The sequence below is a fragment of the Oncorhynchus mykiss genome, chromosome 26 (genome assembly GCF_013265735.2).
Source record: "Oncorhynchus mykiss isolate Arlee chromosome 26, USDA_OmykA_1.1, whole genome shotgun sequence".
Classification (NCBI taxonomy): Eukaryota; Metazoa; Chordata; class Actinopteri; order Salmoniformes; family Salmonidae; genus Oncorhynchus; species Oncorhynchus mykiss.
The window spans coordinates 10159259-10231347 of NC_048590.1; the positions used below are offsets into that span (position 1 = coordinate 10159259).

Sequence of the window (72089 nt, forward strand, 5' to 3'; positions counted from 1 at the left end):
CTGGGATGGGCTACAGGACAATAGGCAAGCAGCTTGGTGAGAAGGCAGCTACTGTTGACGCAATTATTAGAAAATGGAAGAAGTTTAAGATGACGGTCAATCATCCTCGGTCTGGGGCTCCACGCAAGATCTCACTTCATGGGGCATCAATGATCATGAGGAATTTGAGGGATCAGCCCAGAACTACACGGCAGGACCTGGTCAATGACCTGAAGAGAGCTGGGACCACAGTCTCAAAGAAAACCATTAGTAACACACTATGCCATCATGGATTAAAATCCTGCAGCACACGCAAGGTCCCCCTGCTCAAGCTAGCACATGTCCAGGCTCGTCTGAAGTTTGCCAATGACCATCTGGATGATCCAGAGGAGGAATGGGAGAAGGTCATGTGGTCTGATGAGACAAAAATAGAGCTTTTTGGTCTAAACTCCACTCGCCGTTTTTGGAGGAAGAAGAAGGATGAGTACAACCCCAAGAACACTATCCCAACCGTGAAGCATGGAGGTGGAAACATCATTCTTTGGGGATGCTTTTCTGCAAAGGGGACAGGATGACTGCACCGTATTGAGGGGAGGATGGTGGGGCCATGTATTGCGAGATCTTGGCCCACAACCTCGTTCCCTCAATAAGAGCATTGAAGATGGGTCGTGGCTGGGTCTTCCAGCATGACAACGACCCGAAACACACAGCCAGGGCAACTAAGGAGTGGCTGCGTAAGAAGCATCTCAAGGTCCTGGAGTGGCCTAGCCAGTTTCCAGACCTGAACCCAATAGAAAATCTTTGGAGGGAGCTGAAAGTCCATATTGCCTAGCGAAAGCCCCGAAACCTGAAGGATCAGGAGAAGGTCTGTATGGAGGAGTGGGCCAAAATCCCTGCTGCAGTGTGTGCAAACCTGGTCAAGAACTACAGGAAACGTATGATCTCTGTAATTGCAAACAAAGGTTTCTGTACCAAATATTAAGTTCTGCTTTTCTGATGTATCAAATACTTATGTCATGCAATAAAATGCTAATTATTTACTTAAAAATTATAGATTCCGTGTCTCACAGTTTAAGTGTACCTATGATAAAAATTAGACCTTTACATGCTTTGTAAGTAGGAAAACCTGCAAAATCGGCAGTGTATCAAATACTTGTTCTCCCCACTGTACGCTGACTCTGAGAGCTATTTTATTAGCAACTGCATCAGAGATGTTGTAGCCACTGTGACTATTAAAACCTACCCTAACCAGAAACCGTGGATGGATGGCAGCATTGGTGCAAAACTGAAAGTGCGAACCACCACTTTTAAACATGGCAAGGCGACTGGAAACATGACCAAATAAAAACAGTGTAGCTATTGCCTCCGCAAGGCAATCAAAAAAGCTAAGCATCAGTATAGAGACAAAGTAGAGTCGCAATTCAACGGCTCAGACACAAGACTTAGGTGGCAGGGTCTACAGTCAATCACAGATTACAAAAAGAAAACCAGCCCCGCAGCGGACACTGACGTCTTTCTCCCAGACAAATTAAAGAACTTCTTAGCTCACTTTGAGGACAATACAGTTCCACTGACAAGGCCCGCTACCAAACCCTGCGGGCTCTCCTTCACCGCAGCCAAAGTGAGTATAACATTTAAAAGTATTAACCGTCACAAGGCTGCCGGCCCAGACGGCATCCTTAGCCGCATCCTCAGAGCAAGTGCAGACCAGCTGGCTGGTGTGTTTACAGACATATTCAATTAATCCCTATTCCAGTCTGCTGTTCCCACATTCTTCAAGAGGTCCAGCATTGTTCCTGTTCCCAAGAAAGTTAAGGTAACTGAGCTAAACGACTATCGCCCCATAGCACTCACTTTCGTCATCATGAAGTGCTTTGAGAGACGAGGATCATATCACCTCCACCCTACCTGACACCCTAGACCCACTCCAATTTGTCTACCGACCCCAATAGGTCAACAGACGACGCATCGCAATCACACTGCACACTGCCTTAACCCATCTGGACAAGAGGAATACCTATGTAAGAATGCTGTTCATCAATTACAGCTCAGCATTTGAAACCATAGTACCAGCCAAACTCGTCATTAAGCTCGAGACCCTGGGTCTCGACCCCGCCCTGTGCTATTGGGTCCTGGACTTCTGACGGGCCAACCCCAGGTGGTGAGGGTAGGAAACAACATGTCCGCCCGCTGATCGTCAACACTGGGGCCCCACAAGGGTGCGTTCTCAGCCCTCTCCTGTACTCCCTATTCACCCATGACTGCGTGGCCATGCACACCTCCCACTCAATCATCAAGTTTGCAGACAACACTACAGTGGTAGGCTTGATTACCAACAATGACGAGACGGCCTACAGGGAGAAGGTTAGGGCCCTCGGAGTGTGGTGTCAGGAAAATAACCTCACACTCAACACAACAAATGAGATGATCGCGGACTTCAGGCCCCTATCTACATCGACGGGACCAGAGTCGAGAAGTTGGAAAGCTTCAAGTTCCTCGGCGTACACAGTTAGCCTAGTGGTTAGAGCGTGGAGCCAGTTGTTCCCTGGGTGCCGTGGATGTTAGATTAAGGCAGGAAACAGCAGAAGGAGCACCCGCCTATCCACATTGACGGGACAGTAGTGGAGAAGGAGGAACGTTTTAAGTTCCTCGGCGTACACATCACTGACAAACTGAAATGGTCCACCCACACAGACAGCATGGTGAAGATGGCGCAACAGCGCCTCCCCCATTCTTGGGTAGCGGAATGACTTTGGCTTCCCTCCAGGCCTGAGGACTAACACTTTCCTCTAGGCTCAGATTAAAGATATGACATACTGTATAGGAGTGGCTATAGAGTCAGCTACCATCCTCAGTAGCTTTCCATCTATGATGTCAATGTAAGGAGGTTTGTCATTATTGATCAATAATAATTACTACACCCACAATATTACAAAATTCAAATTTACAATGCTTTTCTTTCATTATTAGTTTTTGTCTACATTAATACGATGTCTCGCTGTTCATTGTTGGCATTTCCTGCCGAAGTTTGCCCACTTTGCCAATTAAGTAATCATGAAAATAATTGGCAACATCAAATGGTTTTGTGATGAAAAATACATCGGATCCAATGAAGAATGGTCTTTCTGGCCATTTCATTTAAAGTACTCAAGTTCTTTTTACATCATTCTTTATATCATATCTTGGCTTCATAATACAGTTTTGTCTTCTTTTTGTTGAGTTTATTCACATAATTTCTCAATTTGCAGTAAGTCAGATGTGCAGCCAGACTTATTAGCCACTCCTTTTGCCCAGTCTCTTTCAACCATACAGTTTTTCAATTCCTAATCACTACATGGAGCCTTAACCCATGAGTCTAAGTGTCAGCGCCGTGTGTATAGGTGGCAAGGAAGTCAGGCGCAGGAGAGTCGAAATAGAGTGTAAATGGAGTCTTTTAATAACTGTCCACAGAACATGCTCCATAACACTAAATAGTACAGACATGAAAAAACATGGGTACGAGGACCCGTCGCGCACCAATACAACAAAATAAACAACACTGACAATAAAACAGAGGGTTAAATACACAACAGTTAATGAATGGGATTGAAAACAGGTGTGTGGGAAGACAAGACAAAACCAATGGAAAATGAAAAATGGATCAATGATGGCTAGAAGACCGGTGACGTCGAACGCCGAGCACCGCCCGAACAAGGAGAGGCAACGACTTCAGCAGAAGTCGTGACAGTACCCCCCCCACCCCCCGCTGATAACATGGAAGGATCTAACACGTCCTCCACCGGAACCCAGCATCTCTCCTCCGGCCCGTAACCCTCCCAGTCCACGAGGTACTGAAGGCCCCTCGCCCGACGTCTCAAATCCAAAATGGATCGAACAGAGTATGCCGAGACCCCCTCGATGTCTAGTGGAGGCGGAGGAACATCACGCACTTCAGCCTCCTGGAGTGGGCCAGCCACCACCGGCCTGAGGTGAGACACATGGAACGAGGGGTTAGTACGGTAATTAGTGGGCAGTTGTAACCTATAACATACCTCGTTCACTCTCCTCAGGACTTTAAACGGCCCCACAAACCGCGGACACAGCTTCCGGCAGAGCAGGCGGAGGGGCAGGTTTCGGGTCGAGAGCCATCTCTGCCCAGGACACAAACTTTGCCCACTCCCCCGGCCGATCCTGGCAATAAGACCGCAGAAACCTACCCACATCCTGGTTAACTCTCTCCACCTGCCTATTACTCTCGGGGTGAAAACCTGAGGTAAGACTAACCAAGATCCCCAGACGCTCCATGAACGCCTTCCAGACCCTTGATGTGGCCTGGGGAACCCGATCAGACACTATATCCTCAGGCACCCCATGGTGCCGGAAAACGTGTAAACAGGGCCTCCGCAGTTTGTAAGGCCGTAGGGAGACCGGGCAAAGGGAGGAGACGACAGGACTTCGAAAACCGATCCACAACGACCAGGATCGTGGTGTAACCCTGTGAAGGTGGAAGATTAGTCAAAGAATCCACCGACAGGTGCGACCACGGCCGTTGAGGAACGGGTAGAGGTTGTAGCTTACCTCTGGGCAGGTGTCTAGGAGCCTTGCACTGGGCGCACACCGAGCAGGAGGAAACACAAATCCTCACGTCCTTAGCTAAAGTGGGCCACCAGTACCTCCCATCAAGACAGCGCATCGTCCGACCAATCCCAGGATGGCCAGAGGAGGGTGACGTGTGAGCCCAATAGATCAATCGGTCACGGACAGCAGACGGAACGTACAGACGACCAGCTGGACACTCAGGGGGAGAGGGCTCTGCACGTGACGCCCGCTCAATGTCCGCGTCCAGGTCCCACACTACAGGCGCCACCAAACACGAAGCTGGGAGTATGGGAGTGGGATCCATGGATTGCTCCTCTGTGTCATACAGCCGAGACAATGCGTCTGCCTTAACGTTCTGGGAGCCTGGTCGGTAAGAAAGAGTAAACACAAAACGAGTGAAAAACATGGCCCACCTTGCCTGGCGAGGATTCAGTCTCTTCGCCTGCCGGATGTACTCCAGATTGCGATGGTCAGTCCAGATGAGAAAAGGGTGTTTAGCCCCCTCAAGCCAATGCCTCCACACCTTCAAGGCTTCTATGACAGCTAACAGCTCTCGGTCCCCCACATCATAGTTTCGCTCCGCTGGGCTGAGCTTCTTCGAAAAGAAAGCACAGGGGCGAAGCTTCAGTGGCGTACCCGAACGCTGAGAGAGCACTGCTCCTATCCCAGCTTCGGATGCGTCCACCTCCACTATGAATGGCAAAGAGGGATCCGGATGAGCCAACACAGGAACCGAGGTAAACAGAGTCTTCAGGTGCCCAAAAGCCCTGTTCACCTCAGCCGACCACTGCAAGCGCACCGGGCCCCCCTTTAGCAGTGAGGTAATGGGAGCAGCCACCTGACCAAAACCCCTGATAAAACTCCGGTAGTAATTGGCAAACCCTAAAAAACGCTGCACCTCCTTTACCGTGGTTGGAGTCGGCCAATTACGCACGGCTGTAATGCGGTCGCTCTCCATCTCCACTCCTGAAGTGGAAATCCGATGCCCTAGGAAGGAGATGGATTGTTGGAAGAACAAGTATTTCTCAGCCTTGACATATAGATCATGCTCCAACAGGCGACCAAGCACCCTGCGCACCAGGGACACATGCTCGGCGCGTGTAGCGTGTAGTGGAATACAGGAAAAGGCGGGCCAAACAGGCCCCCATTAACATTGACGGGGCTGTAGTGGAGCCGGTCTAGAATTAAGTTCCTTGGTGTCCACATCACAAAGAACTATAATGGTCCAAACATACCAAGACAGTCATGAAGAGGCCACGACAAAACATTTCCCCCCTGAGGAGACTGAAAAGATTTGGCATGGGCCCCTCGATCCTCAAAAGTTTCTACAGCTGCACCATCTAGAGCATCCTGACCGGTTGCATCACCGCCTGGTATTGCAACTGCTCGGCATCTGTCCTTAAGGTGCTAAAGAGGGTAGTGTGAATGGCCCAGTACATCACTGGGGCCAAGCATCCTGCCATCCAGGACCTATATAACAGGCGGTGTCAGAGGAAAGCCCATAAAATTGTCAGAGACTCCAGTCACCCATAGACTGTTTTCTCTGCTACCGCACGGCAAGAGTTGCCGGAGCGCCAAGTCTAGGACCAAAAGGATCATAAACCTTTTCTACACCCAAGCCATTAGACTGCTGAACAATTCATAAAAATCACCACAGGACATTTTCTATTGTTCTATTTTCTATTTTTTATTGTGTTTCTTTTTATTTATTACTTTTTATTTTAGCCTACTTGGTAAATATTTTCTTCTTCTTGAACTTTAGTGTTGGTTAAGAGCTTGCTTGTAAGTAAGCATTTCACGCTAAAGTCTACACTTGTTGTATTCGGCGCATGTGGCAAATAGTTTGATTTGATTTGACACCACCAAAACAACAGCAGGGTGTTGGCTATCGCCACTTGATGCTTGATCTGATTGAATCTAGACCTAAATGGTTGTGTTTTGGGAGGCAGCCCAATTCTAATATATTTTCCACTAATTTGTCTTTGATCCAATCACTTTTGATATTTTCACATCAAACCTTTTTCTGATCTGATTGATCAACAGACCAATTTGTGAAAAAAATATCAGAATTGGGCTTCTGTGTGAACAATTTGTCTTTTGGGGTGGTAGCATAGATTTACACTTAGGTGAAGGCTTTCAAACTAATTTCTACTGTATTTGTTGGTGTATGCTGATGCTTTTCTCCATATCTGGAAAGTTAGAATACTTGAAACAAAAAATAAAGCAAAAAGTATTTAATCAATTATCTACAACTGAACAAAAAAAGTGAAGTGTTAACAGTGTTGTCACACAGACAATTATACAAATTTATCATGACATTTTAAAATATATTCAGATTAGATGAATATATATATTTTTTAATCCCTTTTTCTCCCCAATTTCGTGGTATCCAACTGTTTTTTAGTAGCTACTATCTTGTCTCATCGCTACAACTCCGGTACGGGCTCGGTAGAGACTAAGGTTGAAAGTCATGCGTCCTCCGACCTGGCAACCTTGGTTAGCACGCACTGCGCCTGGCCCGCCACAGGAGTCGCTGGTGCACGATGAGACAAGGACATCCCTACCGGCCAAGCACTCCCTAACCATGCTAGGCCAATTGTGCGTCGCCCCACGGACCTCTCGGTCGCGGCCGGTTACGACAGAGCCTGGGCTCGAACCCAGAGTCTCTGATGGCACAGCTGGCGCTGCAGTAGATGAATATCTATTAATATTTATTCAAATTAATTGTCCCCATTTCGATCGTGTGGTTAGTTTCCTTCACTGAGTGTTAGAAACCCTGTAGTTTGACCTCATCATGTGACTCCCATCCTGAGAGGAAGTCTGTCAGCATTTTACACCACTTATTCTCAGCCTAGGAGGACAATGTATACAGGAAAAAGTAGGTGACTATATTATATACAGTATGAACTGGGGTATGTTTAGTAAGGCGCAACATTCTGAATGTTGTAGAAATGTAACAGAAATGTAACAGGCCATATGAAAAAGCAAGTGTTACTCCAATATGTAAAGTTTATCTGAAAGGTGTTTCAGCCATTTGAATAAGGTGACATAACTTTATATACATTTCTATGTATGTACAGTGTCTATTTTCCTGCAAGAATAGTGCAATGTACATGCATTTCTATATATGTAGTGTCTATTTTCCTGCAGATATAGTGCACTGTATGTGACCTGACAATTAGTTACATCCTCTGGATGGCGTTATTGCTACACATTTCTCTGGTTTAAGATGGTCATACCAGAAACAGCCCTCCACATGTTCAGTACAACAGACAAAACACATGTAACCACACTACTTTTATTAATTAAGGCAAAGCGGTGCTATTCATTTAACATCACAGATGCATTCATAAATCAAGGTCTGAATTTAGATTTGAACAAAAATGAACCACTCAATTTAGATTGTCACCTTATTTAAACTACTATTACTTTGATTTTAATAATGATGAAAACATAAAACATGCAAACAGCAAAGACTAATGTGCAGACAAATTAATTGATGTCAAATTGATGTAATTGATGTCAAGTACATCCCTGTCATTTAGATTATCACAAGTGAGATTATTCTGTAAATCATACATTTAACTTCGTCATAAGATTCTATTACTACTCTTGAAGGGGGAAGCTACAGGTGTACATCAAAGGCTCCTCCCCTCACAAATGTCACAACACTGAAACAACAATAGAACGATGTAAAGGTCAATATAGTGACCATCTGCTGAGGTCACTTCCTGCTGGGTAGGGTTTTGGTGTGGTGTTTCAGAATGTGTTGTAGTATGGTTCGAGTGTGGTGTGACCTGTGCTGGATTATTAAAAGGTCATAAGGTTGCGATCTCCCCAGTGAGGTCACTTCTCTCTGCCGCAGTCGGTGCACAGGATGTCGTCACGCTGGGTGAGGAAGCCACGGCCCACTAGAGACACGGAGCACTGCATACAGGTGAAACACTCGCTGTGCCACTGGCGCTCCTCAAAGGAGATGTACTTGGCCCCTGCCAGACCTATCACACAAGGATGCAGATATGGGTAGAAGCTCAGATGCATACTCCTCACGTCCTCTCCTCACCTCCTTTAACTTGTCATAAGCCGGCAGGTAGCCTAGTGGTTAGAGCATTGGGCCAGTAACCGAAATGTTGCTAGATCGAATCCCCGAGCTGACAAGGTAAAAATCTCTTGTTCTGCCACTGAACAAGGCAATTAACCCACTGTTCCTAGGCTGTCATTGTAAATAAGAATGTGTTCTTAACTGATTTACCTACTTAAATAAAAGGTAAAATAATAAATAAGGAGGAGAGGATGTGAGGAGTATGCAATTGAGATTCTTCCACAGACACACCTAGGGCTCTATTTTAACAAAGCAATGGTAAATCTAAGTGCTGGCTGTAGTGCTATCGTTATTTTCACAGCCGTAATTATGAGTGAAATAACTGGCAACAGTGAGAAAGAGCTGGGTTGATGAATAAACAAGGAGTTAATGTGTTCCATGTCTTAATTAATACTGCATGCGTTTGTCTCAAGTTTTGCAGCTTATTGAACGTCTGTGTGGTCATCAATTCCAAGTCGGCTATGGGAAGGGAATATTCTCTTCCTAGTCCTTTATGGATTGATAATACAGTTTATTAAATAGCATAGGCTACAGTCACGAATAATAGCAGCAGTAAAAAAAACTGCCAGTGTTTCCCCAATAGCCTCTATGTTTGGAGTATTGGCAGTCAACATTGTTGTAATTGCCTACATGTCTTTATCCATCGCACTTCTCCTAAAATATATATTTTTTATTGTATGTGTGGGGCACGTTCTCAATAAGCAAAACATAGCTTAGGCATACTGTTGATACTGCATTATAGGACCGAATAATTGTAATATGTTTGAAAGTGTGTGTCTTTGGTAACCTGGTGAAAGGCGGTCTTTGGAAAGCATGTTCATGTTTTTTGTCATGAATTTTGTTCTGAAGACAGCTCTGCTGAGTGGTCACGAACTGGCACAGCTACAAAGTCATGCAATTTTATTTTAAACCTAACTCTAACCTTAACGCTAATGTTAACCACACTGTTTTCATTCATTTTTACAATATAGCCAATATTGAATTTGCAGCATGCCCATTTAGCAGAAATCGCTCAGTTCTGCCTCAAGAACAAGACTCATCCCAATAAACGTCAACCTGCCTTTGGAGATGGATGCTTGAACAAACAAAATTAAGTATGCAGATAGGCATGTGTGTGTGTTTTAGAATGTGCCGTATTGTTTCAATTCAAGGCACTGAATCGAAGGGACCGCAGGTGAGATGGTGAAAAGCTTCAAGTTCCTCGGCGTACACATCGCTGACAAACTGAAATAGTCCACTCACACAGATAGTGTGGTGAAGGCGCAACATCGCCTGTTCAACCTCAGGAGGCTGAAGAAATTTGGCTTGGCACCTAAAACCCACAAACTTTTACAGATGCACAATCGAGAGCATCCTGTCGGGCTATATCACCGCTTGGTATGGCAACTGCACCGCCTGCCACAGCAGGGCCCTCCAGATGGTGGTGCAGTCTTCCCAACGCATCACCGGGGGCAAACTACCTGCCTTCTAGGACACCTACAGCACCCAATGTCACATGAAGGCCAAAAAGATAATCAAGGACAACAACCACCCGAGCCACTGCTTCTTCACCCCGCTATCATCCAGAAGGCGAGGTCAGTACAGTTGCATCAAAGCTGGGACCGAGAGACTGAAAAACAGCTTCTATCTCAAGGCCATCAGACTATTAAACAGCTATCACTAGCACATAGAGGCTGCTGGTTATAGACATAGACTTGAAATCACTGGCCACTTTAATAAATGGAACAATAGTCACTTTAAAAATGTTTAAATATTTTGCATTACTCATGTATATACTTTATTATATTATATTCTACTGTATCTTATTCCATTCCACTGACAATGCTCGTCCATATACTTTTATATTCTTAATTCAAATCAAACTATATTTGTCACATGCGCTGAATACAAGTGTAGACCTTACTGTGAAATGCTTATTTACAAGCCCCTAACCAACAGTTCAGGAAGAGTTAAGAAAATATTTACCAAATAAACTAAAGTTAAAAAAAATATTAGCAAATAAATATACAAAAAATATATATACAAAAGGTAATTGTTCTGAATTTGTTAGATTACTTGTTAGATATTACTGTACTGTCAGAACTAGAAGCACAAGCATTTTGCTACACTCGCATTAGCATCTGCTAACCATGTGTATGTGACAAATAAAATTTGATTTGTACATCTGCCAAACACATTTGATTTGACAAATTGAGCATTTAAAATGTTTATGGATAGGCTATTTTGCAAGGCAAGGCCACTTATTTCTGTTGATATGGCATTCTAGGAGGACTAAATACTGGAAGAATGTGTCTTTGGTTTTATTTTTATTTTACCTTTATTTAACTAGGCAAGTCCGTTCATAATGACGGCCTACCAAAAGGCCTCTTGCGGGGACCGGGGCTAAAAAAAATAAAAATAGGACAACACGCATCATGACAAGGCAGACACCACATCACTACATAAAGATAGACTTAAGACAACACAACATGGATTGCAACACAACATGACAACATGGTAGCAACAACATGGCAGCAGAACAACATGGTAGCAGCACAAAACATGGTACAAACCTCTCTTGTAAAGAATATTTGCTGGTCTGTGGTGTGTAATGAGGAGCAACCAGAAGCTGCACTTGACAGAAGCTGCGCTTGACACAATAAGTCTGACAGCCCAACTGATTGGCAAACATACTGCAAATTAAGAAATCATGTGACTAAGCTAAATAAAAAGAAACTATACAATGAAACGAAGATCAGTTATTTAAAGAATGATAGTAAAAAGCTTTGGGGCACCTTAAATGACATTTTGGGGAAAAAAGCCAACTCAGCTCCATCATTCATTGAATCAGAAGGCTCATTCAACACGAAGCCCACTGATATTGCCAACTACTTTAATTACTTTTTCCAAGGCAAGATAAGCAAACTTAAGGATGACATGCCAGCAACAAACGCTGACACTACACATCCAAATATATAAGACCAAACTATGAAAGACAATAATTGTACTTTTGAATTCCGTAAAGTCAGTGTGGAAGAGGTGAAAACAATATTGTTGTCTGTCAACAATGACAAGCCACCGGGGTCTGACAATCTGGATGGAAAATTACTGAGGATAATAGCAGACGATATTGCCACTCCTATTTGCCACATATTCAATTTAAGCCTACTAGAAAGTGTGTGCCCTCAGGCCTGGAGGGAAGCTAAAGTCATTCCGCTACCGAAGAATAGTATAACCCCATTTACTGGCTCAAACAGCCGACCAATCAGCCTGTTACCAACCCTTAGTAAACCTCTGGGGGAAAAATGTGTTTGACCAGATACAATGCTTGTCTAACAGAACACTTCTTTAATGGAATCCTCTCAAACATAATCCAGGTAGAATCAAGAATTCCCAGGGTAACTGTTTAGGCCCCTTGATTTTTTTTATTTTTACAAACGGCATGCCACTCACTTTGAGTAATGCCAGAGTGTCTATGTATACGGATGCTACTACAGCAACGGAACACTTAACAAAGAGCTGCGGTCAGTTTCAGAGTGGGTGGCAAGGAATAAGGACAACACATTCACTAAACCCTAAACCTCATCTAAATCTTGTAATAAATTATGTGGAATTTGAGCAAGTTGAGATGACTAAACTGCTAGGAGTAACCCTAGATTGTAAACTGTCATGGTCAAAACATATTGATACAGTAGTAGCTAAGATGGGGAGAATTTTATCCATAATAAAGCGATGCTCTGCCTTCTTAACAACACTATCAACAAGGCAAGTCCTACAGGCCCTAGTTTTGTCACACCTTGACTACTGTTCAGTCGTATGGTCAGGTGCCACCAAATTTTTTTGAAATTGGCTCAGAACAGGGCAGCACGGCTGGCCCTTGGATGTACACAGAGAGCTAATATTAATAACATGCATGTCACTCTCTCCTGGCTGAAAGTGGAGCAGAGATTGACTTCATCACTACTTGTATTTATGAGAGGTATTGTGTTGAATGTTGAATGTACCGAGCTCTCGGACACCGATGCTTACCCCAAGAGGTCTCTTCACAGTCCCCAAGTCCAGAACAGACTATGGGAGGCGCACAGTGAAAACATAGAGCCATGACTACATGGAACTCTATTCCACAGCCATTAACTGATGCAAGTTGGAAAAATATATTTTAAAAATATTTTTAAAAACACATGGAATAACGGGGGGTGTGAAGCAACACAAACATAGGCACAGACACATGCATACACACACAATAACATATGCACTATACATACACATACACTTGGATTTAGTACTGTAGATATGTGGTAGTGGTGGAGTAGGGGCCTGAGGGCACACAGTGTTTGGTGAAATCTGAATGTATTGTAATGTTTTATTTTATTTTATAAACTGCCTTAATTTTTCTGGACCCCAGGAAGATTAGTTGCTGCCTTGGGGGATCCATAATAAATATGAAATACAAATACAAACATTATTGTGCATAGACAACAGCACAAAGGGCAAAAAGGTAGTGACAACAAATACGTCACGCGAAGCAGCCACAACTGTCTGTAACTGTCCATGACTGAGTCTTGAATGAAGAGATAAAACTGTCCAGTTTGAGTGTTTTTTGCAGCTCGTTCTAGTCGCTAGCTGCAGCGAACTGAAAAGAGGAGTAACCCAGAGATGTGTGTGCTTTTGAGACCTTTAACAGAACGTGACTGGCAGAACGGGTGTTGGTACTCAGACGAGGGGCACTGAAATTGGGGATGGATAGCGTACTTGAACAAGCGAAATTAAGTATGCAGGTATGTGAATAATGAAAAGGCATGATAGCAAAAACCTAATATTTCAAAGCAATCTCAGTAGAACATTTAAAACCCCTTTATTCAAAGGCTACTTGGCTAATGGCCAGGATTAAGACGCACCTGTGCAATGCTGCTAAACCAGCCAGGTTAGGCTATGGTTGTTTTTTCATCAAATGAAACGGGGAGGAAACCAATAGTTTGTTCCAAATACCAGATTCACCGGCACAAAAGGCATAGGCTGACTTTTGCTCTCAAAATCCATGACATTATCAACTGCGTTACCGCTAAGACCTGCTTTTGTGAGTCGTAAGGGCACATGTGCCTTGCTCAAGGGCACATCCACAGATTTTTCACCTTGTCGGCTCAGTGATTCGAACCAGTCAACATTCGGTTACTGGCCCAATGCTCTTAACCGCCTCCTTAGTGCCAGAAGAAAACAGCATACTATGCAGAATAATGCTTGCAGACACACATACAAGTGCCCACATATGATGTTACAAACACCAACAGGTGATGTGTGATTGCATGGCATAAATAGAGAATATTAATAGAAAAATGTAGCATGAAGGGTGACAAAATGAATGACAATATTCGTAGAGTGACTCACTGGTGATGGGTTTGGTGCAACCCACACACTTCTTGGCATAGAGGTTGCTAAAGCAGTCCAGACAGTAGGGGTAGTTCTCTCTGGAGGTGAAGCGCTGTCCTGATAGCTGCTTCTTACAGCCGATGCACAGGAAACACTCACGGTGCCAGGGTTTGTCATTGTAGGTCACCCCACCGGTCGTAATGGCCTTAAGGAGATATACACACATGACACGCCAGCACAGCAGGGGCGGATGACACAAGTCCTAGTTTCAAGTTATGTCACATGCACAAGTAGAGTTAAACAATGCAATAATCAATAACAATGTATTACTAGAAAGAAAAAAAGAAAATAATAAAAAATATGAAATACACAAACTAAGTAAGCATACAAAATACAGGAAATGTTAAAAAAGTCAGTTCCAATACCAGATTTACATGTGCAGGGATACTGGAGTGATGGAGGTAGATATGTATAAGGGTAAGGTGACTAGGCAACAGGATATAAGACAAACAGAGTAGTATCAGCTTGCTTGTGAGTGGGTGTGTGGGTGGATGTGTAGCGTCAGTATAAATGTATGTGCATATGTTGTGTGAGCGAGCAAATTATGGAGTGATTGTTTTTGAGTGTGTTGAGTGACAGTGTGTGCATGAGTGTGTAGGGCCATGTGAGTGTGCATAGAGACAGTGTGTAGGGCCATGTGAGTGTGCATAGAGACAGTGTGTAGGGCCATGTGAGTGTGCATAGAGACAGTGCAAATCCTGAAATAAAAGGTAAATAAAGATACAAGGTAAACTCGGTCCGTGTAGCTATTATGTTAATCATTTCTTAGTCGTATTGCTTGGGGATAGAAGCTGTTCAAAAGCCTGTTTGTGTCAGACTTGACGCACCAGTACATCTTGCCATGTGGCAGCAAAGAAAATAGTCTATAGCTTGGGTGGTTGGGGCCTTTGACAATTTTCCAGGCCTTCTTCCTGATATAGATGTCCTGGATGGCAGGGAGCTCGGCCGCAGTAATGTACTGGACTGTCCTACCACCGCCGTATGATAGTCCTTATTGAACAGGTGAACTTCCATGTGCCTTAATTACAAACTTGAATGGGATACAAATACAAATACAAATATTAAATCCAGGTGTTATGAAACCAATAACTAGCTGATTTTGCTTCACTCATTAGGTCTAGGGGTCTTAGGCCTAGCTACAGTGCGTGGTCTGTAACCTAATTTGATGTGTGCATTAATGTGAGAAATCAGCGTTTGAGGACAGTGTTGAATGCAAATGTGCCCAGGGAGACCACAACCTTACATTGGTCCAGGGCCAGCTCTGTCTTGACTCATTTGAGTCGGTGAGCCAAAATGGATGGCTATTTTCAGATAGTGACGGAAACAAATATATACAAAAAGAAAAACTACAAAAAGGCATTCCCAAACTAAAGATTCAAACATAAACAAAAAGCCTCATGGCCAACAACCAAATCAGTAGCATAACAGCTTGCCAGCTGGAGCCAGCACAGCACTTGTACCTGGGTGCTACTGCCCCCTGGGGAAATGGAGTGTGGTAATGATAGTGAGCTGTAGTGTGCTGTCTAAATGACCTAACCTATTCCATAACACCTTCCCCAACAAGAAAAGAAAAGACCTCATAGTCACCAATATCTATTTTCCTTCCTAAAAAAATTTTTTCACATAAACTTCCCTACCCTACTTTGGCCAAGAACGTACCCCATAAATTGACACATAAATCAACCTTGTCCTCAACCTGCATAGGGTACACTACATCACATACTGTGTCTCTGCCAAGAAGTTCTCAGCTAGAGACACAAAAGACTCACCTTCCTCTCTAGGGAGAAATATTTCTGGGTAACCACTGTCTAGTTTTGCAAAGAATGTTTCCTCCAATTCCCCATACAAATCATCTCTTCCCTGTCGGATTTGCCATCAGCACTCTTCTGAAAATAAGTAACTTCAAACTGGGGATACCTCAAAACTCTCCTTGAGAGACACAGCCCCTTGACACACCTGACTTTTCACTGAGGTTACACAAACCTGATCGCTTGTGGAAACTAGCTCCACTCTGATCACTGGAGGAAACTGGTTTAGAAACAAGACTGACTGGCAGGTAACACACACTATCTCCCCTCTATTCATCCCTACTCATCTGCTTTTTCAACAGTGCAACAGTGCAGACTTCTCCAGACTCCAAACTGGTATATCTAATCCTGTAAAACAGTCAACACAAAATGTTCTGGCCCATGAGTAAAACATCTCATCTGCCCTACAGTAGCTAACAACTACCAGCTGCAAACATTTGACTACCTTCGCTGGCAAGTCCACACCAAACATTTCTGTTGACCAAAAAAAGCATAATCTATCTTGATAACCTGCAAACTGAAACTCGGGTTGGCGCTACTGCAAACCTCACCTAGCAAATAAACAATGAGTCTACCAAACCATACCAGTTTAAAACCACCCAGACTGCTAAGATCAAATAAAATTGTATTTCTCACATGCGCCGAATTAAACGGATGAAATGCTTACTTACAAGCCCTTAACTCTATTTTCTTAAAACTGCATTGTTGGTTAAGAAAATATTTACAAAATTTACTAAAGTAAAAAAAAATACAATAATAACACAATAAAATAACAATAATGAGGCTATATACAGGGGGTACTGGTGCCAAGTCAATGTGCTGGGGTACAGGTTAGTCGAGGTAATTTGTACATGTAGGTAGGGGTGAAGTGACTATGCATAGATAAGAAATAGCGAGGGGGTGCAAATAGTCCGGGTGGCCATCTGATTAATTGTTCAGCAGTCTTATGGCTTGGGGTTAGAAGCTTTTAAGAAGCCTTTTGGACCTAGACTTTTTTTTTATGTAACCTTTATTTAACTAGGCAAGGCATTTAAGAACAAATTCTTATTTACAATGATGGCCTACAACGGACAAACCCGGATGACGCTGGACCAATTGTGCGCCGCAATATGGGACTCCCAATCACAGCCGGTCTCATGCGGTAGCAGAGAGTACAGTCTAATGACATGGGTCTTTGACAATTTCTGGGGCCTTTCTCTGACACTGCATAGTACATAGGTCCTGGATGGCAGGAAGATTCGGCCCCAGTGATATACTGGGTTGTACACACTACCCTCTGTAGCGCCGAGAAGTTGCCATACCAGGCGATGATGCAACCATGCTCTCGATGGTGCAGCTGTAGAACTTTTTGAGATCTGTGGACCAATGACAAATCTTTTCAGTCTCCTGAGTGGGTGTTGTCGTTCACGAAGGTGTTGTCGTTCACAACTGTCTTCGTGTGTTTGGACCATGATAGTTTGTTGGTGATGTGGACACCAATGAACTTGAAACTCTTGACCCGGTCTACTACAGCCCAATCGATGTGAATGGGAGCGTGTTCGGCCCTCCTTTTCCTGCAGTCCAAGATCTTCTCCTTTGTCTTGCTCACATTGAGGGAGAGGTTGTTGTGCTGGCACCACGCTGCCAGGTCTCTGATCTCCTCCCTATAGGCTGTCTCATCGTTGTCAGTGATCAGGCCTACCACTGGTGTGTCATAGGCAAATTTAATGATGGTTTTGGAGTCGTGCTTCGCCACGCATGGGTGAACAGGGAGTACAGGAGGGGACTAGGCATGTACCCCTGAGGAGCCCCCATGTTTGTTGATTAGCACAATTGGTTAGGAGCCTGTAAAACGGCAGCCTTCAACTCTGGCGCCATTACTTAATCTGCCCCAATTGAGCACCCAAATGTTAAAATGGAAATATGTAACATTTTTGGCTACATGAAAAAAATCACATAGAAATGTGAGTTAAAGATCTATCATTCTACTTGAAAGCATGTCTAAGAAGCGGGAGATCTATTCTATGTGCACTATTTCTATGTTTCCCGTTCATCAGTTTTGTTTTTGCGTCTTTTACTTTCGGTTTTGTACACCAGCCTCAGACAGCTGAAACAACAATATTTTTGGACCAGGAAAATATATTCACAGCAGTTTAGATGGAATAATGATTCTCTATACTATACTATATAATATTGTCACATAATCTGAAATTAAGTGAACTATTAGAGTTTTAGCAACCTGGAAACGGCAGAGCGATTTCTGAATAGTGCAACTTTAAAATGTATCCCGGAAGAGCACCCACATGTTACAAAACCAATAACTAGCCTACTGATTTTGCTGCACTCATTAGGTTTAGGGGCCTAAGTGCTACAGCACCCTGGGGAAATGGAGTGTGGTAGTGGCAGTGAGCTGCAGTGTGCTGTCTAACTAGCTAACCAATTCCATATCACAGGATCCTTCCTATCTAGCCATGATTGGCTGAGATAATGAAGGGGTTAACCATGCTCATGTGTGGGTCTCTAGCACTGAACAAAATCTTTCAAGGGCATTTTTCTCCTACTTGTCTTCTAAGTGAGAACACTTTTATTAACTTTTAAAACAGCATAACTTTACCATGCTTACTCCAATCACAGTGTATGATATATCATTTTGGAGCTCTCAATCTGAACTAATGGAAAACAAATTGGGTTGAGTTTTGACATACACAACACATACAATTACACATTATTCTAGAGTGCTGCTTATGTCTACATCCTAAAATATTCTGTCATGGTGTAAATATAAACCTGTAAAAGAACTGTCACTATTTAACATACAGTCTAAACCATGAGACTGCAAGATTCTTACTTTTTTACAGGCACAGCACTGATAGGCAAATTGCTTCTCAAAACAGGACACGCAGAAGTAGCCGTTGTCTTTGGGGATGAAGGACTTGGTTCCTATTGGCTGCTGGCAGCGATGGCACAGGAAGCAGGTCTCATGCCAGCTGTTCCCCTTGTACTCCATTTTGCGGGAACCTAACACAGGCGAAGGACAGCTTAGTCAGCACATGGAAACAAGACACGAAAACCTACTGCACCAGTGAAGGCTCCTCAGAAAAGAAAGGAGATGACCATCCTACTGAAAGAATTTCATGAAATATTATTTTTAGATCAAAATACATGAAATATATTAACATCACCAAATAACTGATAAAAACACTTGGTTTTCAATGAAGGTCTACAGTAGCCTCAACAACACTCTGTAGGGTAGCACCATGGTGTAGCCGGAGGACAGCTATTTTACATCCTCCTCCTGAGTATAACAACTTCAATACAAAACCTAGGAGGCTCATGGTTCTCACCCATAATAACTGACTTACACAGTAATTATGACGACTTCCAGAGAATATCCTCCAACCTATCAAAGCTCTTGCAGCATGAACTGACATACAATAACAGTCAAAAGTTTGGAAAAACTTACTCATTCAAGGGTTTTTCTTTATTTTTTGTATTTTCTACATTGTAGAATAATAGTGAAGACATGAACACAATGAAATAAAACATATGGAATCATGTAGTAACCAAAACAGTGTTAATGAAATCAAAATATATGTTATATTTGATATTCTTCAAAGTAGCCACCCTTTGCCTCGATGACAGCTTTGTACAGTCTTGGCATTCTCTCAACCAGCTTCATGAGGTAGTCACATGGAATGCATTTCAATTAATGGATGTGCCTTGTTAAAAGTTAATTTGTGGAATTTATTTTGTTCTTAATGCGTTTGAGCCAATCAGCTGTGTTGTGACAAGGTAGGGGTGGTATACAGAAGATAGCCCTATTTGGTAAAATAACAAGTCCATGTTATGGCAAGAACAGCTCAAATAAGCAAAGAGAATTGATAGACCATCATTAATTTAAGACATGAAGGTCAGTCAATGCGGAGAATTTCAAGAACTTTGAAAGTTTCTGCAAGTGCAGTCGCAAAAACCATCAAGTGCTATGATGAAACTAACTCTCATGAGGACCGACACAGGAAAGGAAGACCCAGGGTTATCTCAGCTGCAGAGGATAAATTCATTGGAGTTACCAGCCTCAAAAATTGCAGCCCAAATAAGTGCTTTACAGAGTTCAAGTAACAGACACATCTCAACATCAACTGTTTCTCAAGAGACTGCGTGAATCAGGCCTTCGTGGTTGAAGTACTGCAAAAAAACGAAAGGACATCAAGTCAAGTTTAGAGACTTGTTTGGGCCAAGAAATATGAGCAATGGACATTAGACCGGTGGAAATCTGTCCTTTGGTCTATGAGTCCAAATATGAGATTTTTGTTTTTTTCAACAGGACAGTGACCCAACACACCTACAGGCTATGTGAGGAATATTTGACCAAGAAGGAGAGTGATGGAGGGCTGCATCAGATGACCTGGCCTGCACAATCACCCGACCTCAACCCAATTGAGATGACTTGGGATGAGTTGGACTGCAGAGAGAAGGAAAAGCAGCCAACAAGCGCTCAGCATATGTGGGAACTCTTTCAGGACTGATGGAAAAGCATTCCAGGTGAAGCTGATTGAGAGAATGCCAAGAGTGTGCAAAGCTGTCATAAAGGCAAAGGGTGGCTACTTTGACAAATCTAAAATCTAAAATAGATGTATATTTGTTTAACACTTTTTGGGTTACTACATGATTCCATGTGTGTTATTTCATAGTGTTGATGTCTTCACTATTATTCTACAGTGTATAAAATACTACAAATAAAGAAAAACCCTTGAATGAGTAGCTGTGTCCAAACTTTTGACTCATACTGTATGTTGTCCACTCAATCAAAGCACAGCAATCTGGTAGTGAAAGCTACAGCTAGCTAGCAATGCAATGCGTAAGTAGTTGACTCAAAGAGAAAGAAAGACAATAGTTTAACACTTCTGAACAAATTAATTTCTTAAAAAATTAAGGAGAAGCAGCAGCAGAGAGAGAGAGAGAGAGAGAGAGAGAGAGAGCAACCTATATTCCGTTATATTTTTTTCACTTTCACTTACCTCGCCAGCTAATGCAGCTAGCAATTTAGTCTACTCAAAAACAGTTTTGAAGAGAGGGGAATGGTATTTATTTAAGGCTATCCAACAGATTGTGGGGGCTGTTTTGTTAGACTTCAGTGCGGCTTTTGACATTATCGATCAGTCTGCTGGTGGAAAAACATATGTGTTATGGTTTTACACCTCCTGCTATATTGTGGCTAAAGCGTTACATGTCTAACAGAACACAGAGGGTGTTCTTCAAAGGAAGCCTCTTCAACATCATTCAGGTAGAATCAGGAATTCTCCAAGGCAGCTGTCTAGGCCACTTACTTTTTTCAATCTTTACTAATGACATGCCACTGGCTTTGTGTAAAGCCAGTGTGTCTATGTATGCTGATGACTCAACACAATACACATCAGCTACTACATTGACTGAAGTGATTGCAACACAACAAAGAGTTAGTTAGTTAGTTCATAATGGGTGGCAAGGAATAAGTTAGTCCTATTTATTTCAAAAACTAAAAGCGTTGTATTCAGGACAAGTCATTCCTAAATCATTCTTAAACCTCAACTAAATCTTGTAATAAATAATGTGGAAATTGAGCAAGTTGAGATGGCTAAACTATTTGGAGTAACACTGGATTGTAAACTATCATGGTCAAAACATATTGAAGGATGTAGGAAAAATGCAATTGGCTCAGAACAGGGCAGCACGGTTGGCCCTTGGATGTACACAGAGCTAATGTTAATATAGTGCCTTCGGAAAGTATTAAGACCCCTTGACTTTTTCCACTTTTTGTTACGTTACAGCCTTATTGTAAAATTGATGAAATAAAACAGCAATCTACACACAATACCACAAAATGACAAAGTGAAAACAGGTTTGTACAGACTTTTGCAAATGTATTACGAACAAAGACAGAAATACCTTATTTACATAAGTATTCAGATTCTTTGCTATGATACTCGAAATTGAGCTCAGGTGCAACTTGATTGGAGTCCACCTGTGGTAAATTAATTTGATTGGACATGATTTGGAAAGGCACACACCTGTCTGTAAGGTCCCACAGTTGACAGTGCATGTCAGAGCAAAAACCAAGCCATGAAGTCAAAGGAATTGTCAGTAGAGCGACAAGACAGGATTGTGTCGAAGCACAGATCTGGGGAAGGGTACCAAAAACTTACTGCAGGGATTGATGGTCCCCAAGAAATGGGAAGAAGTTTGGAAGAAGTTTGGAACCACCACGACTATTCCTAGATCTGGCCGCCCGGTCAAACTGGTTAATCAAGGAGGTGACCAAGAACCCGATGGTCACTCTGACAGAGCTCTAGTTCTTCTGTGGAGATGGGAGAACCTTCCAGAAGGAAAACCTTCCCTGTAAGCACTCCACCAATTAGGCCTTTATGGTAGTGGCCAGACAGAAGCCACTCCTCAGTAAAAGACACGACAGCCCACTTGGAGTTTGCCAAAAAGATACCGAAAGACTCTCAGAACATGAGAAACAAGATTATCTGGTCTGATAAAACCAAGATTTAACTCTTTAACTCCTCCAGCGTCATGTCTGGAGGAAACCTGGCACCATCCCTACGGTGAAGCATGGTGGTGGCAGCATTATGCTGTGGAGATGTTTTTCAGCATCAGGGACTGGGAGAAATGACAAATGAGGCCATTCTCATAAAAAATAAAATCCTCCCTCCTAATCTTCAATGGCACCAACTGCCACTGTACTGCACATGCAGTAGTAGGCCTGCAGAAATAGAACACCTCCACCAATAGGGACTGAGCAGTAGTGGTAGTTATTGACATATCATATCACGCATTTTTCAGGGAAGAACAATGTGAACTAAAATACATATTTTAGAATAATCAATATCATCATCAATGTTGTCCTACAGCACCTGGCATGATGGTTTTCTTGCAGGTGGAGCATTTGGAGGAGTACTCATGGGAGTAACACTCTGTGCAGAGAAGTTGTTCATCCTTAGCTGCAAATGGCTTTTCTACCAGAGGGCGGCTGCATTTGGCACACTTGAAGCACTGCTCATGCCAGTGGCAATCCTTATAGGACAGATCCTATCAAACAAACATACAGACAGTGTTAACCATGTAATGGATTGATTGGATTGATGGTTATTATTGCCACAGAAATTTAAATGATTCGATTGAAGAATTTGAAAGAATATGATTTATAAATAGTACCTTACTAAGATTACTGTCTTCCTTATCAACTGTCTTACCTCATCATCACAAAAAAAGTTTGGTTGTTGGTATTGTTGGTTTTTGTTGTCATTGGCGAATTTCTGAAGAAATTATATATAGCTTAAAAGCATGTTTTTTAAGCCATTTTGTTCCCATGGAAAGTCATTCTTTGAGAACAACAATAATTCATGTCAAAATGTCATGGGATGCAAATTTTTGTTGGTGGTCCATTCTTTGTTTGAAGGTGTGTGCACTTAAGGAGTGTGGCTTTAAGACAGTGATGCAGTTCAGTTAATTAGATGTCTTTATAGACCTTGGAAATATGTTTTTCACAACTTTGCTGGTTCAAACCAAACCTTAGGAAAGGTTTTAAAGCCCCAATGCAGTGTTTTTAATTTGTGTGCTTATTTCATGAGCCTCCTTTCGCTATTGAAATGCTCAGTCTGACCGTGTGGCTGTGTTGATAGAAATGTAAATATACATATTGATTGGCGGATAGGATCGTCTAGGCTGTAGAGAGCCTACCCCCTTACCCCTTCAAAGTAGGAGGATACATATGCAAATAAAATATGATTGGTCATTGGTCAGAACAATCAGAACAGATTGTGACATGATCTGGGCCAAAAACTCCATCCCACCTGAACAGGCTGAAATTCCAGGTGTTTATTTGTTCTTCAAAAACCACTTACACTCAGTGTTATTTTGACCTCATGGTGAGGTCATGGAAATATCATTACAAAAACAGAAAATCACATTTTTTACTGGACTGCCCCTTTAAACCTAACAATCGTGTACTTCAGTATCGCTGACGTGCTTATGTACACTGAGTACACCAAACACTAGGAACACCTTCCGAATATTGACTTGCACCCCCCACCTCCCACATTCATGATAGACATGGGAATCTGTTGAACGTGAAAAACCCAGCAATGTTGCAGTTCTTCACACAAACCGGCGCGCCTAGCACCTACCACCATACACTGTTCAAAGGCACTTAAAAATATTGTCTTGCCCATTCACCCTTTGAATGGCACACATACAATCCATGTTTCAATTGTCTCAAGGCTTTAAAATCCTTCATTTTTATTTATTTAACTAGGCAAGTCAGTTAATCTGTCTCCTGCCCGTCATCTACACTGATTGAAGTGGATTTAACAAGTGGCATCAATAAGGGATCATATCTTTCACCTGGATTCACCTGGTCATCTCATAGAAAGAGCAGGTTTTCCTAATGTTTTCTATACTCAGTGTATCATACTCTATACACATGAAAATATGCATTTATATGGGGTCAGTACAGAATTATTACCTTACAGTTGCACCCAATAGGCAGAGAGCACACTTCACAGCAATTGGAGAACAAGTTCTCATAGCACTTAGTGCAGTACTGAGTATCCTCCTTCATAATATATTTATTTCCCAACAAGGACTCCTTGCAGTAATGGCAGTCAAACCGCTCTGTAGACATGCTTGCTCTTTACCTGCAGGTCAAAGACAAAGAAATTAACAGCAAGAAAATGCCAAAATATTATTTGTATCCTGAGGAAAAACACTTCCTTCCTGCAATCAGGATCCAACCAATGTCCTTCCCCGTATATTTCAATGTCGTCTGAATTCTAAGTGATGACTTTTAAAAATATATTTACCTCTGATTATGTTGGTTCCAAGGAGAGACTGAATTGAGGGCTGCAGAGTGAGGACCAGGCGTGGGGATGGAGAAGGGTAAACCAGGATTAAGTGGGCACATCATTGAAAGGCACATCTATAAATACTAGCCCTCTTATTACCAGTAATCTCTGAGGAGAACGTAGTGTTCCACTACACACTTCTGCACCTTTTAAGGGAGTTTGAGCTGAGCATATTGGCATACATTTATGTTGGTTAAAAAGTTGTGGTTATAAATGTGAACATTGTGGATGGGGAACGCATGTTTGTATATGAGACGTTTCATATTAATCTTATGGTTTACATGTTTTTGAAAATGGCGATGAAAACTGATGATTAAAGTAACCAATACATCCTGACGGAATGTGGTTTATGGCCAATATATCACGGCTAAGGTTCTGTTCTTATGCATGATGCCTGGATACTGCCCTTAGCCGTGTATTGGCCATATACCACAAACCCCCGAGGTGCCTTATTGCTTAATTGAATCCTTAGTTTACATTGACGTTTAAATAAATTTAAAAAATTGGTCACCAATGTAATGTGGAATAAAAATAAATATTTTGTCATACCCATGGTATGCGGTCTGATATACCACGGCTGTGAGCAAATCAGCATTCAGGGCTCAAATCACCCAGTTTATAATGGGGTTTAACCATGGCACTGTAGAATACTTGTTTCTGATTGGCTTGAAGGGCATTCTAGAGCATGCATTAGTTTAGCAATAAGGCATGATTGGGTGTGGTATATAGCCAATATAACACAGCTAAGGGCTGTTCTTAAGCACAACGCAACGTGGAGTGCCTGGATACAGCCTTTAGCAGTGGTATATTGGCTATATACCACAAACCCCCGAGGTACCTTATTGCTATTATAAAATGGTTACCAACATAATAAGGTCAGTAAAAAGTCATGTTTTGTCATACCAGTGGGTGATTAGGTCTGATATACCAGGGCTGTCAGCCAATCAGCATTCAGGGCTCGAACCACCCCTTTATAAACTGGGTGGTTCGAGCCCTGAATACTGATTGGCTGAAAGCAGTGGTATATCAGACCAAATCACCCAGTGCCAGACGTCACTAAAGCTCTTGTGGTTGAATGGAAGCAAGTCCCCGCAGCAATGCTCCAACATCTAGTGGAAAGAAGAGTGGAGGCTTTTAAAGCAGCAAATGGGGTACCAACCCCATATTAATGCCCATGATTTTGGAATGAGAAGTTTGAAGAGTAGTGCCCACATACTTTTGGTCATGTGGAGTATCTTTCAAAAAGCATGTTGATGAGTTAATAATGAAAATAGGCTCATTCAATAGGAACGTGTCCAGTCTTTCGTTAAAGTGCAGAAACCAAATTCATTCCGGTTATTGACTATGGCGATATCATCTATATGAATGCAGCGGTCACTGTATTGAAGCCATTGGACGCAGTTTATCATTGCGCATTGCGCTTTATTATGGGCGATAGGCTCAGCACACATCATTTCCTTTTGTATCAGAAAGTAGACTGGCCCTCTTTGAAGTTGCATAGATCAATGCATTGCACTCTTTGTCTATAAAGCCCTCTTGCATAAACTTCTGCCATACCTTACCTCATTGTTAACCTTTACAACAAAACAAAAAAATCCCAGGTTTTCCAGAATTCCCGGTTAGAACATTCCTAGAAACGGGAGGGAATACGCAGGAAATCTTTCAAACAGGATTTCTTGAAAATCTGGGAATTTGGGGAAATAATTTTGCGACCCCACTTGCAGGCCTGATGTGGCCTGTAAACCATCAGTTTCAGGCTACTGTATTAGGGTAACACTAGGTCTCAATCAAGGCCTGATGGGATATGTAATGTATTGTTATAACATATGCTAAGGAACTCACTTGGTGAAGACCACAGGACTGAAAATGAACGAATTCAACAACCATGTCTCTGTCTAACAAATACAGTCCTGGGTGGTAACTCTACTATTCACTCCAAAAGGCAAGGCACAAAGGGAAATTCAATTGGAGGTGTGGCTTTCTGTTAGATATTTTTTGGCCACCCATGATTGGAAGAGTGGTACCAGTTTATGTGGTCTATGGTAGAGGTAAGATGTTGTCAATTACTGTATTAGGAACAAATGGCTTTGTCGCTGTGGTGGTTCACTATAAAGGCAAATTATACCTTTTCTAAAAGCATGCTTTTATACCTGTGGACTGCAAATCATTCTAGAACATTTGCAAAGATACTGCACTATTTAATATTGGTTGTTCTTTGGATGTCACACACTTGTGGCCTATGCCTTAACCACATAGCAGTTGCAGATGGCTTAGTGCGACTGAGGTGCCAAGGGCCTGATTCCAACTTAAGAAATGTACGCCTTCCCTATGAGGGCCTTCTTACGCACTTCTGAGTAGATGGTATTTAGACTTACCTTATGCAGGTGCGTAACGTGCTTTGCAAGCGTGGTTCCCTTGCGCGGCCTAAATACATTTAACTAAGCTGCTGAAAACCCTCCCAATTGCTGGCCAACATATTTTCTTGTGGAGTTTTAATTTAATAGGGTTTTCAGTACATTTATCTTAAGCCATCCCTGTAAATACAGTATACCTTTAATTACAATTTTGTCAACAGACTCTCCATCGAGAAAACGGGTTCAGAGTATAGGGATCAATGAAAGAACGCCCTCTAAATATATACAGTATTAGTCTCTGTTTCAGCACCAACTTGTAAATACATTTAAAAATCTCAGATTTTGTAAATCATTTAGGAACATTTTTGGGTTAGGAAAGTATGTATGAATCATTAAAAAAAAGAAGCTTGTTTGGAAAGCCTTTACACACAAAATACTGTATACTGTGTACAATAAGAGTTGAACAATAGTACTGTAAATATACCCTAATCCTCACTAATCATGGACCTCTTGACACCAGTCCAGTCGTCGTGAACTGTTCGCCACACTCCAGGTTTAACCCACTACGTGTGGTCTGAGTTCCACAATGATTCAAATAGGCATTCCCAAATTATTGCACAATGTTAACCTAATATGATCCACTAATGCTAGTGACCCTCAGGAACAACTCCACAGACATGAGAGAGGAAAGAAAGATAAACAGAATGAAATGGAATTTGTCTCCATATGGAAAAATCAGCTAAAACAATTGCTATGTGTATTTAAAATCCCCTTCTCCAAACGGATTACTCATTTATCATGGTCTTATCAATAGCTCTTATCAATTTATAAATTACAATGCATGGAGAATGCTGTTATTTCTATTGGCAAAATATAAAGTAGATGCTTGGAAACATCAGGTTTGTTCAACCTTATTCATAGTTTCCTCACACGTAAAGGTGGTGGAATTATGAGGGAATTAAGTCAATGTCAGAATATGGCATATCTCTCTCCGCCACACCTTAATTTCTTAGATCTCCACCCCAAACGAATAGTGGGTGAATAGCACGTTATTCTCATGCTTAAGTTCACACAGAGAGAAAAGTGCATAAAAAGGGAATTTACACACTCTTAACTAGGGTCAGAATCGGCCCCCAAGTGCTTAGTGGTTGCCAAGCCCTCTCAGTCGCTATTGCCAGTGCCTTGGCTTCTGATCAGATGGAGGGAACTGTGGGCCTGCAGAGACTCAATCGAACTGTGCCAAATTCTTAGAAAGTAGGGAGTTTATGAGCTAACAGTGAACAAACACTGAGTATACAGTATCTGATATAGAGTTAGTCCTGTTGTGTAGATTGTATAGATAGTGAAAATATTTTTGCACCAATCTCCCGTTGACATCCCATTGACATCAATGCATGATCTATTCAAGAGTTTGAGTAACAGTCCACACATTTTCAAGTTCAGGAGGAGAGTTTCTGTGAACTGGATGAATTAAACAACCCTGTGAGACCCCAGGTTGCAAAAATGCAACAGGTCCTAAACTCATGTCAAACACTGCATAGTTGACCTCAATTGACCCAGATGTATCTTTTAGTAGCATTTGTTGTGTGTCATGTCTTCTCTCAAGATGTAGTGACTTTTTACAAATACATAAATAAATAGAGAAACAAACAATCTGAGTTATTTTTAGAGGAATTTTTGTAATTGTTGCAACAATATGATGAACAAAGCCATGTCATGGTGCAAAAGCAATGTGTGAAGTGCAAAACATACTGTACCTTAAACCAATTTCTTCAGAAATTCAAAGAGATTATGCATTATAAGGAGGCGATTATTTAACAAGATTTAAGTAAACTGAAACTGAAACATAAAGAGTAAACACTTTATAACGCACAGAAGAGTTCCAAATTAAATCATGCTGCCAGGTTACAATAACGTTTATAGTAAATTGGGTGCTTTTGAACCATAGAAATGTGGATTGTGAATGTATGTGGTCAAATAAATAACCCAGTTGTCCTTTTGCCACCTAGTTAAAAATCCCAGTTGATTATTTTTGACTGGCAGACAACAAATTATATTTTAATCTTTGAGCATGTGTTCATATCTTTTTTCAAGAGGATCAGGAGGCGATCATCTTATATAAATAGCCTCGGAAGACCACCAGTCCAGAGGCTTAGACAGGAAGGTCAGTGGCAGAGATGAGGTCGGGAGGAATGCAACTCCTGTTATGGGCTTTTCCTCTGCTGTCAACTCCACAGTCAAAACCATTGCTGACATTCAATTCCCATACATGTCAAGAAATTCACATATGTAAATACATTGTATTAGGCTACACAAGGGAGACTAGCCTCACCTCACTCACAATTTTTAGTGGGAGGCAAACTCTTATATTTATTTTGTTATGTGCTGTGTGATCAAATACTATTTGTGGGATAGCAGAGGTTTAATTAGTATTTGTCATGTATTGTCATGTTGTGTCCTGTTCCTGTTCTTTCTCTTCACCCTGTCTCCCTCTGCTGGTCGTATTAGGTTACCTTTTCTTCCCCTCTTTCCCCCAGCTGTTCCTTGTCTTCTTTAACTACCTCGTTCACCCCTTTTCCCACCTGTTCCCTTTTTCCCTCTGATTAGGTCTCTATATCTCTCTCTGTTTCTGCTTCTGTCTTTGTCGGATTCTCGTTTGTGTTACTCATGCCTGAACCAGACTATCGTCGTGTTTGCTGCAACCTTGTCCTGTCCTGTCGGAATCTGCCTGTTCATCTAACCTTGTCCTGTCGGAATCGGCCTGTCCATCTGAGCCTACGTGTGTTTCATCATTAAAGAAACTCTGTTTTGTTAATTCGCTTTTGGGCCCTCATTCACGCACCTGACAGAAGAATCCGACCAAGAATGGACCCAGCGACTTCGGATCCTCTCCACTCAGCCGTCGAGATCCAGGGAGCGATGCTAGGCAGACACGAGCAGGAATTGTCTGCTGCTCGACATGCCGTTGAGACCCTGGCCACCCAAGTCTCCAACCTCACAGAACAGGTTCACCATCTCCGCCTCGATCCACCGGCCACTTCCAGGGCTTTCGAATCTCCGGAGCCCAGAATCAATAACCCGCCGTGTTACTCTGGGGAGCCCACTGAATGCCGCTCGTTCCTCACCCAGTGTGATATTGTGTTTTCTCTCCAGCCCAACACTTACTCCAGGAGCACTGCTCGTATCGCCTACGTCATATCTCTCCTTACTGGACGGGCTCGTGAGTGGGGCACGGCAATCTGGGAGGCAAGGGCTGAGTGTACTAACCAGTATCAGGACTTTAAGGAGGAGATGATACGGGTTTTTGATCGATCTGTTTTTGGGGAGGAGGCTTCCAGGGTCCTGTCTTCCCTATGTCAAGGTAATCGATCCATAACAGACTACTCTATTGAGTTTCGCACTCTTGCTGCCTCCAGTGACTGGAACGAGCCGGCTTTGCTCGCTCGTTTTCTGGAGGGTCTCCGCGCAGAGGTAAAGGATGAGATTCTCTCCCGGGAGGTTCCTTCCAGCGTGGATTCCTTGATTGAACTCGCTATTCGCATAGAGCGACGGGTTGATCTTCGTCACCGAGCTCGTGGCAAGGAACTCGCGTTCTCCATTGCCCCCCTCTCCGCATCACTACCATCTTCCTCTGCCGGCTCGGGTGCTGAGCCTATGCAGCTGGGAGGTATCCGCATCTCGACTAAGGAGAGGGAACGGAGAATCACCAACCGCCTCTGTCTCTATTGCGGTTCCGCTGGTCATTTTGTCACTTCATGTCCAGTAAAAGCCAGAGCTCATCAGTAAGCGGAGGGCTACTGGTGAGCGCTACTACTCCTGTCTCTCCTTCAAGATCCTGCACTACCTTGTCGGTCCATCTACGCTGGACCGGTTCGTCAGCTTCCTGCAGTGCCTTAATAGACTCTGGGGCGGAGGGCTGTTTTATGGACGAGACCTGGGCTCGGGAACATGACATTCCTCTCAGACAGTTAAGGGAGCCCACGGCCTTGTTCGCTTTGGATGGTAGTCCTCTCCCCAGGATTCAGCGTGAGACGCTACCTTTAACCCTCACTGTCTCTGGTAATCATAGCGAAACCATTTCCTTTTTAATTTTTCGTTCACCTTTTACACCTGTTGTTTTGGGCCATCCCTGGCTAGTTTGTCATAATCCTTCTATTAATTGGTCTAGTAATTCTATCCTCTCCTGGAACGTCTCTTGTCATGTGAAATGTTTAATGTCTGCTATCCCTCCTGTTTCCTCTGTCTCTTCTTCACAGGAGGAGCCTGGTGATTTGACAGGGGTGCCGGAGGAATATCACGATCTGCGCACGGTGTTCAGTCGGTCCAGGGCCACCTCTCTTCCTCCACACCGGTTGTATGATTGTAGTATTGATCTCCTTCCGGGAACCACTCCCCCCCGGGGTAGACTATACTCTCTGTCGGCTCCCGAACGTAAGGCTCTCGAAGATTATTTGTCTGTAGCTCTTGACGCCGGTACCATAGTCCCCTCCTCCTCTCCCGCCGGAGCGGGGTTTTTTTTTGTCAAGAAGAAGGACGGGTCTCTGCGCCCCTGCATAGATTATCGAGGGCTGAATGACATAACAGTGAAGAATCGTTATCCGCTTCCTCTTATGTCTTCAGCCTTCGAGATCCTGCAGGGAGCCAGGTTTTTCACTAAGTTGGACCTTCGTAACGCTTACCATCTCGTGCGCATCAGGGAGGGGGACGAGTGGAAGACGGCGTTTAACACTCCGTTAGGGCACTTTGAATACCGGGTTCTTCCTTTCGGCCTCGCTAACGCTCCAGCTGTCTTTCAGGCATTAGTCAATGATGTCCTGAGAGACATGCTGAACATCTTTGTCTTCGTTTACCTTGACGATATCCTGATTTTTTCACCGTCACTCCAGATTCATGTTCAGCACGTTCGACGTGTCCTCCAGCGCCTTTTAGAGAATTGTCTTTTTGTGAAGGCTGAGAAGTGCACTTTTCATGCCTCCTCCGTCACATTTCTTGGTTCTGTTATTTCCGCTGAGGGCATTAAGATGGATCCCGCTAAGGTCCAAGCTGTCATTGATTGGCCCGTCCCTAAGTCACGCGTCGAGCTGCAGCGCTTTCTCGGCTTCGCGAACTTCTATCGTCGTTTCATCCGTAATTTCGGTCAGGTGGCAGCTCCTCTCACAGCCCTTACTTCTGTCAAGACGTGCTTTAAGTGGTCCGTTTCCGCCCAGGGAGCTTTTGATCTCCTCAAGAATCGTTTTACATCCGCACCTATCCTTGTTACACCTGACGTCTCTAGACAGTTCGTTGTCAAGGTTGACGCGTCAGAGGTGGGCGTGGGAGCCATTCTTTCTCAGCGCTCCCTCTCTGACGACAAGGTCCACCCTTGCGCGTATTTTTCTCATCGCCTGTCGCCGTCGGAACGTAACTATGATGTGGGAAACCGCGAACTGCTCGCCATCCGCTTAGCCCTAGGCGAATGGCGACAGTGGTTGGAGGGGGCGACCGTTCCTTTTGTCGTTTGGACTGACCATAGGAACCTTGAGTACATCCGTTCTGCCAAACGACTTAATGCGCGTCAGGCTCGTTGGGCGCTGTTTTTCGCTCGTTTCGAGTTCGTGATTTCTTATCGTCCGGGCTCTAAGAACACCAAGCCTGATGCTTTATCTCGTCTCTTCAGTTCTTCAGTAGCCTCCACTGACCCCGAGGGGATTCTCCCTGAGGGGTGTGTTGTCGGGTTGACTGTCTGGGGAATTGAGAGGCAGGTAAAGCAAGCACTCACTCACACTCCGTCGCCGCGCGCTTGTCCTAGGAACCTTCTTTTCGTTCCCGTTCCTACTCGTCTGGCCGTTCTTCAGTGGGCTCACTCTGCCAAGTTAGCCGGCCACCCTGGCGTTCGGGGTACGCTTGCTTCCATTCGCCAGCGTTTTTGGTGGCCCACCCGGGAGCATGACACGCGTCGTTTCGTGGCTGCTTGTTCGGTCTGCGCGCAGACTAAGTCCGGTAACTCCCCTCCTGCCGGCCGTCTCAGGCCGCTTCCCATTCCCTCTCGACCGTGGTCCCACATCGCCTTAGATTTTATCACCGGACTGCCTTCGTCAGCGGGGAAGACTGTTATTCTTACGGTTGTCGATAGGTTCTCTAAGGCGGCTCATTTTATTCCCCTTGCTAAGCTTCCTTCTGCTAAAGAGACGGCACAAATCATCATCGAGAATGTTTTCAGAATTCATGGCCTTCCGTCAGACGTCGTTTCGGACAGGGGTCCGCAATTCACGTCTCAATTTTGGAGGGAGTTTTGCCGTTTGATTGGGGCTTCCGTCAGTCTCTCTTCCGGCTTTCACCCCCAGTCTAACGGTCAAGCAGAACGGGCCAATCAGACTATTGGTCGCATCTTACGCAGTCTTTCTTTTCGCAACCCTGCGTCTTGGTCAGAACAGCTCCCCTGGGCAGAATACGCCCACAACTCGCTTCCTTCGTCTGCGACCGGGCTATCTCCTTTTCAGAGTAGCCTCGGGTACCAGCCTCCGCTGTTCTCATCTCAGTTCGCAGAGTCCAGCGTCCCCTCCACTCAGGCTTTTGTCCAACGTTGCGAGCGCACCTGGAAGAGGGTCAGGTCTGCACTTTGCCGTTATAGGGCGCAGACTGTGAGAGCTGCTAATAAGCGTAGAACTAAGAGTCCTAGATATTGTCGCGGTCAGAGAGTTTGGCTCTCCACTCAGAACCTTCCCCTTAAGACAGCTTCTCGCAAGTTGACCCCGCGGTTCATTGGTCCGTTCCGTATTTCTCGGATCATTAATCCTGTCGCAGTGCGACTTCTTCTTCCGCGATATCTTCGTCGCGTCCACCCGGTCTTCCATGTCTCCTGTGTTAAGCCCGTTCTTCGCGCCCCCGCTCGTCTTCCCCCCCCCCCCCCCCCATCCTTGTCGAGGGCGCACCTATCTACAGGGTCCGTAAGATTTTAGACATGCGTCCTCGGGGCCGTGGTCACCAGTACCTAGTGGATTGGGAGGGGTACGGTCCTGAGGAGAGGAGTTGGGTTCCCTCTCGGGACGTGCTGGACCGTTCGCTGATCGATGATTTCCTCCGTTGCCGCCAGGTTTCCTCCTCGAGTGCGCCAGGAGGCGCTCGGTGAGTGGGGGGGTACTGTCATGTATTGTCATGTTGTGTCCTGTTCCTGTTCTTTCTCTTCACCCTGTCTCCCTCTGCTGGTCGTATTAGGTTACCTTTTCTTCCCCTCTTTCCCCCAGCTGTTCCTTGTCTTCTTTAACTACCTCGTTCACCCCTTTTCCCACCTGTTCCCTTTTTCCCTCTGATTAGGTCTCTATATCTCTCTCTGTTTCTGCTTCTGTCTTTGTCGGATTCTCGTTTGTGTTACTCATGCCTGAACCAGACTATCGTCGTGTTTGCTGCAACCTTGTCCTGTCCTGTCGGAATCTGCCTGTTCATCTAACCTTGTCCTGTCCTGTCGGAATCGGCCTGTCCATCTGAGCCTACGTGTGTTTCATCATTAAAGAAACTCTGTTTTGTTAATTCGCTTTTGGGCCCTCATTCACGCACCTGACAGTATTGGCCTGCAAGCAGTATTCATCTGAACCTTACCAGTTTTAATATAATGTTAGCTATCATGTTTGCTAACTTCATATGATCGAGGAATTAACTACTAATTATGCTGTGATGTTGCACCAGTTGAGACTGTAGACCAACTGCACTTGAACTATTCACACACTTCTAAAATGTGTGGATTCATTGACATGTCTGTCTGCATTGTAATGTACAAAGACATAGCAGATGTGACATATATTGATGAGCAAACAAAAGGGCACAGATCTCATGCTGGCTTAATCTGAAAGTGGTCACGAAAAAGCACTTGAGTACCAGTTTGATATAAATACCAAAACATTGACAGCTGTGCAATATAGATTGCAAATAAATTGGGAAGAGATTTCCGATGTACCGATTCCATGGCACATGGTTTATGAACTGATACAAAACGACACTGGATTCAAAACAAGTTTTTCTATTTACTATACAAAAATTTACAAAAATGTTTTTTCTTTAGTTGTATTATTTGTACATTGTAGAATAATAGTGAAGACATCAAAACTATGAAACAACACACATGGAATCATGTAGTAACAAAAAAAGTGTTAAACAAATCTAAATATATTGTAGATTTTAGATTCTTCAAAGTAGCCAACTGTTGAAGGAATTCTAAATTCCTCTGTATTATTTCCCAATCAGAATTAAATACTCTGTCAATGCATTCGAAGGGTTTGTAAAACCCTATATATTTATAAGAATGGACAGAGCCCCGGTCTTAAAAGTCAGGTAACAGCGTTTAATTCAAGAGAGTACTGGTTACATACACATTTTTCCACAGTTATAAACTGAAAATGACGTCAGCGTTTTCTAAATGTTCTATCTCTTCATGACACGGGTAGAGAGGCCCTATAGTTCTCGAGCCTTCCCTCCTCGCCTGAAGCCAAGGTCAGTCAGTGTAAATCAGCATTCTAGACAGTCTGGAGATAGTTCATTCATTTGAACAAAGGAACAGACCGTCATTGTTACTAAACTCCTGACTATATTATATACAATTGGGAATGGGAGCAAGAGAGAAAATTCATTATGTACAATACATAATAGCATTTGGACTAGTCAGTCCTGATTGAAATGTATACATAATTAGTCATCATTGATAAAAATTCCCTTAGCACCAACCTTTGCCTTAATGACAGCTTTGCATACTCTTGGCATTCTCTCAACCAGCTTCACCTGGAATGCTTTTCCAACAGTTGTGAATGAGTTCCCACATATGCTAAGCACTTCGGGCAGGTCAACGGATGCAGCACTCCATTACTTTCCTTCTTGGTCAAATAGCCCTTAAACAGTCTGGAGATGTGTTGGGTCATTGTCCTGTTGAAAAACAAATGATAGTAACACTAAGCGCAAAACAGATGGGATAGCGTATCGCAGCAGAATGTTGTGGTAGCCATGCTGGTTAAGGTTGCCTTGAATTCTAAATAAATCACGACAGTGTCACCAGCAAAGCACCCCCACACCATCACACCTCCTCCTCCATGCTTCATGGAGGAACTAATCGAATTTGGACTCATTAGACCAAAGGACAGATTTCCACGCCATCTAATGTCCATTGCTTGCGTTTCTCGGCCCAAGCAAGTCTCTTCCTCTTATTGGTGTCCTTTAGTAGTGGTTTCTTTGCAGTAATTTGACCATGAAGGTCTGATTCACTCAGTCTCCTCTGAATAGTTGATGTTGAAATGTGTTTGTTACCTGAACTTTGTAAAGCATTTATTTGGGCTACAATTTCTGAGGCTGGTAACTCTAATGAACTTATCCTCTGCAGCAGAGGTAACTCTGGATCTTCCTTTCCTCTGTCGGTCCCCATGATAGCCAGTTTCATAATAGTGCTTAGTGTTTTTTGCGACCGCACTTGAAGAAACTTTCAAAGATATTGACATTTTCTGGGTTTGACTGACTTTCATGTCTTAAAGTAATGATGGTCTGTCGTTTATCTTTTCATTATTTGAGCTGTTCTGGCCATAATATGGACTTGGTCTTTACCAAATAGGGCTATCTTCTGTAAACCACCCCTACCTTGTCACAACACAACTGATTGGCTCAAACGCATCAAGAAGGAAAGAAATTCCATAAATTAACTTTTAACAATTGAAATGCATTCCAGGTTACTACCTCATGAAGCTGGTTGAGATAATTCCAAGAGTGTGCAAAGCTTTCATTAAGGCAAAGGGTGGCTACTTTGAATAATCTCAAATATAAAATATATTGTTTAACACTTTTTTGGTTACTACATGATTCCATATGTGTTATTTCAATGTAGAATAATAGTATAGACATCAAAACAATGTTGAAAAATCCTGGAAGGATTTGGTACTGTAGGGATACGACCATCACAGCTCTACATATTTTTCTACGAATAGACAGAATCATTAGATAATTTGTTTTGGTACTGTCCATGTAACCTGTTTTTGGTCCCAGGTTCCAGAATGGCTGAAGAATTACAACATTTACCTGCAACAAATTCTGCAAATAATGCTTTCAAAAAGTTACTTGAGCAATAATATTTATGCCAACAAAACAAATTTAGAATGTGTAAAATCTATGAGAATAGAAAGATTCAGAACATTTGTGAAAAATCACAGCACAGTTGAAAAATATATGTCAAATTGAATTCAAAACTGGATGGTGTTCAGAGATAGGGAGGGGTTGAGTAGAGCTGAAAATAGGACTAAAAACAAAAAAGATAACTATTGTAAAATATAATGTTTACGTAAAATGCATATACAGTGCCCTAGGAAAGTATTCAGAACCCTTGACTTTTTCCACATTTTGTTACATTACAGCCTTATTCTAAAATGGATTTAAAACATTTTCCTCTGCAAACTACACATAATACCCCATAATTGTCACACCCTGATCTGTCTCAACTGTCTTTGTGATTGTCTCCACCCCCCTCCAGGTGTAGCCTATCTTCCCCATTATCCCTTGTGTATTTATACCTGTTAGAGTCAACCAGCGTTTTGTGCCTCAGCTCCTGCTAATCCCCCAGTTTCTCTTTTCTTGTCCTCCCGGTTTTGACCTTGCCTGTCCTGACTCTGAGCCCATCTGCCTGACCACTCTGCCTGTCCCTGAGCCTGCATGCCGATCGGTACCTCTGCTCCCCTCTGGACTACCGACCTCTGCCTACCTTGAGCCTGCCGGCCGTCCTGTATCTTTGCTCTTACTCTGGATTATCGACCCCTGCCTGCCTTGACCTGTCTTTGCCTGCACCGTTGCTACAATAAACATTGTTACTTCAACAGTCTGCATCTGGGTCTTACCTCGATACCTAATAACAATGACAAAGCAAAAACTGTTTAAAAAAATTGCACAGTTTTTAAAAATGTAAACCTGAAATACCTTATTTACATAAGTATTCAGACCCTTTGCTATGATACTCGATATTGAGCTCAGGTGCATCCTGGAGATGTTTCTACAACTTGATTGGAGTCCACCTGTGGTAAACTCAATTAATTGGACATGATTTGGAAAGGCACACCTTTCTATATAAGGTCCCACATGTCAGAGCAAAAACCAAGGCATGATGTCGAAGGAATTGTCCGTAGAGCTCTGAAACAGGATTGTGTCGAGGCACAGATCTGGGGAAGGGTACCAAAAATTGTCTTCAGCATCGAAGGTCCCCAAGAACACAGTTGACTCCATCATTCTTAAATGGAAGAAGTTAGTAACCACCAAGACTCTTCCTAGACCCGGCCGCCCAGCTAAACTGAGCAAACGGTGTAGAAGGGCCTTGGTCAGGGAGGTGATCCTTGATGAAAACAGGCTCCAGACTTTGGCAAAGGTTCACCTCCAACAGGACAATGACCCTAAGCACACAGCCAAGACAATGCAGGAGTGGCTTTGGAAGAAGTCTCTGAATGTCCTTAAGTGGCCCAGCCGGAGCCCAGACTTGAACCCGTTTGAACATCTCTGGAGAGACCTGAAAATAGCTGGGCAGCAACGCTCCCCATCCAATCTGACAGAGCTTGAGAGGATCTGTGGAGAAGAATGGGAGAAACTCCCCAAATACAGGTGTGCCAAGCTTGTAGTGTCATACCCAAGAACACTTGAAGTTGTAATCGCTGCCAAAGGTGCATCAACAAAGTACTGAGTAAAGGGTCTGAATACTTATGTAGATGTAATATTTCAGTTTTTTAAACCTGTTTGTGGGGTATTGTGTGCAGATTATTATTGTGTGAGGAAAAAAACATTTAGTACATTTTAAAATAAGGCTGTAACTTAACAAAATTTGGAAAAAGTCAAGGGGTCTGAATACTTTCCGAATGCACTGGAGTACGTATAAGCTGGAAGTAGAAGCCTAAGTGTTGTTGTCCATTAGTTTACACCAATTAGGGGATGGGTGGTAGGGTTAGGGGAAAATAATGAAGGAAAAATAAAATATATATACTGTACAGCTGAAATCGGAAGTTTACATACACTTACGTTGGAGTCAATAAAACTCATTTTTCAACCACTCCACAAACTCCTTGTTAACAAACTATAGTTTTGGCAAATCGGTCAGGACATATACTTTGTGCATGACACAAGTAATTTTTCCAACAATTGTTTACAGACAGATTATTTCACTTATAACTCACTGTATCACAATTCCAGTGGGTCAGAAGAATACATACACTAAGTTGAATTAGCCTTTAAACAGCTTGGAAAATTCCAGAAAATTATGTAATGGCTTTAGAAGCTTCTGATAGGCTAATTGACTTCATTTGAGTCAATTGGAGGTGTACCTGTGAATGTATTTCAAGGCCTACCTTCACACTCAGTGCCTCTTTGCTCGACGTTATGGAAAAATCAAAAGAAATCAGCCAAGAATTCAGAAAAACAATTGTAGACATCCACAAGTCTGGTTCATCATTGGGAGCAATTTCCAAACGCCTGAAGGTACCACATTCATCTGTACAAACAATAGTACGCAAGTATAAACACCATGGGACCACGCAGCCGTCATACCGCTCAGGAAGGAGAAGCGTTCTGTCTCCTAGAGATGAACGTGCTTCGGTGCGAAAAGTGCAAATCAATCCCAGAACATCAGCTAAGGACCTTGTGAACATGCTGGAGGAAACAGGTACACAAGTATCTTTTTCCACAGTAAAATTAGTCCTATATCAACATAACCTGAAAGGCCACTCAGCAAGGAAGAAGCCACTGCTCCAAAAACGCCTTAAAAAGCCAGACTACAGTTTGCAACTGCACATGGGGACAAAGATCATACTTTTTGGAGAAATGTCCACTGGTCTGATGAAACAAAAATAGAGCTGTTTGGCCATAATGACCATTGTTATGATTGGAGGAAAAAGGGGGAGGCTTGCAAGCCCAAAGAACACCATCCCAACCTTGAAGCATGGGGGTGGCAGCATCATGTTGTGGGGGTGCATTGCTGCAGGAGGAACTGGTGCACTTCACAAAATAGATGGCATCATGAGGAGGAAAAATGATGTGGATATATTGAAGCAGCATCTCAAGGCATCTGTCAGGAAGATAAAGCTTGGTTGCAAATGGGTCTTCCCTTTGGCCAATGACCCCAAGCATACAAAGGACAACAAAGTCAAGGTATTGGAGTGGCCATCACAAAGCCCTGACCTCAATCCTATGGAAAATTTGTGGGCAGAACTGAAAAAGCCTGTGCGAGCAAGGAGGCCTTACACACCTGACTTAGTTACACCAGCTCTGTCAGGAGGAATGGGCCAAAATTCACCCAACTTATTGTGGGAAGCTGGTGGAAGGCTACCCGAAACGTTTGACCCAAGTTAAACAATGTAAGGGCAATGTTACCAAATACTAATTGAGTGTATGTAAACTTCTGATCCACTGGGAATGTGATGAAAGAAATAAAAGCAGAAATAAATCATTCTCTCTGCTATTGTTCTGACATTTCACATTATTAAAATAAAGTGGTGATCCTAACTTACCCAAAACAGGGAATTTTTACTCGGATTAAATGTCAGGAATTGTGAAAAACTGAGTTTAAATGTATTTGGCTAAGGTAAACTTCTGACTTCATCTGTTTATGGGAGATTGGAAATGATGCAGACAATTGCACTGATGGAATTCACAATCTATCTGCAATATTAAAACTGATCTACCCCCAAATACATAAAGAGCACTTCCGTGTAAGCATACATTAACACATTGAGGGTTGCTTGGCACCGTTGAGCACTGTCTGCTAGACACTAAAGCTTGGATTATAGTTATTGCATATAGTGTGTGTGTGTACTGTATGTGTTTTCTGCATGTCTTTACGGCATCACTGATTCAAACCCTAACAGTTTAGAAGAGGATGTGTCTAATAGGGCGATAGCATATTTCCTATTTATTGGATAGAGTAATGTGTGCTGAAATAGCAGTGGGATGGATTGGAACCCATGCTACAGCAGCATATGTGTTCTGGAGACAGTGGCTTAGACCGCTACACCACCCTAGGCCACGTGATTAACATTTTAACATAATCAATTGCATAAGCTGTGTTAGGCAAAATCTTACTGATCTTGCACATTATTTTGACTGCTTAATCTTCTGACATTAACCTATGGACACCCACCAACTGATGTCATATTTAACCCTTGCCTTATCAGACCTTGTCTCAAGTGTCTCTAATGCGTTCACTCATTATAGCAAGGTGTCCGTGAGCATTCTCAACAAAGAGGCTTCAAGAAAATTAGATGACTTTACTTTGTTGGGTCCATTGAGGCGGTTACTTGTTGGGGAGGGGGAGCGATGTTTCCTTTTGCGGCACAACACTTCCATGAAATGAGACTGTCAGTTGCCTGGCATGGTGATGACAGGATAAGTGGATCCATTGGGTTGAGATGGGGCTTGTTCTAGTGGTTAATGAGAGGCCTCACACAAACCTGTTCCTCAGAGCCAGGCGATAAGCTTTCTCTGCCATGGATACCCAAGGGCGAGGCTCTTAGCAAAGTACTCTGCCTAAACAGGATAGCCTCAAAGGGGGTAGGCAGGGGACAAGGAGGCACAATTGCAAAGTGTGATCTAGCAAAACATTACACCCCTTCAGGGATGGTCTGTGAGTGCCTGTGAAATCAGTTCCCTCCCACTCTTGCCAAGTTAGTCATCATAGGAGTGTGACAAGGCCTGTCAACAAGCCAGGCATATGAACTCTTCTGCTAAGGAGGAGCTAAAACCTATAACACATTGAGGAGAGCAAACGTCTACTGTTTAAATGATCTGTTAGAGAAATAGCTTGACAACGAGAGTAGAGTAACAAAGGTGGCAGAATTACAGTAATGCATTCATATGACAATTATACAGCATGCATCTGACAGGTTTGAAAGCATAACATCGATCAACAATTTCTTGATCTATGAAAATAAAATCGACATACTGTTCAAACTGAAAAGACCATAGTCTAGGCAAATGGTTGAAAATAGAAGGCAATCTTACCTTTCTGGAGAAGGCTGAAATGTTATGCAAGCTTCAGGCAGCTGGAGAACCCCAAAAGACCAACTGCCCACTAGAACTCTTTCCTCCACGTTGTCTCCTGCTGTGTGGATTGCAAAAATATTTTTCCAAAAGGATAACTTTACTGCATGGCTTTCTGCAAAATCACTTTGGATACTAAAACAATTCTACACAAATACACAAGCTCAATTTTCTAAGGAAAATAAAAACATCCCAAAATTGTTGGACCAGTAGTGGTAAGAATGACAGGAATTTTAGTTGGACAACAGTATACTATTGGTGAATTGGCTGTGGGATGGGGGCCATCAGGAGAACTGAAACAAAAAAAATCTGAAATATGTCACCTATTTTAGTAAACTAGTACCGCACTGAGTGCAGTGTAGGCTTATTTAGTCAAGGCATCGATTCAATCATATCAAACGTTGGCATACATTTTGTTGTTTTATCCATGTGAGAGATGCAGACTCGGTCTCGACCTTTAAGTCTTATTGAAGACTCATCTCTTCAGTAGGTCCTATGATTGAGTGTAGTCTGGCCCAGGGGTGTGAAGGTGACTGGAGCGACGAACCACCCTTGCTGTCGCTGCCTGGCCGGTTCCCCTCTCTCAAATGGGATTCTCTGCCTCTAGCCCCATTATGGCGGCTGAGTCACTGGCTTGCTTACTGGTGCCCTTCTATGACGTCCCTAGGAGGGGTGCGTCACTTGAGTGGGTTGAGTCACTGATGTGATCTTCCTGTCCGGGTTGGCGCCTCCCTCGGGTTTGTGCCGTGGGGGAGATCTTCGTGGGCTATACTCAGCCTTGTCTCAGGGTAGTAAGTTGGTGGTTGAAGATATCTATTTTGTGGTGTGAGTGCTGTGCTTGGAAAAGTGGGTGGGGTTATATCCTGCCTGGTTGGCCCTGTCCGGGGGCATCGTCGGACGAGGTAACAGTGTCTCCGGACCCATCCTGTCTCAGCCTCCAGTATTTATGCTGCAATATTTTTTATTTTATTTTTTTTTATTTTACCTTTATTTAACCAGGCAAGTCAGTTAAGAACAAATTCTTATTTTCAATGACGGCCTGGGAACAGTGGGTTAACTGCCTGTTCAGGGGCAGAACGACAGATTTGTACCTTGTCAGCTCGGGGGTTTGAACTCGCAACCTTCCGGTTACTAGTCCAACGCTCTAACCACTAGGCTACCCTGCCGCCCCTGTAGTTTATGTGTCAGGGCGCTAGGGTTAGTCTGTTATATCTGGAGTACTTCTCCTGTCTTATCCGGTGTCCTGTGTGAATTTAAGAGGCCTCACAAGTCCTTAACTGGCAATTTCTTTAAATAGTACTCCTCTTTCTATTCTGGTTAGAGCCAGTTTGAGCTGTTCTGTTAAGAGAGTAGTACACAGTGTTGTACGAGATCTTCAGTTTCTTGGCAATTTCTCGCATGGAATAGCCTTCATTTCAAAGAGCAAGAATAGACTGATGAGTTTCAGAAGAAAGGTATTTGTTTCTGGCCATTTTGAGCCTGTAATCGAACCCACAAATGGTAATGCTCCAGATACTCAACTAGTCTAAAGAAGGCCAGTTTTATTGCTACTTTAATCAAAAAACAGTTTTCATCTGTGCTAACATAATTGCAAAAGGGTTTTCTAATGATCAATTAGCCTTTTAAAATTATAAACTTGGATTAGCTAACACAACGTGCCATTGGAACACAGGAGTGATGGTTGCTGATAATGGGCCTCTGTACGCCTATGTACGCCTATACCATTTCCAGCTACAATAGTCATTTACAACATTAACAATGTCTACACTGTATTTCTGATCAATTTGATGTTATTTTAATTGACAAAAGTTGCTTTTCTTTCAAAAACAAGGACATTTCTAAGTGACCCCAAACTTTTGAACGGTACTGTATATGTGTATAAAACAATATAATTAAGCACACAATAACAAAATAAACATATTTAATAAAAGCAATCACATTCAACTACATAGAGGTCCTCAATCAATAATATAAACTGCCTGAGTGGTACCAGCAAATCTAACTGCAGAATGTTCCACAAATTAGGCGTAAAAAAAACTAAATGCAGATTTTCCCAAATCTGTGGAGACTGAAGGGATCTCCAGTGTTATCCATTCCTGATAACGGGTTTGGTAACTTATGATTCTTAACTTAATTAATGAAGTTAGATATTTCAGATTGATTTGCAAATAAATAAAAGAGAATGCAGCTCTCTTTTTACAGACTGAGAGGTCCATCCCACACACACTACATTAATGAGTCCTAAAATTGTCCCCTGTGATAAAATGTATTGCAGAATGGTAGACTGCGTCCAATGGCTTCAAAACAGAAGTTAATGCATGCATGTAAACAATATCACCAACATCCTATACAGGGAGAAGCATTGTAGAACAATCTTTGTCCTATTTTCAATACTGAGGCATGATTTATTTATTTTTTAAAATATCTTGGATCTTAGCTTCTTAGTCAGATTTTTGTCCTTTTATGAAGGACAACTTGTCATCAACCCAGACACCCAGGGACTTATACTGAGAAACAAGCTCAATTTGGGCTCCATTTGTAGCGCAAATATGCAGGTCCTCAGGGTCAACATTTCATGACCTAGAGAACAGTAGGAGCTGGGTTTTACTTCTATTTAACACTAATTTAAGATTTGTAAGTGATTTCTGAATTGAATCAAAATCCTGCTGTAGTTCACAAATGCCTTGCTGCACTGAGGTGGCACAGGAATACAAAACGGTGTCATCTGCATAGAGATGAATGTTACAAGTACTAACAGTGTCATTAAAATACAAGGGGAATAGTAATGGACCCAAAATCGAACCCTGAGGTATACCTTTTTCAATCTCAAGAAATTCAGATTTAAGCCCATTTGTCAAGTTCTGTTGCTAAGATAATTCTGAAAATATAAATAGGCTTTATATCCTAGGCCTATTCTTGATAACTTCTTCAGCAAAACAGAATGATCAACACTGTTGAACGCCTTTGACAGGGCAATAAACAAGGCAGCACAGCTCTTTTTAGCATCCAAGGCATTGACAACATAATTAACAACTACTGTGGTTGCTGTGGTAGTACTATGCCCAGGCCTGAACCCTGATTGGTTTATTTTAAAAATACAATAAAAAATGAACAAAGTTGTAACCAAGGATTTAAGAATCTTAGCTAAACAAGTTAGTCTTGAAATGGGGGCGATAGTTGTTCATCTGTATCTCAACCCTTATGGAGTGGCAGCACATATGTGGATTTCCATGCCGTTGGAATAGTTATCTTTTATTTATTTTTATTTAACCTTTATTTAACTAGGTAAGTCAGTTAAGAACAAATTCTGATTTTCAATGACGTCCTACCCCGGCCAAACCCTAACCGCCCTATACTTCCTGATAACAATGTTAAATAAAAAAATGTGGGCTACTGAGCCAGCAATAAAGGGAGCTGCACACTTAAGCAGACCAGGCTCCAAATTATCAGCCCGTGTGGATTTGTGTGTCTAATGTTAGCAAAGCATCCAGGACTTCTTTATCAGTGAATTTCCGAAAAGAAAACTCCTTACCAGCATTTTCATTAGTATTCAATAGATTTTCACCATCAACATCCAAACTACTTTATTCAAGAGCTGGCTTTGAAATACATTCAAATATATAGCCCGCAGAGATAAAATGGTGATTAAATGCATTAATGATATACATTTTGTCAGTAATAGGGCCAGAATCGAAATGAATTTATTGGAGGAGAGAAGAGGAGACAGCCCTTCAGTAACATAATAGCTTTCCAAAATGTAGTATATTAACATAATAATCAGATTTAGCTTTTTAACTAGTTTTACACACAGATTTCTCAATCGCCTGAAAGACTGCCAGTCGGGGCAGAGTCTGTAAATCTAGTTTTGGCCCAGGCAGCATCTCTGTTGTGTATTTTTATTTTTTATTTCTTTATTACACCTTTATTTAACCAGGTAGGCCAGTCTAGAACATGTTCTCATTTACAACTGTGACCTGGCCAAGATAAAGGAAAGCAGTGCGACAAAAACAACACAGAGTTACACATGGGATAAACAATAGTACAGTCAATAACACAATAGAAAAATCTGTATACAGTGTGTGCAAATGAAGTAAGGAGGTAAGGCAAAAAATAGGCCAATAGTGGCGAAGTAATTACAATTTAGCAATTAACACTGGAGTGATATATGTGCAGATGAGGATGTGCAAGTAGAAATACTGGTGTGCAAACGAGCAGAAAAACAAAAACAAATATGGGGACGATGTAGGTAGTTGGTTGGTTGGATGAGCTACTTACAGATGGGCTGTGTACAGCAGCGGCAATCGGTAAGCTGCTCTGACAGCTGACACTTAAAGTTAGTGAGGAAGATATGTCTCCAACTTCAATGATTTTAGCAATTCGTTCCAGTCATTGGAAGCAGAGAACTGGAAGGAAAGGCGGCCAAAGAAGGTGTTGGCTTTGGGGATGACCAGTGAAATATACTTGCTGGAGCGCGTGCTAAGGGTGGGTGCTGCTATGGTGATCAGTGAGCTGAGATAAAGCAGAGCTTTACCTGGCAAATACTTATAGATGACCTGGAGCCAGTGGGTTTGGCGACGAATATGTAGCGAGGACCAGCCAACGAAAGCATACTGGTCGCAGTGGTGGGTAGTATATGGGGCTTTGGTGACAAAACTGATGGCACTGTGATAGACTGCATCCAATTTGCTGTGTAGAGTGTTGGAGGCTATTTTGTAAATGACATCGCTGAAGTCAAGGATCGGTAGGATGGTCAGTTTTACGAGGGGATGTTCGGCAGCATGAGTGAAGGATGCTTTGTTGCGAAATAGGAAGCCGATTCTAGATTTAACTTTGAATTGGAGATGCTTAATGTGAGTCTGGAAGGAGAGTTTACAGTCTAGCCAGACACCTAAATATTTATAGTTGTCCACATATTCTAATTCAGAACCGTCCAGAGTAGTGATGCTAGTCGGGTGTGTGGGTGCGGGCAGCAATCGGTTGAAGAACATGCATTTCGTTTTACTAGCATTTAATAGCAGTTGGAGGCCACGGAAGGAGTGTTGTATGGCGTTGAAGCTCGTTTGGAGGTTTGTTAACACAGTGTTCAAAGAAGGGACAGATGTATACAGAATGGTGTCATCTGCGTAGAGGTGGATCAAAGAATCACCCGCAGCAAGAGCGACATGATTGATATATACAGAACCCTGTGGTACCCCCATAGAGACTGCCAGAGGTCCGGACAACAGGCCCTCCTATTATGATAAGCCCTCCGGTTATGATATCGTTTAGGACCTTGAGCGTGTCTGAGATGCACACGTGACCAGCTCGGAAACCAGATTGCATTGCGGAGAAAGTACGGTGTGATTCAAAATGGTTGGTGATCTGTTTGTTCACTTGGCTTTCGAAGACATTAGAAAGGCAGGATGGATATAGCTCTGTAACAGTTTGGGTCTAGGGTGTTTCGCCCTTTGAAGAGGGGGGTGACTGCGGCTGCTTTCCAGTCTTTAGGAATCTCAGACAATACGAAAGAGAGGTTGAACAAACTAGTAATAGGGGTTGCAACAATTGCGGAGGATAAGTTTAGGAAGAGAGGGTCCAGATTGTCTAGCACAGCTGATTTGTAGGGATCCAGATTTTTCAGCTCTTTCAGAACATCAGCTGTCTGGATTTGGGTGAAGGAGAAGCGGGGGAGGCTTGGACCAGTTGCTGCGGGGGGTACAGAGCTGTTGGCTGGGGATGGGGTAGCCAGGTGGGAAGCATGGCTAGCCATAGGACTTCAGATAGCTCTGGACTGAACCAAGGGCAATACCTATATTTAATTTTTAAATGGAGCATGTTAATCTACAATACAATTGAAAACATTTGAGAAGTGGTTCAGAGCCAACTCTGGGACAGGTATAGATGTAATACAATAAAATTAATCAAAATAAAGGTCACTAAAAAAGGCCTGTTCATTTAAATGTTTAAAAATCCTCAGGTTGATAAAACGAGGTTTGGATCGAGGCATCCGTATATCCCTGACACATACAATGGGACAGTGGTCACTAATATCCAAAGCAAATACCCCAATCCCAGCATATTTCTTTGGGTTATTTGTAAAAACGAGGTCAATCAAAGTCGATTTGGTAGGGTCCTTTAGGTTTGGACGGTTAGGCTTTGTAATCAGCTGGGTCAAATTTTGATTAGCACAAAAATCCTTTAAACAGTCAGCATCCTGCGTTCCCCGTACAAGATTAAAATCTCCAGCAATCAACACCTCTGGGGAAGTAAAATGGCAATTAAATCAGTGAGTTCGATTAGTACACACTTCTTGGCAGAGGGTGACGATAGATTCCTATAACTTTTATTTTTGAAGACTTAACTGAAGACTTAAAGCCAAAAATTACAATTGCTTAGGACTGGAGGTATCCTTTAGCAGAGAAACAGAAATAAGATTATTTGTGTAAATAGCAACACAATCACCTTTGCCTTTCCTATTAGCCCTAAACACATTGTAACCATCCATAGCAACATCAAAGTCCAGGGTTTATCAGTTAACCAGGTTTCAGATCAAATAAAAATATCAGGGTGCCTGAGAGGCCCAGATCTTGACATGATCCATTTTAGGTAATAAACTACGAATGTTAAGATGTAAACATTTAAAACCTTTTCTGCATTTAAAATCACACAGAGTTTCAATACAAGTCCAATTATTTTGAGATTTCAGAACAACAGGAGATTCAAAGATTGGATTATACCTACTAGGAACAGAGAACAAAGTAGGAATAGCAATTACATTTCTCCAGTTAGCACCATTAGGCATGTCACCACTTTCAGATACAACATGCGGAACTCTTACAGTGACCAAAGAGGAGATGGTAAAAACTGACTTACATGTAACGCTAATGTTGTCCTCACATCAATTTAGTTGACCAAGAACCTTTCCCATGTTTGATGACAACAGCTGGGAGCCATTTTCACCCAGGTGAATTCCGTCTTCCACAAAGTAGAGTCAAATATCATCACCTCTTGAAGACCATAGTCAGAACTATGGCACATAGTTAACTGTCAATGGTTTTAGCGGAGCTGGGGTCCCCTTGCCCCCCCAGAAGCCAAATTGAATGCTCTGCATTGTATTTTGACGTTTTATTGACAACAACCTATTAGCCTGATTCTTGCTACGTCCTGTCATGCTAAACTAGCTGTATAACTCCGTGAATATATGCATATTTCTGCCTTGGTTAATTCCTATATTGAAATATTAGCCTGTATTATCAACATTTCTACCTCCTGTGGTTCATATTAACATGTGAACATTTGAGTAATTCCTGTTGTTTTTGTATTATATTTCTGTATGTAACCTTGTTAGGGTATTAGGTAATTACAGCTGTATTATTCTGTGCCTTTATTTGTATGTAATTACAGTGCTTTATGCCACTAATCTGCACTTTATTGGTTATTAATCCTTAATAGTCTACTGACGCACCCTAACAAGGTTACAATCTAAGTAACATAATAAAAAAATCTCCATGTAAATCCACCAGTTTAAGATAGAGATATCAGACCATGCAAAAAAATATAAAATGTGCATGTTCTGCATCTCAATCCACCTACATACAGTATGTCTACAATCTACCTACAGTATGTCGGCCTTCCACATCTGCGGTGGAAGGCGGCCAAACTACAGTGTTATTTGTCAGACCATGAAACATCCCAAAAATTGGTCTTATCACAAACACGTTGGTAGCGTCCGAACGGTTTGGCCTACAAACCACAGTAATGTCTCCTAGAGATAGGACAGACACTTCAAAACCTTATTCCATATGATACAGTTTTGACTGTATTTTTTGCCATTTATGAATGTGTTATTCAATGTGTTTCCATGGGCTATAGTAGTAAAGGCCAAATTCAAAATTTTATCAAATCATTTTAAAATACTTTTTGGGGATACCTAAAGATGTGTTAGGACATCTTTAGGTATCCCCAAAAAGTATTTTAAAATGATTTGATAAAATATTGAATTTGGCCTTTACTACTATTCTACATCAAAACATCTAAATTATCTATGGTATGGCCATCTCAAAACAATTCCATATGTTAGCTTAGTAGAACCCCTCCCCAATCGGTTTAGACTTTTAGAGGTTTAATAGCTAAAATGGCGACACCCTCATGTTACCTTACTGTTCATAATCGGTATGCTTCTTTATGGTGTTGTACCTAGTGGCCATTTTATGTACTCTCGCCTTACTATAGCTTACAAGTGATGTTGTATTTTATATGCAATAAGTTGTGGCTGTTAATGCTATTTATTTGGCTGCTGCCTACTTGCTTTTGTATATTACTTTTTGTGTACTCTCTCTATTTCAGAGACCACACACACACTCACACACCATTCTCCTACCATGCACCACATGGAATAGTTTGGACTCAACCTTTCCTTCTAACAAAGGAAGCACATCTGTAGGAGTCATACGCCAGTCAAGCCAGTTACGAATCTAATGAACCACAATTTGGATGGGTGGATTTATAGTTTATTAGTCTAATTGAGGTGTAGACAATAGAACATCACGCATTTGAGTGTTTGAAATTGTTACGCGGCTGCATGGGATTTGTCAGAGTCTGAAGTTGTGTTGTTTCGTTGCATCCAATGGCAGTGTCCGCCATAAGCTAACGCAAGGAACCGCTTGTGGATTTGACCGTTCAAATGCAGTTCCACCTCCGACACTGCCAAAACAACCGCTAGCGCGAATCTGATAGAATCCACTCCCAAGTCTGCGAACTTGGACAAAAATGACTGAACAATCAGATGAAATACTGAAATTCAATTGTCTATTATTCTGGGTTATGGTTCTATTCAGAATTTCACATAATAATTAATGAGAACACTACAGTATTTCATACTTAAGATTCATGCAAATCTCACATTGACATTGAGCATACTTATCTCAAGTTAGGCTTTGGCCCGCAGTGCCCAACTGAGGCAATGGATTAATCTGTGTCAACTCTGCATGTCAGAAGGGATGACTGTGAATGCCAAAGTGCTAGTGAGGATTTCGGGTAACTAACAACAGTCAGAGGATTGAGGTGTTACCATCATAACACTGGGCCCTTGCTCTCATCAATCATGTATCAGTGCATGTAGCCCGCTATTTATACCAGTGTGGATCATGATGGCACAATTTACTGCATGCAGAAATTGAGATTACAGCTGGAGCAGCCGCTGTTCAAATTTGACAAGAGACAATTACAAAAAAGTCTAAATGCAGTCGAACACCTAATATTTCACATTAAAGGGATATTTTACTCAACAAAAACATACATTGAGTGTACAAAACATTAAGAACACCTTCCTAATATTGTGTTGCACACCCCTTTTGCCCTCAGAACAGTCTCAATTTGTCAGGGCATGGACTCTACAAGGTGTCGAAAGCATTCCACTGGGATGCTGGCCCATGTTGACTCCAATGTTTGCCACAGTTGTGTCAAGATGGCTGGATTTCCTTTGGGTGGTAGACTATTCTTGATACACACGGGAAGCTTTTGAGCCTGAAAAACCCAGCAGCGTTGCAGTTCTTGACACAAACCGTTGCGCCTGGCACCTACTACCATACTCCGTTCAAAGGCACTTAAATATTTGCCTTGCCCATTCACCCTCTGAATGTCACACATACACAATCCATGTCTCAATTGTCTCAATACTTAAAAACCCTGATTTACCATCAATATGAGATCATAGCTTTCACCGGATTCACCTGGTTAGTCTATACGTCATGGAAAGAGCAGGTGTTCTTAATGTTTCATACACTCATTGTATTTTAGTATTTTCTTCATTAGTCCACTGTTTGAATTTGTATTTATTATGGATCCCCATTAGCTGGTGCCAAGGTAGCAGTTACTCTTCCTGGAAAAATTAAGGCAGTTAGCCTTAACAGTTAGCATTAGCTCCTGAGTGGCGCAGCAGTCTAAGGTACTGCATCTCAGTGCAAGATACATCACTACAGTCCCTGGTTTGAATCCAGGCTGCATCACATCTGGCAGTGATTGGGAGTCCCACAGGGCTGCGCACAATTGGCCCAGCAACGTCCGGGGTAGGCCGTTATTCTAAATAAGAATTAGTCAAAACAAATCTAAATATACTTCATGATGACAGCTTTGCACACTCTTGGCATTCTCTCAACCATCTTCACATTGGAATGCTTTTCCAATAGTCTTGAAGGAGTTCCCACATATGCTGAGCACTTGTTGGCTGCTTTTCCTTCACTCTTACCCATCCCAAACCATCTCAGTTGGGTTGAGGTCAGGTGATTGTGGAGGCCAGTTCAACTGATGCAGCAGTCCATCACTCTCCTTCTTGGTCAAATAGCCCTTACACAGCCTGGAGGTGTGTTGGGCCATTGTCCTGTTGAAAAACTAATGATAGTCCCACTAAGCGTAAACCAGATGGGATGGCGTATCGCTGCAGAATGCTGTGGTAGCCATGCTGGTTAAGTGTGCCTTGAATTCTAAATAAATCACAGAGTCTCACCAGAAAAGCACCCCCACACCATCACACCTCCTCCTACGTGCTTCACGTTGGGAACCACACATGCGGAGAACATCCGTTCACCTACTCTGCATCTCACAAAGACACAGCGGTTGGAACCAAAAATCTCAAATTTGGACCAAAGGACAAATTTCCACTGGTCTAATGTCCATTGCTCATGTTTCTTGGCCCAAGGAAGTCTCTTTTTCTCATTGGTGTCCTTTAGTAGTGGTTTCTTTGCTGCAATTCGACCATGAAGGCCTGATTCATGCAGTTTCCTCTTAACAGTTGATGTTGAGATGTGTATGTTATTTGAACTCTGTGAGGTGCAATCTGAGGTGCAGTTAATTGCCGATTTCTGAGGCTGGTAACTCTAATGAACTCTAAAGTAACTCTGGGTCTTCCTTTCCTGTGGCAGTCCTCATGAGAGCCAGTTTCATAATAGCGCTTTATGGTTTTTATACTGCACTTGAAGAAACGTTCAAACTTCTTTAAATATTCCGTATTGACTGACCTTGATGTCTTAAAGTAATGATGGACTTTCGTTTCTCTTTGCTTATTTGAGTTGTTCTTGCCATAATATAGACTTGGTCTTTTACCGAATAGGGGTATCTTGTGTATCTTGTCACAACACAACTGATTGGCTCAAATGCATTAAGAAGGGAAGAAATTCCAAAAATGTACTTTTAACAAGGCACATCTGTTAATTGAAATGCATTCCAGGTGACCTACCTCATTAAGCTGGTTAAGAGAATGCCAAGAGGGTGCAAAGGGTGGCTACTTTGAAAAATATATATATTTTGATTTGTTTACACTTTTTTGGTTACTACATCATTCCATATGTGTTATTTCATAGTATGTATATCTTCACTATTATTCTACAATGTAGAAAATAGTTTTAAAATAAAAATAAAAAAACTTGAATGGGGTAGGTGTGTCCAAACGTTTGACTGGTGCTGTATATCACATTGTATTGGTTGGAATAATTTTGGATAATAATTTAAATAGCTACATATAACATAATCAAATTATAAAACAACTAACTATAACATTTCACCTTCCTTATAACTGTAAAATACATATTTGTATGTTTAGTGCTAGAGAAAATGTGCTAATTTTCTAAAGGCCTCTCTTGACCAAAACGTCTGCCCCCATCGCTGTAAACGTCGCACAGAGCTCTAGCTTGGCTCCCTGAACTTGTTAGGAACTAGTTTTTCATATCATATTAATATTGTCCATCTATGACAAACAGGACATGTTTTTTTGTTTGAAACAACTATCTACTGTTGCGCTCTGATGTAACAATTGCAGGCATGTGCTTTGTCCCAGGCTGTAACTTAGGGTTCAGCCAGGAGTTGATGGACAGTCGGAAGACTGAATTAAATAGTAGAAGGGACATCCCCAGCTTGAAGTGGTTTCAGATTTCACATCCTATGTCACAGAGGCTCAGACAAATTACAGTACTACTGTGTCCGTGTGAACCAGGGCTATCGCTCAATGCAAGCCATTTCGATCTAGGGTACCCACAGATCAATTTATAAGCGAAAATGTCCGTCGGAACTAGCTTCAAAGATACAGATTGAATAGAGCCTTATGTTTCTTAGTGAAACCGTATGAAGATTAAACTTAGTAAATAGGGACATTGTGTCTTCCAATCTATATGGATATGTATGTATACTAACCCTAAAACGTATGCTCTTTTTTAAATGTCTTTATTTTCTTGACAATACCAGACATCTACAGTTATACACATTGGCAAAATACAATGATTTGGCAAAAACCTAACAATGATCGATTCAACATCTCTTTCAGTAAACTGGCAGAAACGTCATTGCCCAATTAAGATTCAGCAAAACATGAAGAATGCACTTCATGCCGAGATAATGTCCATGGACACCAACTTTGCACCAACTCGAATAAAAAACACATCCTAAGCCACTCTCCTAATGTACTTACTCACAGAAAAAAAGAATTGACATGTTTGTGCAAAGAACAAAGAAAGTTCAGACAACAAGAGAACAAACCTGTTGCAACAGATCACACTTAACAAGAAACCTCTGTTTCATACATGAAGTGAAACTGTACAATATGAAACCATACCTGGAAGTTTCATAGTCATATTCTGGGACAGTTCATGAACTCACAATAGCTCCATTTGAGACAGCCAATGAGTCATACATTTATGTGTGAATAAAAGATATATCGCTGCAAAATGTCAACAGGAGGGTTGAAATTAGGTCATGTCAACAGGATAAAAGAAAAACTGTCTGCATTCTCTTTTGTATAATTGCCTCACTTGAAGAAAAACGGCCTTTCCAAAACAGTATTACTGTTGTCTTCAACGCTGGCTCTCCGGTATAAGTGTCTCTTTTCTTTACCCCTCATTCATAAAGCTGCTTTGAAGCACAAATCATTATTCAAAGCTGGCAACACTTGAAAGTTAAAACGAGACTGAAACATTAAAAATATATACACATTATTCAAAAGTGTTTAGAATGCCATTTGACGGTCTTGATTGAATGCATTTTATTTCATAATTTGAGAATAGGATTAGTTGACATAGCCAGAAGATCAAAGCAAGACAATGCCAGTGGCTGAGCTGAAGGCAAGCTTTTTATTAGCTGAAATCTTTGGCTGTGGCTGTAAAAATGTTATGGTTTGCTGACCCTAATAGGCTATGTGCTGTTGTTTTTTAGACTAGCAATATAGGTATTATTACCTACCTCAGCAAATTAATCAACTAGCTAGCTAGCTAGCTGTTGTTGTCAAAGCAGAGTTGGTCTACTCACAGGACACTACTCACTTTGTGCAGCTGGTGAAAATGTGTGTTAGCAATTTGTTATCAAAGCTTAGCTAGTCCATTAGTAGCTAGCTAATTTAGTGTGAGTATAAATACAGTCCAACCAAGGTTAGCCTAGATATTACAGCTGCCCACAATATTATCTACGGTAGGTAGACTGATTGACTTAGCTATGGTCTGTGCAGCTCTCCCTTGACTGGCAGAAGGCTATAATGCACCGCTGGCGCTGGGCTGATTCAGTATTTGGAACTAGGCTATGTCCCGGGCAGTATCAACCAATCACAGCCTGGAACAGTGGGAGAAAAAATGCCATTCAATCAAGACTGTTGAAGACTGTTGTTCTAAAATCTTTCTACGTTATTTAATTAATGGTAGAGCTGTGGGGTGTTTTTAAAAAGAAAGTTACAGAATTCTGCTCGTCTACATGTCAGTGTACTAGTTTTGAGGATGGGACACATCATTACGAACGTCAGTCGTGTGCAGTAGATCTTCTGGGTGTCAACGAAAGTTGACGTTTCAACATGAAGAATCGTTTGGAAAGAAAATGACAGCCGATGTCCTGTGGTCAGAGGCTATAGGGCGGCTGCCCGCTGCACACGGGCGACATGCTTTATGTTGTGTCCTTGTCCCTTACACCACCTTATTAAAATAACCTTTCAGTTTATACACATAGACTGATTGTTTTTTTTATTGTCTATATAACAAATATTTATAATCATCCTCTTTACACTAATGGTCCCACTCACAGTAAATACAACAAAATGAAAACAACCTGAAAGTTGAGTATTTTCACCAGGTACAAACTAATCTTGCATAAAATATATTTTGAAAGTCTTACATACGTTTTGCGTTAAGACTCAACAGCAACTATTTAGGTTACTTTCTTTGAAGGTTACATATATAACCAAATTGAATTGGTTAAACAAAGGTTTTGATTCAATCTGTATAGCAGAATATCCCCGGTATAGTGCGATTATAATTGAAATGCAACGTTCCCGTGTTTGCGGAGACTGCATTCACGACAGACGCTGCTGCATATGTTAGCTCAATCGGAAAATTACCTTTAAATTTCAATCGCTCTATACCGCGGCTCCTCCGCTATACGGACTGAATCGAGCTTGAAACCACCACCTGCACCATTGCATTGGTACCTTTTTGGTGGCGCAGCTAATTAAATGTGTTTCAAGAGGGCGAGCACGTGTGTTTGCGAGGCAGAGGTCCAAGGTTATGGTCTCGGGGTGTGCTGGAGCAGGTGGAAGTGGCACAGCTAGGCAAGCACAGGGAAGTTCGTTACTGATACATAAAGCATTCACAACAACATAATAATACAAATTCATAACACATCCATGAAGGTGTAAGTAACATTTATAAAGTTCTTCATAGTGTATTCATTCATAAAGCATCTACAGTAGGAACACAGAGATACGAAAATGTCAGGAATGGAGGTAGTTCGGAACACTGAAATGTCCTTAACTTTTAAATTCACCTTCTCAAACATTTATTATTATTACCTTAATTAACATTGATTGCATGTTACATGTGTTTTCCAACCATATAGCCAGATACTATAAATATCTGATGTATTTTTAGAACATGTAAGCAACAGTTATGTTTGATTTAAATAAAGGTTAAATAAAATAAAATACAATTTAAATGTAGTCTACAGAAGTTATATTGCCCATTCGGTTGACCGGTCAGTCTAACTCTGTGGTTCATATCTTTGATGGTCATTGTGACAAGTTTTCATACAATCTATAGATTGTGTGAATCTATCTGGCTATACATTTTGGAAATTAATTTAAAAGTAACCTAAAAGTATCAATGATAACACAACATGCATAGTGATACACAAAATGGAAATAGTACAAAAATAAACAGTATTTCAGAACCAATAAAGTAACATAAGGGAATAAATTGTTTTTTTGTTCTGCCCAAAATCTGTCGGTTCATAGGACTTTTATTTTCACATTTAAACGTCACTAATGACAAATAATATTACTGTATGCTTATTGAATGTATTCTTAAGGTCTTTGATGTTACTGATTTCATGGGTGTGTTATGAATAGTTTATATGTGCTGATAAGAATGCTTCATGTATTCAACCTTCAAAGAAAGTGTCCCTACACTGTATTTGAACTGTAGCTACAACATACCAGCATCATAATATTGTCGTAAACATGACATACTGACAGGTATTATTAACATAAGTTTGTCACTTACACATCAAGGCTAAAATGGTTAGCTGTAGTGTAGGTAACCTGGCATTGTGTTATAAACAGAAGTGTAAAAAATTTAATAAAATGACACTCCTTATGTTTATTTTGGTGAATTATGATATAATTATGTAAGGTATCTGCAGTTACAGTAAAGTGATCATTAATACGCGTTATATCCCAGCACCTAATCATACCCTAATTCCAATTGGCACATTCACGTCTTATCTCTCCACTGCTGCTGTGCATGATCCAGATGGGTGTTACACATTGCAGGTGGATGAGGTCAGAGAGCTTTTACTGGAAATGTGAAGTGCTTAGACTTGATGAAAGTGCTAAATGGCGCTAAGTGTAATAGGCCAATATCATAGATTATAGAAAAAATGTAATGAAAGGTTAGTGGCTGGTAGGATAATGTTATGACAATATTAAACTAATGAAATTGTGAATAGTTTACTTCATTAAGGTAGTGTTACCCTTTAGGAAAAACTGTCACAACATTTCTCATGGTTATGACACATTTATGTAGTCTTGATAGGTGTCAACAACTGAAAATTGCAAGTGGCATTAACTGTTCTCATAACACTTGTTATAACTACTTCAGAAATGTTTGTTATATTATGACTCTTATTATGTACAGTTCAAATAAAGTGTTACCGATTCAACCATCATGCTGAGAGCTGTTTAGATGCATTGTTCAGTGGAGAAAATGTTGACAAAATTAGCATTTACACAGCATGGTATGAAAACTGAGCTTGGGGCATTTTAAAGAACTGCAATGCATTTAATGTGATAATGCCCACTAAGAAACCACTATTAGCATAATAAGTTCACTATTCTCCCCTGACACACTTTGTCAGTATTTTTTTGTTATCTTTCCTTCTTTCTACAATGTGTTACTGTACATACACGATCAAAGATGACTATCCATTTGTTTTGCAAATGCAACCTTGCAAAAATAAATTGAGGGTGATTTCTCAAAAACACACATGTACAATATACAGTAGATAACAAAACTGAACTACTTTTACATTTGAAGTTCAGTAAACACTGCATAGATGACTGTATCACGAATTTTAGATGGTATTTTATCATACACTGTCGCAATTCAATAAATAGTACATAAATATTTTAATTGAAACAACTATTTCTTCAATTACTTACTGAATTTTTTATTTTTTATTTATTTAACTTTCATTTAATCTTGGGAGCCCATTGAGACCAGTGACTCATTTTCAATAGTGCCCTGAGGACAACAAATTCAACATGAACATTCCACAGAAAAAAAGGAAAAAAAAATACTAGTTACAATTACAAAAACTACAATTTCAACACCACAATATTGTGTATACTGCCAGATGAAAGATGTGGCATGTCAGCTTGATTCCCAAGTTACAGTACATCATAAAAAAACACATAGCAGCAAATGTGGTCACGTTCAGAGATTAAATATAAAAGTGTTATTTTATAAAACAAATATTAAATGCATTGCAAATGACTACAACATAAATACATGATTGAATGAAAATGCAATAGACAAAAGTAAGGCTGAGCAAATCTGGCTGGTAACAAAATAAAAAAAGGGAATGGCTAATTTGGGCCCCTGTAACCACTGAGAAAAACATGTTGAAGCATTGTCCATGACTAAAGATATTTTTCAAGCAATGCCTCCAACAGCAAAACAACAATTTCTTGGGCCTTCAAGGTGTTCCACCCCAATACCATTTATCGAGGTTATTGAATGCCTTGTACTCTTTGTGCCTTCTGAGATAATCACAAGCGAGGCATGTGTGTTCGGCCCAGAAGTATGCCTTTTTCACCTTAAAGTGCCGTCGCCACTCAAAGTACCTGAGGTACATTTCCTCATTTTTGTCCAAGAGCAGGAGATAGTCAGCCAACTCTTTGGGAGAGGTGAAGTCATCCACATGGATAAAAGCATCCCCCTGGACAAAGTTCTCATAGTTCTGTCTTGGCGGGCCTAAAACCACAGGCACCGTCCCTACAGAGAGTGGGTTATACAGTTTCTCTGTGATGTAGTCTTTGTGAATTGAGTTCTCAAATGCCAAGTAGAATTTACAACTGGCGATGGTAGGAAAGTAGTCTTGATCCGCAATGTACTCCCCAAAGGCTTGTCCGTAAGCGCGAACCTCAATGTGTTTGTATAGCTCGTTGTAGTACTTCACTCGCACATGATCCGGGTTCCAGTTGCTGACAATCCAGCAGATCAATTTGCTTTTGCTCGGAGGCACGAAATCCTCGTCCCCTTGGGCCGTCACGATCGACCCATAAGGCACTTCGATATCAGCATCCTGGCGATAGTTCAGAGTTAAATTGAACAGGTTTTCGATACCGGGCAGCTGAGAGGAGTGAGATGGTGACTCTAGATTCATCCATATCCACTTTTGGAAGGAGGGACGCTGAAGGGGGGGCAGGTTGGAGAGATCAGTACAGATATCCCTGTGATGTATGACGACACCATCTGACTTATTATATAGGTTCCGATCTGCTGTGATGAAACAGCCTTCAATGTTGAACAGAGAGCTGCAGACACCCAGGTCATAGGTCTGTCCAAAGGGCCAGAGCCAGATGAGTACAGTGGTCAGGTTTTTGTCACTCTTGGCGGAGAAGAGGTTTTTAACTCGGATTGTGGATGCTGTTGACTCTACGGGACCTGATAGCCAGCTAGTAGACGGTTTAAAGTACATCAAAAACAGAGTCACAAAACAGCCCAGTAGGAAGGTGCCAACTAGAAGGGGTCGTAGAATTCTGTGGAAAGGTGCAGATGGCATACTCTGTCCTATAAAGATACGTAAAAAAACAAAAATTAAACTCAATAAATCTATGAATTCCTTATTTAATCAGAATGACTCTTTCCAGTGAATAAGAGGAAGAGAGGAATGATGACACAAGTTTGAGATTGTTTGTAAGTGTCTGTCCTTGCCTTATACAGTACGATGGGGCCAACAATGTTAAACAATAGCTTTTACATTCTCTTGTCACGTTCAATGAACTGTTTGGCAAACATTTTTGTTGTGGCTCGTGCAGTGTGAGAAGTGTGTTGAGGCAATTTGTGAATGGGCACACTAGATTAGCTCGCCCGGTTTGCAGAGTAGGCAGAGATTCAACTAGGGGCCGATAAAATGGCTCCAAATGTGTATCTTCACTGGGCAAGGTAAATCAAGTGTGCCTTTCGAATACCTGCAATAACCAATGGATATAAACATAAACAAACTATGGTGCAAAAGGTACAGGGCCTATGAAAGTCTGCTCTGCTGTGAACCGAGTATGGTGATGATTTATAATATCTTCTCAGATGATTGTGAGAAGCAGCTGTCTTACATACCTCAAGTCTAAACTTCTCTGTCAAAGTTGAGAGACCACGTCCACAAATACTACTAACAGCCCTCTTTCTTAACTTGTACCATGTCGTGCAGTGTGGTTTGAATAAAGACAGAAAGACGTAGAAGCTTTTTAAAGTACAGTGCTTCCCACTGGGCAAAGATTGGTTGCATTAACATTGTTTCTGCGCCATTTCATAAAAAAAAAAATGTAATCTGATGACGTTGAATCAACATGAAAAACGGTTTGGATTAACAAAAAGTAATCAATGTAAGGGAATTTTGTCTTTTTCACCCAACTTAGAACCTAAATCCACTGACATGGTGAAATGTTTGGTTGATTTCACATTAGTTGACATCTCAACCAAATGTTAATCAACATTAGACATTGAACTGACATCTGTGCCAAGTGGGTTGGGCTAGTTTGCGATTGGTAAAAAAGCATCGTCTCTCCCTAGCAGTCTTATAATTCTAATTTGCACTGAGAAGTACATATCTAAAAAGGTAATGTAACATTGAATCTGCATTAAATCATTTTACTATTAGTTCAAAAGTATCAAAGAAAAAAAGAACTATTCCACACCTGGTAGATTTGACTTTGTGCTGAAATCCAGGCAAGGAAAAAAGTCATGGAATTCTGAAGGGGCAGGTTCTACATTGGCTCAGTAGTAGTGTTTGAAGTAGTGTTTGAATGAGGTATGGCTGCACACAGTTGGAATAAGGTCCTTAGTCATCTAGTGATTTTGGTCTGATGTTGAGTTCCCAGGTCATCTCATTGATGTATCCTTAAGAAAAAAAGAACAAGTGGGGTTACAATAGTTTGTTAAAAGGGAGTATCCGAAGGCACCCTAACTAACTGTTTCAGTTTTAACCATGTTTTGAGGCTATACAGTGTTTGTTTACAATCACATTGTTTACAAACAGAGTAAAACAAGCTTATATTTTGAGTTCAGATGAGGTATGGCAGATGAACTAAGCTGATGAGGCATGTATACATTATATATTCTTCAAGAATCAATGGGTAGATCATTAATTTATAAGTACAAGAATGGATAGCAACTAAGTATCCTAGCTTTAAAGGGATAATGTGTGTTGCTTCAAATATAAGCTTGTTTTTGTAGCAATCTCAGATTGCCCATTTAAAGTGCAAATATTGAATTGCTATATTCATTTTTGGACTTGTAAATTAATTATATATATTAATTGATTCTTAAAGAATATATAACTTATATGCCTCATCAGCTTAGTTCAACTGTCATACCCCATCAGAACCTGCAATATAAGCTTGTTTACACCAATGTTTGAAAACAATGTAAATGTGAGAAAAAAACACTGTAAAGCCTCAAAACATGGTTAAAACTGAAACAGTTACAGTGCCTATGGAAAATATTCAGACCCCTTGACTTTTCCCACATTTTGCTAGGTTACAGCCTTATTCTAAAATATTTTAAATTGTTTTTTTCTCTCATCAATCTTTTTTATTTTATTTTTATTTCACCTTTATTTAACCAGGTAGGCTAGTTGAGAACAAGTTCTCATTTACAACTGCGACCTGGCCAAGATAAAGCATAGCAGTGTGAACAGATGGAGTAAACAATTAACAATTCAATAACACAGTAGAAAAAAAAATAAGTCTATATACATTGTGTGCAAAAGGCATGAGGAGGTAGGCGAATAATTACAATTTTGCAGATTAACACTGGAGGGATAAATGATCAGATGGTCATGTACAGGTAGAGATACTGGTGTGAAAAAGAGCAGAAAAGTAAATAAATATAAACAGTATTGGGATGGGGATGAGGTAGGTAAATTGGGTGGGCTATTTAAATCTAAGCACAGTACCCATAATGAAAAAGCAAAAACTGTTTTTACTCAGTACTTTGCTGAAGAACCTTTGGCAGTGATTACAGCCTCACGTCTTCTTTGCACAACTGTATTTGGGGAGTGTCTCCCATTCTTCTCTGCAGATCCTTTCAAGCTCTGTCAGGTTGGATGGGTAGCGTTCCTGCACAGCTATTTTCAGGTCTCTCCAGAGATGTCCGATCAGGTTCAAGTCCGGGCTCTGGCTCGGACCCTTAAGGACATTCAGAGACTTGTCCCGAAGCCACTCCTGTGTTGTCTTGGCTGTGTTCTTAGGGTTGTTGTCCTGTTGGAAGGTTAACCTTCACCCCAGTAGGTCCTGAGTGCCCAGGTCCTGAGTGCTCTGGAGCAGGTTTTCATCAAGGAACTCTCTGAACCTTCCTTCATTCATCTTTGCCTCAATCCTGAATAGTCTCCTAGTCCCTGTCACTGAAAGACATCCACACAGCATGATGCTGCCACCACCATGCTTCACCATAGGGATGGTGCCAGGTTTCCTCCAGACGTGACACTTGGCAGTTCAATCTTGGTTTCATCAGACCAGAGACTCATGTTTCTCATGGTCTGAGAGTCTTTATGTGCCTATTGGCAAACTCCAAGCGGACCATCATGTGCCTTTTACTAAGGAATGGCTTCAGTCTGGCCACACTACCATAAAGGCCTGATCGGTGGAGTGCTGCAGACATGGTTGTCCTTCTGGAAGGTTCTCCCATCTCCACAGAGCAACTCTAGAGCTCTGCCAGAGTAACCATCAGGTTCTTGGTCACCTCCCTGACCAAGGCCCTTCTCCCTCGATTGCTCAGTTTGGGCAGGCGGCCAGCTCTAGGAAGAGCCTTGATGGTTCCAAACTTCTTCCATTCAAGAATGGTGGAGTCCTTCATTGCTGCAGACATTTTTTGGTACCCTTCCCCAGATCTCTGCCTCGACACAATCCTTTCTCAGAGATTAACGGACAATTCCTTCCACCTCACGGCTTGTTTTTTTTTTGCTCTCACATGAACTGCCAACTGTGGGGCCTTATATAGACAGATGTGTGCCTTTCCAAATCATATACAACCAATTTAATTTACCACAGGTGGACTCCAATCAAGTTGTAGAAACATCTCAAGGATGATCAATGGAAACAGGATGCACCTGTGCTCAATTTGACATCTCATAGCAAAGGGTCTGAATACGTATGTAAATAAGGTATTTCTGTTATTTATTTTGAATACATTTGCTAAAATTTATACAAACCTATTTTCACTTTGCCATTATGGGGTATTGTGTGTAGATTGCTGATTTTATTTTATTTTATTCAATCCATTTTAGAATGAGGCTGTAACGTAACAAAATGTGAAACAAGTAAATGGGTTTTCATCAAAACAGAGGCGGGGTATCTGCTTTGTTAAGGATTCTGGCTTTAAATCAGGGTAGACTTGCACCACTGGAATAACTTGGTGATACTACTTTACATGTTTGACTGGCCTGATACTGAACTTGATTAATCTCAGTGTTAACCTATTCAGTTAAAGCCTAGGCCCTAGGTATACGTTCTGGGAGCTAACACAATTCTTCAGGTCTTAGGCAAGAATGCTCATCACACATGCATACTGATAGTTCAATTAAGCACCTACTCCCCCACTACACATTAACTGAATCACTGTCAGAAAAATACAGTTTTCAAATATCCATGTCACACACATCAATAGCATGCATATGAGCATGCTACCATCTTAAGGCTGAGTGAACACATAATGTTCCAAGCTCTTGTAAATTGAACACACACCTGTGACCTGCATGTTACATAAGAAAATAAAAAGCTAATCAAATAATGCCTGTGTAGAATTAGACTACTCTTTTCATATATTCCATATTTTCTTGAAACAGTTACAAAGAAATGATTCTAGTTAAACCAGTAACTTTCCAATTTCCAGAGTCTTTCACAATTTTCTAGCTTATTGCCTTATGGCAGCACTATTTTTCTATACAGACAGGCATTTGTGACTGAGCAGTGGTTAAGAGAGCCATGTTCATCAGCCATGAATGGACTAGGGTAGACAAATGCACCTCATTTTAAAGGCTTACAGTATCAATGCATTTTCATGTACACCAAATCCTCTTACATGACAGGAATCCACTTTCTGTAAGTATTAGAGTGATACGATGTGCTTAAAAGGTTGAAATGTATAAAGTTGGATTTAAGGGAAAGCTATAGTATGCAAAATAGGACTGTATTCAAATGATAATGATGAAGGTTGAATGGAAGCAGACAAATAAACTGTGAGGGTGAGACATTTAGAATAATATAATAGTTCATCATTCACAGGTGGCATAGTTAGGTCTCCATGGTGATCAAAACTAAAGTTAAAGAAATAAATTATATAGAGAAATTGCTATGGCTCATTGCGCTTATTTTCATTTGGTAAATGTATAAGTTTATGCAGGGATCAAAATGTTTTTTCAAACTAGTATGACAACTGGGGGGTGGGGGTGCAATGGTCTTGTGTAGGCTATTGGCTCTATCAGAGGGCGGGATAAAACAGGACCATTTGCAGATTGGCTATTATAATAATTTTTCCTGCATTTCTCGTTTGGTTTGGCTACACTGGCGAAAGGTTGAAACGAGCAGTATCAAAAGTAAGAATTCATTTTCAGCCGGTGCAACTGAAGGTCATTTAAAAACCAGTTGTAGCCTAAACACGCTTGCAATGAGTGTCATTCAACATTGTAGTTGGTGTGTAAAATAAAATCTATTGGTAAAAAATGTAGCCTTATATTATTGTAGCCCTATTCCCTCTGGTTAACAAACGCCCTTTTACGCACCAACAGAGCTTCAAATCATGTGGGCCATATATAAGCATCTTTGAGAACACTGACAGGCGTGTAAACATAGGCTACTCCTTATCCTCATTCATAGTGGGGCAAATCATCGAAGACAAATGCCTATAACGTCAATGACCTTAATGCAAAAGTGTATTTTTCTTAATGCAAAAATGGTGACTTGAATGATGAGATATATGCATTTCCTTCGGATTCTTCTTGATGTTTTATTTATAATTAGCTAGCACATCTTGGCTTGCGAAACGAGGTACCACTGCTTTGACACGGTGCGGAGAAAAATCAATTTTACTCACCATCTCGACAAGCATGTATTAAAATATGCATATCTTCCCATTGCTTTTCCGGGTCGTTCCCTCATACATTCAGTCCTACATGCCGAAAACGTTAAGGATGCAAATAAATATTTGCGCTGATGGCAATATTTGCAGGAATTGGCCAGGATTCATAGGAGCCGAAACCCATAACGTTTCCGCGAACTTGCAATGTAAGGTGGCTATATAAAATCCCCCTCCCATGCGACCTAACTGAGAAGGTTAGCAGAATTCGAAAATGACTGTTATTCTCAATTCAGTAAATTTGAGCAAATGCATCGTTTCGTTAAATATAAGGACGCCATGTAAGGCATGTGATGCGATGTGGAATAATTCCTCACTGGCTGCCCATGCGCTACCTTCCTTGCCCCTATTTACCGACAATGCAGATATAGGCTGAAAGTGTATTCGTGATACCGAATGTAGGTAGCCTAGCAGAGATTCTATCAGTTGGGCATGCGTTCAAAAAATGCATTACTGAATAAATGTAATGTGTATCATACGTTCCCCATCTTTCAATCAGGAATGCATGTGCAATATTGACGCTGCTCATACAATTATTTGTTCGCAGGTGACGTGGTTTCCAAGTAAATTATTAAAATGACATGTAGCCTACAACATAGGCATAACCTATATGTAAAACACATACTCATTAAATTGACAAGATTCGTGATCAAAGTTTACTTGATAGGGGATTATTCAAATAGACTATCTAAATTGTTCAAAGATTCAGTAGCCTACTATGCGCATTACAAGAGATAATGTTGAGGCTGATTCGTAGGACGTAACCCAGGTTGGTAATGTTGATATGACAATGTTTGCCCCTTTTGTTAACTGTCCTGTATTTAAAGAAATAAGGAAGGAAAACCCTGAAATAACAATAGTAGCCTAAATGTACACAATGTTTCTTTTAATTAAGGATGTATATATGCGTGCATTATGGTTTACAATTAACAGAAACTTAGCTGCTTAGTCATTGTTATGTACAGTGCCTTCAGAAAGTATTCACACACCTTGATATTTTCCACATTTTGTTGTGTTACAGCCTGAATTTGAAATGATTATATAGATATGTTGTCATCAATGTCCTACAAAAAAAAAACAATGTCAAAGTGTAATTATGATTTTTGACATTTTTACAAATTAATAAAAAATGAAATGTTGAAATGTCTTGAGTGAATAAGTAAGTACTAAACTCCTTTGTTATGGCAAGCCTAAATAAGTTTAGGAGTAAAAATGTGCTTAACAAATCACATAATAAGTTGCATGGACTCACTCTGTGTGCAATAATAGTGTTCAACATCATTTTTGAATGACTACCTCATCTATGTACCCCACACATATCTAAGGACCCTCAGAAAAGCAGTGAATTTCAAACACAGATTCAACCAAAGACCAGGGAGGTTATACAATGCCTCTCAAAAGGCACCTATTGGCAGACAGTTTATACAGTAGTGCAATGAAGTAGGAACTGTCACATTGTGGTGTTTTGTACAGACCCCGGTTAAGAATTTCCTAGACAAAAAGCATATTCAATTCAGACCCTCCTTTAAAAGTGCTTTTTAGCCCAGGAAAGGGTTTAAATCTGGGTAGCCCCTACCTACAGTGCGGGGGGAAAGTATTTGATCCCCTGCTGATTTTGTACGTTTGCCCGCCCACTGACAAAGAAATGATCAGTCTATAATGTTAATGGTAGGTTTATTTGAACAGTGAGAGACAGAATAACAAAAAATCCAGAAAAACACATTACAAAAATGTTGATTTGCATTTTAATGAGGGAAATAAGTATTTGACCCCCTCTCAATCAGAAAGATTTCTAGCTCCCAGGTGTCTTTTATACAGGTAACGAGCTGAGATTAGGAGCACACTCTTAAAGGGAGTGCTGTCTGTTACCTGTATAAAAGACACCTGTCCACAGAAGCAATCAATCAATCAGATTCCAAACTCTCCAACATGGCCAAGACCAAAGCGCTCTCCAAGGATGTCAGGGACAAGATTGTAGACCTACACAAGGCTGGAATGGGCTACAAGACCATCGCCAAGCAGCTTGGTGAGAAGGTGATAACAGTTGGTGCAAATATTCGCAAATGGAAGAAACACAAAAGAACTGTCAATCTCCCTCAGCCTGGGGCTCCATGCAAAATCTCACCTCGTGGAGTTGCAATGATCATGAGAATGGTGAGGAATCAGCCCAGAACTACACGGGAGGATCTTGTCAATGATCTTAAGGCAGCTGGGACCATAGTCACCAAGAAAACAATTGGTAACACACTACGCCGTGAAGGACTGAAATCCTGCAGCGCCCGCAAGGTCCCCCTGCCCAAGAAAGCACATATACATGCCCGTCTGAAGTTTGCCAATGAACATCTGAATGATTCCGAGGACAACTGGGTGAAAGTGTTGTGGTCAGATGAGACCAAAATGGAGCTCTTTGGCATCAACTCAACTCATCTTGTTTGGAGGAGGAGGAATGCTGCCTATGACCCCAAGAACGCCATCCCCACCGTCAAACATGTAGGTGGAAACATTATGCTTTGGTGGTGTTTTTCTGCTAAGGGGACAGGACAACTTCACCGCATCAATGGGACGATGGACGGGGCCATGTACTGTCAAATCTTGGGTGAGAACCTCCTTCCCTCAGCCAGGGCATTGAAAATGGGTCGTGGATGGGTATTCCAGCATGATAATGACCCAAAACACACGGCCAAGGCAACAAAGGAGTGGCTCAAGAAGAAGCACATTAAGGTCCTGGAGTGGCCTAGCCAGTCTCCAGACCTTAATCCCATAGAAAATCTGAGGAGGGAGCTGAAGGTTCGAGTTGCCAAACGTCAGCCTCGAAACCTTAATGACTTGGAGAAGATCTGCAAAGAGGAGTGTGACAAAATCCCTCCTGAGATGTATGCAAACCTGGTGGCCAACTACAAGAAACATCTGACCTCTGTGATTGCCAACAAGGGTTTTGCCACCAAATACTAAATCATGTTTTGCAGAGGGGTCAAATACTTATTTCCCTCAATAAAATGCACATCAATTTATAGCATTTTTGACATGCGTTTTTCTGGATTTTTTTTGTGGTTATTCTCTCTTTCACTGAAAAATAAAACCTACCATTAAAATTATAGACTGATAATTTCTTTGTCAGTGGGCAACGTACAAAATCAGCAGGGGATCAAATACTTTATTCCCTCACTGTATAATTGCCCAAATATAACAGTTATACATTAAAGTACAAATCATTATAATCATATAAAGCAGGACAAATACCACACAATTCAAGGCTGCCCTTTCATTAGTTAATCTGTAAAACCATGATAATGTTACCATACAGGACAAAAAGTAAATATAGGTTTCTGTCACATGCACTATTGTCGTCAAATTCTATAATCTATATTGTGTAAGACAATTTCTGGCAAGATTTAATGTTAGGCCCTTACATTTTGTATCATTCTAGCCATCTCTTCCTTTCATTGCTAAATATTGCTGCCCATTTGCGAGTTACCTCTAAATAGACAACAGGCTTGTGTGGTAAGTAGTCTAGGTACACAGTCTGGCTTGTTTTTGGAATTGCCATCTCAATCTGGGTTCCCTCATGCCATTCATTAAATGATGTTATAGATATAATATCAGCACCTGCTTCTAGGGCTGCACTCAGGGCCATTTCATAGTACTTCCCATTAATGCGGTTGCGTGTATTCTGGAAATTCCAAGGCCTAATACTGGTGTCAATATAACCTGGCCCCACACTCGGAATGAACAACAGGTTGTTGTCTTCACAGAATGTTTTAATGGACTCCCAATTGCGGTGAGTGGAGCCATAGGAAAACCCATTAGTGGCAAAATAAGTGTAGACTCCGTCGAAACCTGCCGTGACGATATCCCTCTTGTGTTTCTCTTCAACAAGAAGGGCTATGAAGATACCATCATAGGGAGTATCTCTAATGCTACTGCTTTTTGTGTGTTTAAGGAGTTTTGCCCACTGTTCTGAGTTGAGTAGATAGGAATCGTAGACGTAGAATAGAGGAAGAAACTTGCCAGTGTTTGTTCTATGCCTGTAGAATGCAGGGTGCTCACCATATCTTCAAATAGAATGACAGGATTACAAATTAAGTACCATTTTACAAATAGGGTCTACTTACAAAGATTAAGAAATAGACATGATCTGATTGAGTTAGGCATTGGGCTGTTCAATCATATACAAATTCATAAAGCTGAGGTAATATTTTAAACATTGCATATATAAGGTATTACTGAACAAATAAATGAGTTCACCTGGGGTAAAAACTTATGTTGAATAATAATATAAGTGGAACTATTGATACTGACAAGACTAAAGGCCAATCAGAAATATAAAATAAGGGATGTAATACTTACTTCTCTATGATGTACTTGACATTGTTAAACATACTTGTTTCATCTCTTCCTTTGTATGGTTCAATGTGAAAAGCAACCTGTGTAGTACACACAAATCAACAGTAATATGGAAAAAAAGGAGGCAATGGATTTCAGAACTGAAAAATTGCTTTCTTTTTATGTTGTCAAAAGAACACATGTACATTGGGGTCCAAAAGTATTCACACCATTGATAAAGATGAGAAAAATGACTGTATTAAATAAATAATTCAAATACTGACCTATATTGTGTTCTAAAAAAATTGCTCAGAGAAAATAGATTTAGTTTAACAAGTAATAATTTATTTTCTCAAAAAGGTAGAAGTCGAAATGATTGACACCCGTTTTCAATACCTCACCTTGCGAGGTAACGGCACTGAGCCTTTTTCTAAAATATTTTAGGAGTTAGAAAACACATGGAGCGGGGGATCTTAGACCATTCCTCACAGAATCCTTCCAGATCCTTGATATCCTTTGTCTGCGCTTATTGACTGCCCTCTTCAATTCAAACCACAGGTTTTCAATGGGGTTCAAGTCCAGAGACGGAGATGGCCATTGCAAAGTGTTGATTTTGTGGCCAATGAACCATTTCTTTGATGTGTGCTTGGGGTTGCTGGAAGATCCACTTGCGGTCAAGTTTCAGCCCCCTGGCAGAGGCAACCAGGTTTCTGACTAAAATATCCTGGTACTGGGTAAAGTTCATGATTCCTCTAACAAGGGCCCCAGAACCAGAGGAAGCAAAATAGACCCATTTATTTTTATTTTGACGGGGAAGACATATTGAGACCTGGGGTCTCTTTTCCAAATGCGCCCTGTATAATACAATATAAAATACACATTAAAAACAAAATATATATTACAATACAAAAGCACAGCCATCCTAAGCACAAATAAAACATCACAAATCACTCAGAAAAACAGTTACATTCCTCCACAAATAAATTGGCAATCAATATATTAAAATTGCCCAAACGGCACCAGAACATCAAGATTAAATCTATTTAGAATTTTGTTCCAGCAATACGGTGCATTAAAACTAAAAAAGTATTGAACTAGCTCGGTGGAGACCCTAGGAACCAAGTGTTAACCAATCTTGTGAACAAGTGAGTCAACTCAGGTGATCCACCACCAAGCAAAATAGCCCCATAACATCAACGATCCACCACCATATTATAAAGTAGGGATTGAGTTATTTTCTGCTCATGCATTCTCATTTTGACATCAAAGAGTTGTATTTTCTTGTCATCCAACAAATGTAAACACCTGGAGTTTGCTAAACTGCATTGACATTTGCCACTTGGATTGGAACCGGTGCTGTGGTAAAATGACATGAAAATAGAGCTCGTCGGGCCTGCACACCAGTGGTGGGTTTGGCATCGAAATGAGAAACCATGAGCAGAAAATAACCGCATAGCTACTGTAAAATTAGGTGGTGGATCTTTGCTGTTATGGGGCTATTTTGCTTCCATTTGTCCTGTGGCTCTTGTTAGAGTCAACGGCATCATTGCAGCAACTTTTCCTGGACCCCATAATAAATACAAATACAAACGTCACCCAGTATCAGGATATTTTATACAAAAACCTGGTTGCTGAAACTGGCCACAGGTGGATCCTCCAGAAAAACAATGACCCCAAGCACACAAAGAAATGGTAAATTGGCCACAAAATCAACATTTTGCAATGGCCATCACAGTCTCTGAACTTGAACCCCATTGTAAACCTGTGGTTTGAATTGAAGAAGGCAGTCCCTAAGCGCCGAAAGATATCCAGGATCT

The 72089-nt window shown here is 41.4% G+C and overlaps 3 protein-coding genes across 8 annotated transcripts in view; all 3 read right to left on the bottom strand.

Moving 5' to 3' along the window:
- Positions 1 to 7850: 7850 nt before the first annotated feature.
- Positions 7851 to 24802, bottom strand: fhl5 (four and a half LIM domains 5). 3 transcript variants are annotated; one of them, XM_021585686.2, is made up of 6 exons: positions 24696 to 24802; positions 24359 to 24530; positions 22749 to 22923; positions 18701 to 18870; positions 14024 to 14210; positions 7852 to 8555 (listed from the first exon to the last, which is right to left on the bottom strand). In XM_021585686.2, exons 2-6 carry the CDS (start codon positions 24515 to 24517, stop codon positions 8404 to 8406), a joined length of 843 nt encoding a protein of 280 aa, XP_021441361.1. In that variant the 5' UTR covers positions 24518 to 24530; positions 24696 to 24802; the 3' UTR covers positions 7852 to 8403. The 3 variants fall into 3 exon arrangements, with proteins under 3 accessions (XP_021441363.1, XP_021441361.1, XP_021441362.1); XM_021585687.2 differs by lacking the exon at positions 24359 to 24530 and having other exon boundaries at positions 24696 to 24798; XM_021585688.2 differs by lacking the exons at positions 22749 to 22923; positions 24359 to 24530 and having other exon boundaries at positions 7851 to 8555; positions 24696 to 24790.
- Positions 24803 to 54275: 29473 nt separating this feature from the next.
- fut9a (fucosyltransferase 9a) lies at positions 54276 to 66446 on the bottom strand. 2 transcript variants are annotated; one of them, XM_021585684.2, is made up of 3 exons: positions 65908 to 66440; positions 61515 to 61716; positions 54276 to 60390 (listed from the first exon to the last, which is right to left on the bottom strand). In XM_021585684.2, exon 3 carries the CDS (start codon positions 60380 to 60382, stop codon positions 59294 to 59296), a length of 1089 nt encoding a protein of 362 aa, XP_021441359.1. In that variant the 5' UTR covers positions 60383 to 60390; positions 61515 to 61716; positions 65908 to 66440; the 3' UTR covers positions 54276 to 59293. The 2 variants fall into 2 exon arrangements, with proteins under 2 accessions (XP_021441359.1, XP_021441360.1); XM_021585685.2 differs by having other exon boundaries at positions 54276 to 61716; positions 65908 to 66446.
- Positions 66447 to 69085: 2639 nt separating this feature from the next.
- Positions 69086 to 72089, bottom strand: part of manea (mannosidase, endo-alpha) — a 10323-nt gene continuing 7319 nt past the window's right edge. For 2 of the 3 annotated variants that reach the window (XM_036963367.1, XM_021585682.1), the window contains exons 4-5: positions 70297 to 70373; positions 69368 to 70001 (exon numbers count right to left, since the gene is read on the bottom strand). In XM_036963367.1, coding sequence (XP_036819262.1) covers positions 69368 to 70001; positions 70297 to 70373 — 711 coding nt within the window. Of the gene's footprint in view, positions 70002 to 70296; positions 70374 to 72089 lie in introns of all 3 variants that reach the window. The other variant, XM_021585681.2, reaches the window with a different exon arrangement.

Coding starts and splice junctions, on each gene's coding strand:
- fhl5 (XM_021585686.2), bottom strand. CDS start 24,517: ATGTCTACAGAGCGGTTTGACTGCCATTACTGCAAGGAGTCCTTGTTG. Junction 18,871..22,748: donor CAAGAAAACCATCATGCCAG/GTGCTGTAGGAC, acceptor CGCCTGTGTTAG/GTTCCCGCAAAATGGAGTAC. Junction 14,211..18,700: donor AGTGCTGTGCCTGTAAAAAA/GTAAGAATCTTG, acceptor TATCTCCTTAAG/GCCATTACGACCGGTGGGGT.
- fut9a (XM_021585685.2), bottom strand. CDS start 60,382: ATGCCATCTGCACCTTTCCACAGAATTCTACGACCCCTTCTAGTTGGC.